Below are 61950 nucleotides of genomic sequence, written 5' to 3'. Positions count from 1 at the left end.
GGTCCAGGCCAGTTGATATTCGCTGCATGTCTTCCCCCTCTCTCCTCCCCATTTCCTGTCAGCTTACTGTCAGAAAATATAAGAAAAATAAAGGCCACTAGTGCCACAAAACAAAATAACAATAGAGCTACATTTCATTTGTAAAATATACTGTGGGCTGAAATAAAATTCTTTTAATACACACTGGTCAACAAAATAAAGGGAAGACTTAAACAACACAATATAACTTCAAATAAATCAAACTTCTGTGAAATCAAACTGTCCACTTAGGAAGCAACACTGATTGACAATTAATTTCACATCTTGTTGTTCAAATGGAAAAGACAACAGGAGGAAATCTTTGGTGATTATCAAGACACTCAATAAAGGAGTGGTTCTGCAGGTGGGGACCACAGACCACTTCTCAGTACCGATGCTTTCTGGATGATGTTTTGGTCTCTTTTGAATGTTGGTGGTGCTTTCACACTCGTGGTAGCATGAGACGGACTCTACAACCCACACAAGTGGCTCAGGTGGTGCAGCTCATCCAGGATGGCACATCAATGCCAGCTGTGGCAAGAAGGTTTGCTGTGTCTGTCAGCGTAGTGTCCAGAACCTGGAGGCTCTACCAGGAGACAGGCCAGTACACCAGGAGACGTGGAGGAGGCCGTAGGAGGGCAACAACCCAGGAGCAGGACCGCTACCTCTGCCTTTGTGTAAGGAGGAACAGGAGGAGCACTGCCAGAGCCCTGCAAGATGACCTCCAGCAGGCCACAAATGTGCATGTGTCTGCACAAACGGTTAGAAACCGACTCCATGAGGATGGTATGAGGGCCCGATGTCCACAAATGGGGGTTGTGCTCACAGCTGTTGGACCACTTGTTTGCTGAATATTGGATCATTTGCACGTTGCTGGACGCCACCAGGCCTCCTGGCGTTTTTGGCCGTTTTGTATCCAGGACAATCCGCTCCTACAGATCCCGTCGAACATTGCGACTGATATGACGGGACGTCCCAAGTCTGACGTCACAAGACGCTATATAAGGAAGGCCTCCATCTTGAACACTCGCCTTCAGCTGGAGACCGGGTTCGGTTACCAACATCTGAAGCATCACCAGGAGAAGAGTCCCGAGTGGATCTCATTTATTCTCGTTGGCCAACGAAGAATTCATAACTGTGGTTTCTGGACTAAGAAGGCCAGAAATTTCACTTTGCCGATCGAAGATGTGAGTTTAACACGTAACTAAAAACACGGAGTTTCGAGGAGACGCATTGCCACCGTGTTTTTGTCCTAGTTGACGTTGATGGTCAGATCCTATTTTTCCCTTTCGCCAAGGAGGCCAGAGGACGAAGATTGACCGTTTACTTCCAACTTACCCCCCATTCTCTCTCAACTCCGCTCAGAAGGAAGCCGACAACAAGTAAACCCATCCTTTATTTTTATTTCTTTCTTAGAAAGTCTGGGCAGGGTAGGAGGTTTTAGTGCAATGAGATTCGCTATTTAATCTAATGTGTTCTGAATGATATGTGCATGTAACCTTTTTATTGAAACTTTCATGTGCCGTGTTTGACATCTGGAAGCTGCTGCGCTCTCAGCTCTGTGTGTGTGTTTTGCGGGGTTGTTGAACACCTGAGAACCAGCGCAGGTGTGCTGTGAGACTGGACTGTTAAAATAATCTCATGGTGAAATTCTCCATTTTCTTTGTCTTCAACCTTACTGCTTGCTAGCTAGCTGCCAAAAGTTGTATAACTCTTTGTGTGCTCAGGAGTTGGGGGATGTTTTATGACTGAGTAGAACTGAGTAACAGTTGGAGCTGCGCCCCAACCTCCACTCACCACCACACCCCTTTCGTCATATTATCATTTTTGCCATAACTGCTGGTTGGATCCCATTTGCACCCACTGCTGTTTTGCTTTATTTTTGTTTAGTTAGATATTTTACTCCTTTGTGTAGAACTTTGCATGTTTGAGTAGGTGAAGATTATTAAATCAGAAGAACGGATTGTATCAGGCTGTGATTTAATAAATATTCACATAGATAAACAGAAGGCGTTTCTGGGTTATTTTGTGCAAGAGTTATTCATCAGTCAAGATAAGGTTAAATTTCCACACGTTTCGGCAGAAACTGTCGATTAAACAGTGACATCTCTGGTAATAGTTATTAATTATTATGGAGTATTTAACGGTTGTAATTATCAAAGGCGTTGATCCCCGAGGGGAAATTAGAAGTCCAGTAGAACCCATCCAAACATACATCATGACACAAGACAAGGGTGGGACGGGTCACCGAGGCTTTGCTGCCCACTCACAGGCGCTGCCCTTGCTAGATGAGAAAAGAGGCCACATTAGGTAAGTAGAGGGAAAGAAAATCATATTTCACACTTTATCCTCAGCAGGATACAGTTTGAGATTGTAAAAAACCTCAGAACAAAGAAGCAACAAGTTGACAAAACAACATCATGCTGGGAACGGTGAAGGTGGTGTGAGGGGGTGCATATGTTTATCTTGAGCATGTGTGTGTGTGCAAGTAAGTCCATGAAGCACTGTCACAGAGGCCATTGTCCTTGATGGTACGGTGTAATGTTCATAAACCGGCCACAAAGTTCTGAGCAGGTCCACAGATGTCCTCAGGGAAGGGAGGGGGGCAGAGGGAGCAGAGCGTCATGGTTACATAACTTCCAGGAGAAGTTGAAGATAGCCAGCCATCAAGGCCGTGCAGGGGAGCGAGATTCAGAAAAACAACACTTATTTGGGTTAGGCTGACTCTTAATTTTCCGTCAGCCTTGAGAGTCTCGCTGGTTCTTCTCAAAGGTGAATCCAAACAGCCAAAGTCCTGGTCTTTCTGCCAGATCTAAGCGAACAACTTTCTCCAAGATTTAAACGTCCCTTCCGGGCAAGTTGAGCTCTCCTTCACCCTGTCTTCTCCTCGAGAAAATTTTATCAATTGCATTGAGAGACCAGCTGACCAAATCCATAACTAAGAATTTGGAAGATATGCAAGAAGAGGCTCTAAAAAGAAGACAAGACACAGAGCTGAAGCAGGGCAGATATGGGAGGAGACAGAGAAAAAGCGTCCTCCTCCACCGAGAGCAGAAATTCGCCACTGGTGCCCTGTGGTCTTCACAGATGAAAGCAGGTTCACACTGAGCACATGTGACAGTCTGGAGACACCGTGGAGAGCGATCTGCTGCCTGCAACATCCTTCAGCATGACCCGTTTGGCAGTGGGTCAGCAATGGTGTGGGGTGGCATTTCTTTCCATGTTCTCGCCAGAAGTAGCCTGACTGCCATTAGGTACCAAGATGAGATCCTCAGACCCCTTGTGAGACCATATGCTGGTGCAGTTGGCCCTGGGTTCCTCCTAATGCAGGACATTGCTAGACCTCATGTGGCTGGAGTGTGTCAGCAGTTCCTGCAAGATGAAGACATTGAAGCTATGGACTGGCCCGCCCGTTCCCCAGACCTGAATCCGATTGAGCACATCTGGGACATCATGTCTCGCTCCATCCACCAACGTCACGTTGCACCACAGACTGTCCAGGAGTTGAAGGATGCTTTAGTCCAGGTCTGGGAGGAGATCCCTCAGGAGACCATCCACCGTCTCATCAGGAGCATCTCCAGGCGTTGTAGGGAGGTCATACAGACACGTGGAGGTCACACACAATACTGAGCCTCATTTTGACTTGTTTTAAGGACATTACATCAAAGTTGAATCAGTCTCTAGTGTGTTTCTCCATTTTAATTTTGTGTGTGACTCTAAATCCAGGCCTCCATTGGTTAATAAATTTGATTTCCATTGATGATTGTTGTGTGATTTTGTTGTCAGCACATTTAACTTTGTACAAAACAAAGTATTCAATGAGAATATTTCATTCATTCAGATCTAGGATGTTATTTGAGTGTTCCCTTTATTTTTTGGAGCAGTCTGCTCTGATCTGGAAAAGTGCCACTTTTTTAGGCAGGAACCAGAATCTGTTCTGATTAGAAGGTCCAGTAATTAGTTACTTGGCTGGTTAATTGTGATGTTTCAAACCCACTCTCTGTCATCTCTGTCGTTGTGTCCTTAGGCAAGACACTTGCCTGCTGATGGTGATTGCTGATTGAATGGCAGCCTCACTTCTGTCAGGCAGCTGTGGCTACAATGTAGCTCACCACTGTCTGTGTGTGAATGACTGAATGTAGTGTGGAGAGCTTTGGGGTTTCTGGGGACTTGATAAAGCGCTATACAAGTGCACACCATTTACCTTTTTTCTTCAACCCTTCCAAACAGCCACACTGGTTCAGTGTCATGACCTTTAACCTGCTAACTGAGGCCCGTAGAGTCTGAGATGGAGCTCTTGGGTTTTTGGTAATTTTTCTGAGCTTCATGCTCTGACCCTGGGCTGAATCTGCTGGGATGTTCACTCCTGGGAAGACTGGGAGCGGTCTGAGATGTTTTCCTCTTGGGAATAATGTTTCTCTCTGTAGAATGATGGACTTCAGATGGTTTGGAGATGACTTTTGAATCCTTCCCAGGTTGATGGGCAGCAACTGCTACTGTTCTAGAATCATTGTTGATGTATTTACACCCTGGCATTGTGCTAACACACACTTACTCCTGAGCAGCAAACCCTGCTGTGACAGAGGACTTCACGATGATCAGTTAATTAATGCATCTGAAGCATCTCCCTCGGGGTGTACTTTCTCTTTACCTCAGGACAAACAATGATTTCAGCAGCTAGTTAAGAGGAAATGATTGAAATAAAATGCAGAAGCCATTCAAACGTGTTTTTATTGTATTTCCCACTTAAATAAAATGTAAATTACTTCACCAATAAAAACAATCAGATTATCAATAAAAATTGAACAGAAGATGGAATCTGATGATGAATATAAAGTGGTGGAGCTGGTTTCAGGTTTCTTACTTGCTTGCAGCTTAGCTAAAAATAAAACAACCTGCAGAAACATATGAGACATTTTTCTCATATTTTACATTATGGATTCAAACAATGCGCTAATTTGTCAAAGGGAAAGCAGGTAACAGAGTTTTCTTGGTTGTAGTTTAGATGTTAGCATTTAGCTCAGGTAGCATTTTCCGCACTAATCTTTTAGCTTCAGATGTTTTCCTCACAGACTGAAAGTTTTGATTGCTGCTGTTGTTTTTCTGCAACTGGATGGTTTCATGTTGAAACAGGAAAATTTATCAGGGAAGCTTTTGCAGGAGTTTACGTCACATCTTTGTTTTTATTCAGGATTTCCCTTCAAAAACACCCGGCGTACGTCTGCAGCTTCAACCGACTGCTTTTTAAATGTGAAAACAGGGGAAACAGTGAGTTTTCAGTTAGGTCTTAAAAACCTGATCAAACTAAATGTTTCCCAGTAAATGATCTTCTGTGTGTGAATGCAGGACAAAGCTGGTTTAAATGGTTGCATCATTTAAGGAGCATCATGTAAACAGTGTTTTTGTGTGCAATTAATTTCTCAGTGTAGATGCCAACCCTGTCTATAACTGTTTCTGCTGTTACTGGTGCTGGACTCCACCAGAACTGCTTCTAGAACCTCAGCCTGACTCTTGCATCACAGCACAAGTTCAGGCAAACTTCAGTGGATAGGTGCTCCACCAGGCTCTGCAGTCACTGGTTTCACTGGCGCTTTAATGGTTTCATGGACGTTTGTAACTAGTATAAAGTCTTCATCAGAAGGTCCACGCTAATCTGAATGAAAAACTATTTTTCAGGGGATAATTGTGGACCAATAAATCTGCTGTTTGTGAAACTAAAATTTAAAACAATTTTTTTCTATTGCCAGAGATCAACCATTCTATTCAGTTAGGATTCATATCAAAGCTTCGCTTTATGCAGCATCTCAGCCCAGAGTGGTGATATCTGAGGACGTTCTGCACGTGCTCAGACGGCTCTGGTTGAGTCTGATCCAATCAAGGATCAGAACAGAGTTACACACCTTTCCAACCACAGCCGTTTGCTTACATCAGAAGTTGTGGAAAACTTTTAATCTCACTCTTAAATCTGCTCTTTTCTAATTACAGGATGAAAATCTAATGAAAAAAAAGAAAACGTAAAAATATTTTTCAGAGCAGTCTCTCAGACAGAGGAGCTCGATCCCATCGTTGGCTCACAGAAGGACGCAGGGCCTCTTGGTGGTGGTGGGCTGCGGGTTCAGGTAGGACCTCACGGCCTCGGCAAACACCTCCTTGATGCCATCCTGGTTCAGAGCCGAACACTCCATGTAGCGCATGGCCTGGATCTGCTTGGCGAGGTTCATGCCCTGCTGGTTGGTGATGGGTACCTGGTTCTGCTCCTTGAGCTTCCTCTGGATCTCACTGTCGTTCCGGAGGTCGCTCTTCGTGCCGACCAGGAGGATGGGAACGCTGGGACAGTGGTGGGACACCTGGAGAGGAAACCAAAGACAGATTTTTATTAAAGATATCTTACCCTTTTCACTTTTTCTAGGTGTACAGCCAGGAGTGCAGCTGGACATAAAGCTTTTCTGTGTTGCACAAGATGTGAAGGTAAAGTCCAGAACCAGACCTGTGAAAACGTATTTAACCCCTTCCAGATTTCTTTGTTGAAGGAGCAGGCTAGAAGATCAAACCAAGGCTAGCACATCACATGTCATCAGAAGGTTCTGTTATGCATCCATCTCATGCTTTATATAGATATAAATTTAGCTTTTGTCCACCATCATCGGGACATCAAGCAAACGACTTCCTGTAATCTCTGTTTTCAGAACATTTGCCCTTCAGCTCCTTTTCTGAACTGTGAATCACATTATACACTGTAGCTGTGTTGGGAAGTGCGTGCCCTCTGACCTCTGGGTGCCACTTGTGTTTGACGTTCTCGTAGGAGGCGGGGCTTGAGATGGAGAAACAGATGATGAAGACGTTGGTCTGTGGGTAGGACAGCGTCCTCAGCCGGTCGTACTCCTCCTGACCCGCTGTGTCCCACAGGTTCAGACTGATGATCCTTCCATCCACCGTCACCTGAACACCACAGGTAGAGACACACAGGTAAACACACACACCTTTCAGGTGATGGACCTCTCTCTCACATCCTGTAATCCAAGACTGGACTGTTGTGACTGACACAACCAAGCTCTGGATTTACTGGTCCATCTACACTCCAATGATCTATAGTCCTGAGGCACACAAAGAAGGAGATCCTGGATAGAAGCATCTAAAATGAGCTTCCTGTGTAGGACGGCCGGGCTCTGCCTCAAAGATAAGAAGAAGAGCTTGATGCAGAGCTGCTGCTCCTCCACATAGAAAGGAGTCCTCTGAAGTGAGTCAGGATGCCTTCTGGATGTCTCCGTGTGGAGATTTTACAGGCAGATCCCATTGTGAGGAGACCCAGGACGCCCTGTAAGATCACTGCAGCTTTTCTTGCCGTTTGGGCATCAGGAGGTGGACCAGATCTCCTCCATCTGAGTTAAGACTCTACATCAATGATGTCCTCCACATCCGTCATGTATATTTTATATAAATGTATTATTATTTCTCCTTCATTTAAAACCTTGTGTCCTTTGTTTTTTAGCAGATGTTCGATTCTTACGGGAGGATTGTGACAAACAGGATAAAATATTGTCTTTCCTATTTCAACGATATATTGTGGGCCTAAAGGAAAAGGAAAGTCCATCCTGAATGCACCATAAGCCCCCCGGTTTAGCCGTGGTGCGTTTAAGGACCCACCTGGCTGCTGTAGTTGTCGAACACGGTGGGGATGTACTCTTTGGGAAAGGCTCCGGTGGTGTAGGAGATCAGGAGGCAGGTCTTCCCCACGGCGCCGTCGCCCACCACCACACACTTTATCGTCTGCATGATGGAGTCGTGGAGCCGTCAGAAACCTGCAGGCAGAACAGAGAACAGGGTGGGGTCAGCGAGCGGGCTGGGAGGAAGCTTCAGCTCATAGATGATCTTCATGCAGCTTCACTGATCTGCTCACAGTTATTTTTACATCACTTGTTTATCTCACAGCTCACTTCCTATTTTCTGCAGAGCTAAAGTCTTTATGCAGAAACACAGCAGATAAGACGACCTCCAGCTGCTCTGAGAGGCTTCATGATTGTTTTCTGTCTCTTTGTTTGGTTTACATCTGTGTTTATCATGTTCTTTATTCTCTATTGGACCATTTCCGGCCAGGTTATGTTACCATGGTGTTATTTAGTGTCCGTTTCAGCTCAGTGTCTGAAAGTTTCAGATCTCTGTGGGTCAGTGGTGCCCAGTTCCTGTCCTGGAGAACTGCTTCCCTGCAGCTTTTAGATGCATCCCTGCTCCAGCAGACCTGATCCTAATGACCAATGATGCTAATGAGGGAGTTTGGTTCAGGTGTATTGGGGCAGAGATGTATCTCCAGGACTGGACTTGGGCAGCCCATCATCTGTGTCTTCATGGTTGCTTCTGTTTCAGGTATAATTTACGTTGAGTCTCATATTGTGTGTATATCAGTATGTTTATGCCTTTGTCGTCACTTTCTTGACATTTTGGGGTAGAATCTTGTCTGTTTCAGCTGGTTTTGAAGGTCTTTATTTTGTGTTGTGTCTTTTTAGTGTTTTTAGGATTCCATTTTCTCTCTTTATTGGTTATTATCCACATATTTCTGCTTGGTCGGGGTATTTTCCCATCTTCTCTGCAGACACGTTTGAAGGAGTTTACCTTCAGAGGGTCTTCTCCTGGTGAAGTCTTGGTGGTGTCTGCAGCTCTCTGAGATGCTTCAGGTTCCTCTGTAGGACGCAGTTTGCTCAGAAACACGTGACGTCCATGTTCTGCCTGCAGGACGAAGGGGAGGGGTCAGTATTTGTGTTTATGGAAATGATTCCTGCAAAAGGAAACGGTATCTAAACAAAGCAGAGATGTTATCCTGCTCTTCCACACACACATTTGCATAGTAGCTTGAATATATTAGAGTTTTACAGCTGAAACACACACACAGTGGGCCCACAGAGACAAAGCTGAAATGTGTTGTAAGGCGTACAGGAACGGGTCTGACTAACAGATAAAGGAAGAAGTTTTGAAATTTTGTTTCATTGTTTCTCTCCGACCCACTTATCTTTTAGGGTCCATAAACCTGGAGTTCTATTCAGGTCCAAAGGTTCAAGTTGTATGTGAGAGTTGTGGCATTTGGACCAGTCACAACTCAGGTTAAATGAAAGGACCAATGAATGTCCAGCTGTGTGAAATGCATTGGGATTGCAGGGTGACATCAAAATCATCAGCTGATGTTCTGACCCGAAGTTCTGATCTAAGACAAGCTTACGGGTCAGTTTGATGTTTAATAAAAAATAAAGAAAACCTTCAAAGCACTGAGCAGAAATCTTGAGGAAATGAAGCAACATTGGAAAGAAGAGTGGACCAAAGTTCCTCTGCTGTCAGGTAAGTGACTAAGTCGCACAGAAAACCCGCTGAGAGGTTCTGCTACGGAGGACGGGTTCTAAAGGCTGCTGAGGGTAGTTCTACGAGCTGCTGAATGAGGTTCTACAGGCTGTTGAATGAGGTCCTACAGGCTGCTGAATGAGGTTCTACCGGTTGTTGAATGAGGTTCTACAGGCTGTTGAATGAGGTTCTACAGGCTGCTGAATGAGGTTCTACCGGTTGTTGAATGAGGTTCTACCGGTTGTTGAATGAGGTTCTACAGGCTGCTGAATGAGGTTCTACCGGTTGTTGAATGAGGTTCTACAGGCTGTTGAATGAGGTTCTACAGGCTGTTGAATGAAGTTCTACAGGCTGTTGAATGAGGTCCTACAGGCTGTTGAATGAGGTCCTACAAGCTGTTGAATGAGGTCCTACAGGCTGTTGAATGAAGTTCTACAGGCTGTTGAATGAGGTTCTACCGGTTGTTGAATGAGGTTCTACAGGCTGTTGAATGAGGTCCTACAGGCTGTTGAATGAAGTTCTACAGGCTGTCGAATGAGGTTCTACCGGTTGTTGAATGAGGTCCTACAAGCTGTCGAATGAAGTTCTACCGGCTGTTGAATGAGGTTCTACCGGTTGCTGAATGAGGTTCTACAGGCTGTTGAATGAGGTCCAACAGGCTGTTGAATGAGGTTCTACCGGCTGTTGAATGAGGTTCTACCGGTTGCTGAATGAGGTCCTACAGGCTGTTGAATGAGGTCCTACAGGCTGTTGAATGAGGTCCTACAGGCTGTTGAATGAGGTCCTACCGGCTGTTGAATGAGGTCCTACAGGCTGTTGAATGAGGTTCTACCGGCTGTTGAATGAGGTTCTACCGGTTGCTGAATGAGGTCCTACAGGCTGTTGAATGAGGTCCTACAGGCTGTTGAATGAGGTTCTACCGGCTGTTGAATGAGGTTCTACCGGTTGCTGAATGAGGTCCTACAGGCTGTTGAATGAGGTCCTACAGGCTGTTGAATGAGGTTCTACCGGCTGTTGAATGAGGTTCTACCGGTTGCTGAATGAGGTCCTACAGGCTGTTGAATGAGGTCCTACAGGCTGTTGAATGAGGTCCTACAGGCTGTTGAATGAGGTTCTACCGGTTGTTGAATGAAGTCCTACAGGCTGTTGAATGAGGTTCTACAGGCTGTTGAATGAGGTCCTACAAACTGTTGAATGAGGTTCTACAGGCTGTTGAATGAGGTCCTACAAGCTGTTGAATGAGGTCCTACAGGCTGTTGAATGACGTTCTACAGGTTGTTGAATGAGGTTCTACCGGCTGTTGAATGAGGTTCTACCGGTTGCTGAATGAGGTCCTACAGGCTGTTGAATGAGGTTCTACAGGCTGTTGAATGAGGTCCTACAGGCTGTTGAATGACGTTCTACAGGTTGTTGAATGAGGTTCTACCGGCTGTTGAATGAGGTTCTACCGGTTGCTGAATGAGGTCCTACAGGCTGTTGAATGAGGTTCTACAGGCTGTTGAATGAGGTTCTACCGGTTGTTGAATGAGGTCCTACAGGTTGCTGAATGAGGTCCTACAGGCTGTTGAATGAAGTTCTACAGGCTGTTGAATGAGGTCCTACAGGCTGTTGAATGAAGTTCTACAGGTTGTTGAATGAGGTTCTACCGGCTGTTGAATGAGGTTCTACCGGTTGTTGAATGAAGTTCTACAGGCTGTTGAATGAGGTTCTACAGGCTGTTGAATGAGGTCCTACAGGCTGTTGAATGAAGTTCTACAGGTTGTTGAATGAGGTTCTACCGGTTGTTGAATGAGGTTCTACAAGCTGCTGAATGAGGTTCTACAGGCTGTTGAATAAGGACCTACAGGCTGTCGAATGAGGTTCTACAGGCTGTTGAATGAGGTTCTACAAGCTGTTGAATGAGGTCCTACAGGTTGCTGAATGAGGTCCTACAGGCTATTGAATGAAGTTCTACAGGCTGTTGAATGAGGTCCTACAGGCTGTTGAATGACGTTCTACAGGTTGTTGAATGAGGTTCTACCGGTTGTTGAATGAGGTTCTACAAGCTGTTGAATGAGGTTCCGCAGGCTGCTGAATGAGGTCCTACAGGCTGTTGAATGAGGTTCTACAGGCTGTTGAATGAGGTTCTACAAGCTGTTGAATGAAGTTCTACAGGCTGTTGAATGAAGTTCTACAGGTTGTTGAATGAGGTTCTACCGGTTGTTGAATGAGGTTCTACAAGCTGTTGAATGAAGTTCTACAGGTTGTTGAATGAGGTTCTACAAGCTGCTGAATGAGGTTCTACAGGCTGTTGAATAAGGACCTACAGGCTGTCGAATGAGGTTCTACAGGCTGTTGAATGAGGTTCTACAAGCTGTTGAATGAGGTTCTACAGGCTGCTGAATGAGGTCCTACAGGCTGTTGAATGAGGTTCTACAGGCTGTTGAATGAGGTTCTACAGGCTGTTGAATGAGATCCTACAGGCTGTTGAATGAGGGTCTACCGGCTGTTGAATGAGGGTCTACAGGCTGTTGAATGAGGTTCTACCGGCTACTGAATGAGGTCCTACAAGCTGTTGAATGAGGTTCTACAGGCTGTTGAATGAGGTCCTACAGGCTGTTGAATGAGGTTCTACAGGCTGTTGAATGAGGTTCTACAAGCTGTTGAATGAGGTTCTACAGGCTGTTGAATGAGGTCCTACAGGCTGTTGAATGAGGTTCTACAGGCTGTTGAATGAGGTCCTACAGGCTGTTGAATGAGGTTCTACTGGCTACTGAATGAGGTCCTACAAGCTGTTGAATGAGGTTCTACAGGCTGTTGAATGAGGTTCTACAGGCTGTTGAATGAGGTCCTACAGGCTGTTGAATGAGGTTCTACAGGCTGTTGAATGAAGTTCTACAGGCTGTTGAATGAGGTTCTACAAGCTGTTGAATGAGGTTCTACAGGCTGTTGAATGAGGTTCTACAGGCTGTTGAATGAGGTCCTACAGGCAGTTGAATGAGGTTCTACTGGCTACTGAATAAGGTCCTACAAGCTGTTGAATGAGGTTCTACAGGCTGTTGAATGAGGTTCTACAGGCTGTTGAATGAGGTCCTACAGGCTGTTGAATGAGGTTCTACTGGTTGTTGAATGAGGTTCTACAGGCTGCTGAATGAGGTCCTACAGGCTGTTGAATGAGGTTCTACAGGCTGTTGAATGAGGTTCTACAGGCTGTTGAATGAGGTTCTACCGGCTGTTGAATGAGATCCTACAGGCTGTTGAATGAGGGTCTACAGGCTGTTGAATGAGGTTCCGCAGGCTGCTGAATGAGGTCCTACAAGCTGTTGAATGAGGTTCTACAGGCTGCTGAATGAGGTTCTACAGGCTGTTGAATGAGGTTCTACAAGCTGTTGAATGAGGGTCTACAGGCTGTTGAATGAGGTTCTACCGGCTACTGAATGAGGTCCTACAAGCTGTTGAATGAGGTTCTACAGGCTGTTGAATGAGGTTCTACAGGCTGTTGAATGAGGTTCTACAGGCTGTTGAATGAGGTCCTACAGGCTGTTGAATGAGGTTCTACTGGCTACTGAATAAGGTCCTACAAGCTGTTGAATGAGGTTCTACAGGCTGTTGAAAGAGGTTCTACAGGCTGTTGAATGAGGTTCTACCGGTTGTTGAATGAGGTTCTACAGGCTGCTGAATGAGGTCCTACAGGCTGTTGAATGAGGTTCTACAGGCTGTTGAATGAGGTTCTACTGGCTACTGAATAAGGTCCTACAAGCTGTTGAATGAGGTTCTACAGGCTGTTGAATGAGGTCCTACAGGCTGTTGAATGAGGTTCTACTGGCTACTGAATAAGGTCCTACAAGCTGTTGAATGAGGTTCTACAGGCTGTTGAATGAGGTCCAAAAGGCTGTTGAATGAGGTTCTACCGGCTACTGAATGAGGTCCTACAAGCTGTTGAATGAGGGTCTACAGGCTGTTGAATGAGGGTCTACAGGCTGTTGAATGAGGTTCTACCGGCTACTGAATGAGGTCCTACAAGCTGTTGAATGAGGTTCTACAGGCTACTGAATGAGGTCCTACAGGCTGTTGAATGACGTTCTACAGGTTGTTGAATGAGGGTCTACAGGCTGTTGAATGAGGTTCTACCGGCTACTGAATAAGGTCCTACAAGCTGTTGAATGAGGTTCTACAGGCTGTTGAATGAGGGTCTACAGGCTGTTGAATGAGGTTCTACAGGCTACTGAATGAGGTCCTACAAGCTGTTGAATGAGGGTCTACAGGCTGTTGAATGAGGGTCTACAGGCTGTTGAATGAGGTTCTACCGGCTACTGAATGAGGTCCTACAAGCTGTTGAATGAGGTTCTACAAGCTGTTGAATGAGGTTCTACAGGCTGTTGAATGAGGGTCTACAGGCTGTTGAATGAGGTTCTACCGGCTACTGAATGAGGTCCTACAAGCTGTTGAATGAGGTCCTACAAGCTGTTGAATGAGGTTCTACCGGCTACTGAATGAGGTCCTACAAGCTGTTGAATGAGGTCCTACAAGCTGTTGAATGAGGTTCTACCGGCTACTGAATGAGGTCCTACAAGCTGTTGAATGAGGTTCTACAGGCTGTTGAATGAGGGTCTACAGGCTGTTGAATGAGGTTCTACCGGCTACTGAATGAGGTCCTACAAGCTGTTGAATGAGGTTCTACAGGCTGTTGAATGAGGTTCTACAAGCTGTTGAATGAGGTTCTACAGGCTGCTGGATCTGACGTAGTTTTTCAGGCCCATAACTTTGATTTCATTTAGTTTTTCTGCTTTATTTTCTTCTCACTGTCGGAGTTTTCTGGTTTTTTGTAGTTAGGTTTAGTTGCAACATGAACCTGGGTTTGTGTCCAGATGTGTGATCATGATCGAGGCTCGGCCCAGACTCTGGGGACTGTGACCCCACCCTCCTTCTTCTCTCTGGGTGGAGGTCAGCTCAGCTCACAGCTTTTCTGCAGATTCTTCTCTGACTGCTCAGATACGTTCCAGCGAGGAAGACCCTGATCTGTGACCTTCAACTGACAAAAAGTCCCCACAGATCTCAGTGCAACAGAACAGTTTTTTGATGTGGTGGGACAGGAAGTTATCATCATGGATCCGTCAACCTGATGTTTTCATGAGTCTCAGAGCTTCACCAGGGGCATGAATCTACACCCAGCTCTGAGAGGACAGTTCCTGTGTCAAACGCATTAAGTGTGAAAAGTCTCTTCAGGCCTTTTATATTTATTAACAATCATCAAACAACTTAACTATCATCTTCTCACATTAGCAGCTCTGGAGACTAATGAAACATTTCTGAGCTGGTTTCAGTCTGACAGGGAAACGTGCTGCACAAAGTTGCATAAAGGAGTCTAATCTGGGAATTGATGAGTCACTGGGCTCAATTTAGCTTCAAGTCACTTCAGACAAAAAGTGTTTTTCTTTAATTGGATTCTGCAGTTTGTTCTTGCAGCAGTTTTTTTTAACCAACCCTCTTTAGGTTTTCCTTTCACAAAACTTTCTGAAACTGTGTCAGCCTAGAAATGCAGCACAGGTGCGGTTTTAAAGCCATGTTAACCAACCAAAAAAAATTAGTCATCAGACAAAGAGTTTATTTCTGCCTGTAGGTAAATACACCATAGAACTTCAAATAATTATGAGCACATTTTAACTTCCTGTTTTAGAGGTTCAGTGAAACCAGTGAGATGATAAAGTGGAAGTTGGGCAGAACAGAAGATGAGCTGAATAAATGCTTCCTAGGCTGGAGAAGGTTCTCTGAACAACCAGCCTCAGAATGAAGAAGCTCCAATTTAAAACCAAAAGCATCACTTAGAGAACAGTTTAGGAAAGCAACTTCAATTACAATTTCCTCTTTGAGCTGCCTGGACCTGGACCTTCATAAACCTCCAATCCAGATGCAGACTTCCTGTGAACCGTAAGCCTTGATGAAGAGGAATCCACTGGGGTCTGGATATACCCCAGGAACAGAGAAGAAGGTGTGGAGCATGTTCATAAAGCCACCGAATATCAGTTCTGGGCTCCTGGAGCAGCGTTTCCATGTTACAAAGTGAAAACACCACCCACATCCATGCTTCGTTACTGCCCAGTTCCACCAAAGGTCCATCATCACAGTTGATGTTCTTTTATAATGGGCAGAACTGGCTTGCCCCACATGTCCTGTAGATTGAATGCTACCATCCATCTATCTCTATCATCTACACCTACTTATCTACTTCTCCTTGCAGGCCGGGGGTTGCCTGGGCAGGTCTCCAGTCCATCACAGGAAAACCAACCATGCATACACGCTTGTACCTAAGGGCAACTCAGAGAGACTGGTTCACCTAACAGTCATGTTTTTGGACTGTGGTAGGAGGCCGGAGAACCAGGGGAGAACCCACGCATTCATGGGGGAACATGCAACTCCATTCAGGAAGGCTGCTGGCTGGGATTCAAACCCAGGGCCTTCTTTCTTTAAGGCAGCATTGTTACTAATCGCTCCACCATGCAGCCATTGACAGCTTCCTGTAATGCTATTCTTTGACCATCAGGTGGCGCTCTTACAGATCCCAGATCTGATTAGACTACAGTTTTACCAAATGAGAGATTATAATGCTGTTCAGTCTGCAGAGCATCATCAACAGAACACAAGCTGTGGATAAACCAGCTAAAAATGAGACAATATAAGTAAATGAACCTTCTGTACATATTTACACAACTCTCTGCTCAGCCTACGGTGCATTGCTTACTCAATGGTCCATTCTATGACAACCCGCTGTTAGTTGGGTTGTTGTAGACAGCAGCAGGGCGGACTCTGCATCCTGGTCAGAATATGACTGTATCTGTATGGCTGAACAAAACCAAAGAATGTATATTTATGACAAAATGTCACAGAAGCTTCAAAATCTGCATAAAAATACAGCCCATAATGCAAAACTGCACCATGGTCCAGCAGCCTGGATATGTACAGCTCCAGACCTGGAACCCACCGGGCCCTGCAAGGCTAGTCCGTATCCCCTACATGCATGCCTGAATTAAGCCCGTCCTGTCAACTGCTAGAACCTGTCAGCACTTTCTTCTAACCTTCATGATGTGAACATATTACATCTTTCTGTCATTTATTAGATGTGTAGTAGAGTATAGATAACATCTAGACTACTATGAGTAGAAATCACAGCAGTAGCGTTGTTTTAGGATGGGCCACCTGGCTCTCTGCTCAGGGCTCCATTCAGTCAGGGGACAACATGATCATTTTAACAATAATTACTAATTGTCTGCTGCAGCTGCAAACATGTTTTCAGTTGCTTGTTCAGTCAATGTGGAGCAGCTGGTCCGAGGGGCCCTAACAAGTTGTTTTCTGATTTGCTTGTTAATATTTAGCCCTAGCTTCTAAAGGGATATTTCATTTTTATGGGAAGTCTGGGATGAACTTAGTCATCTGTTGTTAACTCTAAATCTAGTTGGACTGATCAACTATGAACTGAATTATTCTGCTGGTTAGAGGGGTGCAAAGCGAAGATTTTTCCAACCAACTGACACGAAGCAGCTTTGTCCTGGTTGTAAACTGATTTTCAGGGTAGTCTGCAACGGCAGATCATCAACTGTTAAAGCGGTGACAGTTTAACATTTCAGATAAAACCTGCAGAAACAGAGGAAGAGTGGAAAGGTTCACGTGTTGTAACAATGCCACCAAAGGAAGCTTTGAGTAAAACAATGTTGCCATGGTTACATGTTGACATAGAAACTGCAACCTTCAGAAAGGATTGCACCAACTGCATATCAATGTATGAATGTGGCTCTAGTGTAAAGCATGTTGATTCAGGGTTGATGTATAAGTGGTCCCTGAATCCCCATATAGGTGGCCTGCAGAGACTGCAGCTCCTCACAACCAAAACCATCATGAGATGTTTGGTTCCAACATTAAACCACATCTGTAGACCCCACATGTTGGGTCACTTTAGTATCCAACTACTCTGTTCTAATAAAACCCACAATGTTCTCCAGGAACTACCAAATAACAGAACCAACCCACTCCTGATACCGCCACTTACGCCCCTGATAGCCAGTTATGTGCCATGTTTTTGTAGACTGAATCATTTACTGTAGATCTCCATCGCTGGTCTACATGAGGACCAAATTACTTCCAACTCAGACCATCCCTTCTCTGAGTACATACTCTTTCATATAGGAAGAGGGCTTTGAAAGTTTTCCCACCACCATGTTCCAACCACATTTATGTGACAGAACTAAACAAAGCATTATTGTAAAGTGGAAGGGAAATTATTTATTGGTTTATATGGTAGATTTTCTACCAGTAAAACCAGTAAAGTGTGGAGTGTATCTGTATTCAGCCCCCCTGAGTCAGTACTCTGTAGAACCACCTTTGGCTGCAGGTCCAACTTTGAACATCTACTGACTCAGAGTTTTACCCATCCTTCTTTGTAAAACAGCTCCAGCTCAGTCAGATTGGATGGAGAAAATCTGCAAACATCAGTTTTCAAGTCTTGCTACAGATTCTCAGTTGGATTTAGGTGTGTACCTTGACTAAGCCATTCTGACCTATGAATAAGCACTTATCTAGCCCACCCCACTGTAGCTCTGGCTGGATGTTAAGGGTGGTTGTCGTGCTGGGAGGTGAACCTCCACCCCAGTCTCGGGTCTTCTGCAGCCTCTAACAGGTTTTCTTCTAGGATTCTCCTGAATTTAGCTCCATCCCAGCTTCCCTGTTCCTGCATTCCCACAGCATAATACTGCCACCACTATGTTTCACTATGGGAATGGTGTGTTTAAGGTGATGTGGAGTGTTGATTTTCCTTCACACATAACAGAATCTTCTCCACAACCTTCTCCCTAACCTGTCTGCCATGTTCCTTGTGTTCTCTAATGTTCTCTAACAAACTTCTGAGGCCAGAAACAGAGCCAGTGCTAAAATGAGTCAAGATACCAGACTAATTATGTTCCTGTGTTTGTTTAATTTCTTCATCCTTTAATTGGAATCTTTGATTGGGAGGAAGTGGCAGAAATTTGAGAAGATGTTTCCAGTCAGTTTATTTTGTAACACGGGGAGAAATAAATCCGTTCCCGTTCTGTGTACTTATTAAAAACCATTATCTGCTATTTTCAGTCCCAACTGCTGGACCTGCATTTTTCACTGAAACTCCAGTCTAAAAACAGAACCTGAGTGGGAACAATCGGACTGTGGGAGGAATGAAAAGAGGAAGAAGAGTCGACCTGCAGTGACCGACTCTATAAGGTGACACACACGTTTTGTTTTACCACAGAATCCCGGCACACTAAAACACAGCAGGTTCCCGACTGAAACACTGCAAAGACTTATGGGTAATATAGTGTACCCTCAACTGCTCGTTAACACAAACAGCCAATCATTTGGCAGCAGCTCAATGCATTTATTCATCTAGACGTGATGAAGATGACCTTGATGAAGATGAAGATGAAATTGAGCATCAGAATGAAGAAGAAAGGGGAGCTAACTGGCTTTGAACGTATCATGGTTGTTGATACCAGACGGGCTGGTCTGAGTATATCAGAACCTGCTGATCTACTGGGGTTTTCACCCACAACCATCCCTCATGTTGACAGAGAATGATCTGAGTGGATGAAGATGCCTTTTAGACCTCAGAGCAAAACAAGCCAACTGCTTCCTGATGAAAGAAAGGCAGCAGCAGCTCAAATAACCACTGGTTCCAACCAAGGTGTGCAGAACACCCTGTCTGAATGTACAACATGTGGAACCTTGAAGCAGATGGGCTACAGCAGCAGAAGACCACACCAAGAACCATTCCTGTCAGCTATAATTAGGAGCTGAGATCCTAGACTTTCCAGAACTGGACCAGAACAGATTGCACAAACATTGCCTAGTCTGACAAGTTTCAGTTTCAGCTGCAATGTTCAGATGGTTGGGTCAGAATTTGGTGGAAACAACATGAAAGCTTGCCTCTATTCTGCCTCGGATCAGCGGTTCAGGAAGATGGTGTTGGAAATATTTTCTTGGCACACTTCTGGTTATTTCATAGTTTAAACCCCGCAGCCTCTTTGAGCATTGTTGCTGACCATCTCACTCCCCTTATGACCACAGTGGACCCATCCTCTGATTGTTCCTTCTAGCAGGATGATGATCCATATCTCAAAGCTCAGATCATCTCCAACTGGTTTCTTGAACTGACAAAAAGTCCCCACAGATCTCATTCCAACAGAACAGTTTTTTGATGTGGTGGAACAGGAAGTTCTCATCATGGATGCTCATGATCTGCAGTCCATATGGACCAAAATGTTTTGGACACTTTGCTGAATTAATGCAGTTCTGAGGCAAAATTTTGGCCCAACCCAGTACTAGCAAGGTGCACCTAATAAAGTGGCAAATGTGTGTAAATTTTTTCACTAACAATAAAATCTGCATAACTCAATGAGATACATGGAGATGATTCCCCTCAGTCCAACCTCCCTCTGGCAGAAGATAAAATTTATTCTTCAGCACCAAAACCAAACCCAGTGACAGCCCAGAGGTTGGGAACTCTGGTTCTGTTAGGGTCACACAGTGGTTATGCAATGGCGTTCTGGACGCCTCCTTCTGATTTTCATTTTCATCACATCTCAGTCCTTTAATACATCTGATCCACCTGAATCTATGAGCAGCTAAATGAGGTTAGGGAGATATGAGAACAGCTCCTCTGCAGAGATGAGGGAACGCTTCATGTTCTGACTCTTTACGATCGAGACGTTCTGCCGTTGCTTTCAGGAACCAACCAACCGCTCTGCTTTCATCGTGTCAGCTGCCGCCTTCTTTCTCTGTAATTCTATTTTATTTTGCAGCCTCAGAGGCGTCTCCTGACCAAACAGAGGAACTGACAACCCGCAGCTGAACAACAGACAGGAAGGGTTCTAAAAGTGGAGTCGACACATTTGCAGAAGGTTCTGACAGCAGAGCGGCAGCAGCTGTGCGGGAAGATGAAGAACCAGAAGATTTCAAGACATGTTGGGCAACGCAGAAAACTGTTACTGTGTAAAAACTGAATTCTCCCTGAAGCATCTAGTCAGTGGAGCAATCCTTCAAACAGATGGATCACAGCGGGCCAGAAACACCAAACGGGGTTTGGATCAAACTAGAGAACCACCCTTCATCATCTATTCTCCTCACCGAGCAGCTGCAGGGAACTCAGCAGGTTAAAATAGGTCTTAATCTGTAACAGATGTTCATCCAGAAAAATTCTGTTCATACTGATGAAATCTGACAAGTCCAAAAGCCTCTGAGCCCGCCCCCTGACAGAGGCCACTGGACGAGGAGGAACCTTCGGCACCAAAACCATAACAGGAAGGGTTTGCCAAACACGTCTTCATTCTGCAGCAGCAAAGTGTGAAAAAAATGTTGGTTCTGAAACCAGCAGTCTGCTGGGTCACAGAAATGCTTTAACAAACCTGTTGGTGTTCATTCAGAACCTCCTTCACCAACCATCAATAAGATCCTTCGCTTTTAATTGATCCTTTATGATGACATCATAGAAAGTCCTATAGGTTCTGGACCAAATGTCTAAACACCCTGGAATCTGAGGCTAAAGCAGGACTTTAACATCCAGCAGAACCATGGAAACACAGAGCTGCAACACCTAAAGCTATTAACCCAAAACAATTATCCAAACTGTGGGGCTAAACACGATCAGATTGAATCAGAACCAGAAACCCCTAACAGCAGGAGACCTAAACACTGGAAAACCCAAACTAGAGCCTGAAGATTTAAACTGTGGGACTAAACTGGGGCTAAAACATCCATCACAAAAAAACTAAACCAGGACCAAATAAACTATAATTAGAACCAAGATTAGTAGATCAGCATCCAAGTTATTGGGCCAAACAAAACAGGAGCCTAACATCCAACAATATCAGGACAAACTGGACTGAAACACCATAATCCATTAACCCAAACCTGGACCTTGGCTAAAACAGGCCCAAAGCATCCAACTGGATCACACAGAACCAAGATTAATCAATTTATATCAGACAAAACAAGAGGGATGTGATACAGACTAAAGGGGACTAAAATATGATTTTGACATCAAACAACATCAGGACATACTGGGCCGAAACATCCACAACCATGAAACCTAAACTGCTCTAAAGATCCAAAATGAGAAGCTAAACCAGAACCACAATATCCACAAATATTTCAGAATATCAGGAAAACCAAGAGAAAAAGTACTCCGCAATATGGGAACTAACTATAGGAACTGGTCTTTAGGAGTCCAAAACATGATCCAGTAATTTTAAACAAAACCAGGACTAAAATATTAAAAGTTACCAAGTTAAATAAATGATCAAACATCTCGATTCTGAGCCCAAACTGGAATAAAAAAATTAAAAAACAGTATTATAATGTTCAGAACAACAGACAGGTCAAGGTCCAATCATGGATAATGAACACAACAACAGAACAAACTGGAACACCTTTCCTTTCCACTCTTCATTTTAAAGAAATGAAAATTTAAATAATTAAAAGTTAAATAATCTTCTGTTGAAACTGGTCAGCTTAGCAAACTGTGGTTGAAGGTAAACATACAACTGGACCAAAAGTGAAATGTGTCACAGGCGGCATTTGGTTTCAAAGTGTCTCAGACAAAATGTCCAACTTCCTGCTTCATTCTGTGAAGGCTAAGATAAGCCAAGATGTTTCTGACTCACATCTGAGCATGTGCAGAAGATGACTCTGCAAGTGATGTCATCAGCTGATAATAAAAGTTTAAATATTAATAACTGGCAACCCTCAATCATTGGTTGGAGAAAACCAAAGCCAAAAAGACACACAAAACCCTCCAAGTAGAACCAAGCCTCTCAGAGATGATCATCAGCTACTCCACCTCAGTTTTCTGTGAACTTTAATAATCAGTATACCCCCTCAGAGATCCCTTAACCAGTGCCACAAGGTAATCCGAGTCATCCTACAACCAGTTCCTGGAGTCCTGACAAGTCATCCTTCCTGTTCTGTCCCAGCTGCAACAATGAAAAAGTCCAAGCCCATAGAACTACAGTTAACAATTGAATAACATGAACTCAAGAGACAGCTATACTAGAACTCACCATGCCTGAGCTAGAAGCTGCCACAAGTCTGCTGAGTCCAAGTCCCTGAGACAACAGAGGCCCCTCCTGTCTAAAGCTGACTGATTTCTATCTTGCCATCTAGACTGCCATACTGGAAAACACATGTTAGCTGGGTCTAAATACCTGTTAGCTGGGTTCAAACACATGTTTGCTGGGTCTAAACACTTTTAGCTTGGTCTAAACATGAAATAATGAATGAGATTTTGTGGAACGTCAAGTTCAGTCACGTTTTTCATATTTAAGGATCTGCTGACCAGTTGGGAATAAGTTATCAATCAGTAATCTATGAGAGCCCCCAAGGGGTCAGATAATTAATAATGGAAATAATCAGAAGGTAATGCAGGCTGTCAGCTCCAATTGCAGTTTCTTGCATACAGCATACTGAGCATCTGCTTAGTGTAGAGTGAGATAAAGTAATGTTATTGTTGAATTATTGCTACAATATTTTGCTAAATTCTGCATCAGAGGCATCAGTGTTGTTCAGACATGATGTGTAAGAACTGCAACGCTAATGTAGCAAGGTTTTTTTTGCGTGTCCAAAATCGTGGATGGCAGTCTGGTTTATGTGGTGATCCAACGGTGTATGGTACAGCGTAATGAGGTGATGTCGGAGTATAACTGTCCCATAGCATTATCTTCTAGATACACAGCGCTCTTTTTCAAGGGAAACCAACGGTTAACCTGATCCACTTTCAGTTTCAGCTTCCTGACACACTTTTAATGTAAAGGACCAAGATGGTTCTGCATACCTTGGAGTGTGTTATAGAAGGACCTGGGAATGGGGTGTTTCGGTTATCCTCTGAGAGAATAAGTCACAGAGTCTGAACAACCATGCTGTATAAGGTGATGGAACCAGACTATCCTGCACTCTGATTCCATGATCCCAGCCACATGTGGAGCACACACACATTAAAGTGGGGTGTTCTTGCCTCAGATTGTCCACTGTGGGCCACCAGTGGAGTGTCTGACTGAAACTGGCTCCTGAAACAAGCTCATCTCTTCAAGTTAAAGAACATCAAGTCCAGGGTCTACCAGTCCTACACCACTTCAAGATCTTTCCATGCCATTATTGAGGAATCCCTTTTATTCCTGTCATCAGATGGATCACTGTTTCCACGCTGTGTGGAATATTCAGAACCTTCTAGGTTTAGTATGTGGAAAGTTTGGAGAAACGTTCACAGCTTCCCTGTTATGCTACTGTCCTATTTAAAGTACACTACATTGCCAAAAGTATTGGGTCACACCACCAGATCAATGAATTCTGGTGTTAAAATCACCTCTATGGCTGCAGGTGTATGATGTTTGGTGTGGAGAAACTTGACTGACCTGCACTGAGTCCTGACCTCAACCTCCTTGAACACCTTTGGGATGAATTAGAGCAGAGGTTGCAGTTCTGGTGTTCTCCTCTATGAACACTCAAAAACCTTAAAAGATGTTTACAGACTAGTTAAAGTTGCTATTGCTGGGAACGGTGGTTCCACCAACAAACTGAAGCTTATAGATTAAGAACAGGATGTCATCAAAGTTCATGTACTTGTAGAAGTAGAAAAATACTTTTGACTTCACTTAAAACATATCACCCATAATTCTCTGCTCAGAGCTTTAAAATAAAAGTAGCTAAAGGTACATTTCTGGAAGCAGCAGCAGCTGATAAATGTTTCTCATGAAAGCATCTGATCAGGCTCTGAACAGTTTGGTGTCCAGAATAAGACGAGCTCTTCCTCTTCTCCTGTAGTTCCTGATATTTCTCTCAGCCTTTCATTTCCTGGACTTCAGATGGTTTTGTTTCTCCTTTAATGTTTCATTAAATAAATTATCTCATGGTCCAGTTGACCAGTTTTAATCTGTAGTGATCAGATTGTGTTTCTGAGGAGTTTTACCAGAGAAGAAGTTAAGAAGAAGTGACACACACACACACACACACACACTCTCAGGGAGTGGTCGCTCTCCATCTCCAGTTTCCTGCTTTGAAACACAAACAATCAGATTATTGATCTGCTGGAGAGAGGAGAAGAATCCCTCAGCTGACCGGGACCAGAGATCCATCAAAAGTTTGGAGAACAGGAGCAGAAACACATCAACACGCCCCAACACACCAACACAGCTTGACACACAGATAACAACACACAAACACAGTCTGGATAGACGGAGCTCCAGGGTGAACTCAGACACACACTCACCGCTCATCAGTCCTCCTCTCCGGGCTTTCAGCTCCACTCCGTCCTGCTGCGGGTGGAGGAGTGTGTAAGAGTGTGTGTGTCCGTGGATCTGTATCACTGTGATGGCCTGGGCGGGGCTAATGAGGAGGAGGAAGTCCTAGGGGAAGTGGTGGAGTTAGAGTTTAAGGAAGTTTCAGTGTGTGTGTGTCTAACAGCGGACCTTTCTGTAGGTTGAGAAACATAAACAGACTCTGTGAGGTAGATTACTGATAAAGGCTGCAGACTGACAGGAAAGCCCCGCCCACCTGACTCTGATGGACAGGTAGTGAGGACAGGTGTGTGTGTGTGTGTGTGTTCTTGTACTTGTTGCTGAGTGAGAACCATTTTTCGTATTTTTATCACAAAGTGAGGACATTTTCCTGGTCCTCACTTTTCCAAATTCCGTTCTTGGGACAGGGGTTAGGTTATGGTCAGGGTTATGGGTCAGGGTCAGGGTTATGGGTCAGGGTCAGGGTTATGGGTCAGGGTCAGGGTTATGGGTCAGGGTCAGGGTTATGGGTCAGGGTCAGGGTTATGGGTTATGGGTTATGGTGAGTGTTAGAGTTAGGGGTTAGTGTTAGGGTTAGCATCAGGGTTAGGCACTAAATATCAAGGAAATGAGTGGTAGTCAATGGAAGTGCAGATATTAAATGTCTTCATGCAGCTATGAACTTGTTTGAAGTTTAAATCTAATTTTTCTGGAACCTGTTTTTTTTACTGGTTTGTTTTTTTCTCTTTTTATGTGTTTTTGGTGAATTTGAACCAAATTAAAGAGTTTTTGTAATTTTTTTGTGTGTTTTTATGTAACTTCTGTAGTTTTCTTGTTCTTTTCAAGCTTTTCCTTGTTAAGGTTTTTGTGTCTGTTGCTGTTTTGACTTTTTTTGTTATTTGGAGATTTGTATCAATTTTTCTGTTATTACCTTTAGTTTTTTTATCTAACTTCGGTGGTTTTGTATATTTTCTGTGTCTGGGCTTTAGTTAGATCTAGCAGTGGTTTATTGTTCTTTTTTTTTACTGTTTTATTTTCTGTTTGGTCATTAAACTTTTGCTTGGTTTTAGCTCTTTGTCTGTTTCTCTGTAAACATTTAGTGTTTACGTTTGTAACAAACTGTTTTAATCTCTCTGTGGCTGTTTTGTGTTTTAAAAGTTTTATTTTGTGTCGCGTTTATGTTTCTGTGTAAATATTTCTTTACTAATTTCTCTACTAGTTCTAGTTTCTGTCTCAGTGTTTTGCTTTTTTTTATCTTGTTACTTTGAATTTGTTTTGGTTTGTTTCCTCTAGTTTACATTTTGTTAATTTCTTTCAAACTTTGGTGTTTTTGTGTTTTTTATTTTTGTCTCTGGGTTAAATTTGATCCATTTCAGGTCTTCCCAGTACCACACATAGGTGTCCTGTCTCTGTGGTTTTGGTCTAGTTGTTGAGTTTTGTCTGTTGCAGCTTTGTGGTTAATTTGTTTTGTTTTTGTGTTAATTAATAAATCTTGTGCAATCATATATTTAAGTTTACATAACTTGTCTTCGTTCCCCTGAAGCATGAAGGCTGAATTCACATACAGCAGATCATAATTTTATTTTATGATCTATTTTATGATTTATAATTTTAATTTTTGGTTTATCTTCAACCACTAACATCAGATTGTAGCCAACCTTGGATCCAAGGATTCATCGAAGCAGTAGAGTCTGAGGTGGCGCTGTCCCCGATGCCATGCAAAGAGGCGTGGCTCCATGACATCACCAGTATTCCAGCTGTGGCTCCTCCTTCCTGGGCTGTACTAAAGTAGGTTAATGTGGTGCATGTAGGGACTCGGAGTTTTTACCAGCCTCGTTGTTAGTGTACAGTTCAGTTCATGTTTCATCCCATGGCTGGGGCACAACATTCTGTAAAATATCTTTATGGTTCATTTGGATGAAACTGTTCCTCTCAATCAAGGGTGTAGGAACGAGTTAAACATCGAGGGGGACGTATATAGGAAACCTTACAGATCCGTAAATGATCCGTAAATGATTTAACATGTTTTAATGCCATGCAGGGACCCTTGATGTCCCTGCATGGCATTACGACATTTCATATAGTAATATACAGTATCAAGATTTGACTTACAAAAGATAAAAAAGCACCATCTGTTGAGGTTTTTCTTATACATAAAGATTTTTAACAACTGATTTGCAGATGTGTTTAGACTTATACAGTCAGATCTGTTAATAGGATAACCTGACCCTAACATTAAAAGTGTTCACTGATTTATTTTAAGACCTCCAGCCCTGAACCATCTTCTAATTTTTCTGTTTGCGCTGCTGCATCGCTGCTCCTAAACATACAAAATAGCTTCAGAGATGCATGTCTAAGGTACCACCTCTGAGCATAAAGGTGGCACATTTTAAAAATAAATGGGGAATAAAATCCACCTCTCGGTTACCATGGAGTAGCATCTCACCCTATAAATGTGCAGAACACTTGTTCTAGTGCAGCTGATGACCTCATATTCTGACCCAAACCTTTATAGTACTGTGGAAACAATGAATAAAAAATTATCTTAAAAAATCAACCTGACATCAGTCCTCACCTGTTCTCCTTTCTGGATCTATTCTATCAATAATGTGATGTTTAAACCTTACCTCACACCCTGAAGCTGCCCCTGGCTCTAATCATATTTTTATTACTAATCATTTAATGCCTCAGCTTCCTCCATCTCTCCACCTTTTATTGCTTCAACTGCTTCACTACTTCTGTACTATCATCCTCCTGATGAGACATTATTACACATAATTTCTAATATAATGTCAGACATGATAAATAGCCGAGGATGATTAGGTGTTGACCTCGTGACGTGTAACCGTTACTCTCTGACGTCACTCTTTTTAAGAAAACAAAGTAAGTCCAGCTGCTGTTTAAGCCTTTTCTTTGGTTATGGCATTTTGCTGAAATAAGATAAATCATTTTTGGATGGTGTTGAGGCTACTTGGGAACACGGGTGCCCATCCCAGGATTCAGATGAAGCTATGGTAAAGATAAAGATTTGGTTTCTAAGTATTAATGTCAACTAACAACAAGACGTTATAAACCATCCATATTCAGGACAACATTCCTTACAGACAGTTTCAACTCATTCAGAGGTCTCTGATTAGTCTGATACCGCAGAATCCCGCATCTGCCCCGCTTCACAAACAGAGCACCTGAGGGAGGGGCGAGTCAGTGCCATCACGCTGCGTTGCGCTTTCAAAATAAAAGAATGCGAGGGAAAGTTTTCAAATTCAAGTATTTTTCTCATCCGCGGTATAATTTTTTTGGGGGGGACAAATGCACCTGTCCCCTCTACTCTCACTGTTTTGGAAATAAAACCACAGATGGTTAGCTTAGCCTAGCATAGTGACTGGAAGCAACGGGAAACTGTTAGCATTGCTCTATCCTGAGGAAACTGCTGTGTTCAAATGTGAAATATTATTTTTTTCTTTAATAGTTTTGTAATACTTTGTAATACTTTGTTTATTTAACATGTGACATCACAGAGCGGAATATGTTTGTCATTTAACATGTTTATATTTTACACTTTTGAGTTTGAGGATTTTCGTCCACTCGGCAAGGAAGTCTTGCTTGCACCTCCGCTGTGAGGCCAGACGATGGCGCCAGAACACCATGTTCAGAGAGCTGAATGCTGCCTTTCAGGGCTGTCGGAAATCCGAGGAACAGAGAAAGAACATGGGGAGATTACCTGCTGGTTTTAAGTAGGAGCTACAGACCAAATCTGGAGTCCAAGAATCTTTTAATAAGAAATTATTAAATTTTCTAAACTTTTATGGTAAATTTTATTGTAAATAAAACAACTAAAACATATGAAAGAGATGGGAAATCACAGTTATTCATTGAAATAACAGATGCTCAATTTGTAAACCCTGTTTGAAACATTTAATTAGAAGTCTACCCTCCATGTTCAATTTGTCTGATTTTGTTCTGATCAGTGAAGGTACCATCAGAACCTTTTATTTTCTACCAAATTAAATCACAGTTTAGTTTCCAAACTATCTTACAAATAAAAATCTGAAAAGTGTGGTAAGCATTTTTTTCAGCCCCCTTTTACTTCAATACTCCTAAATGATATCCAGCCCAACCATTTCCCTTCTGAAGTCCCTGATCAGTAACCAGAGTCCGGCTGTGTGTGGTTTAATCTGAGTCTAAATGCAGCTGTTCTGGTTCTGGCCTCAGAGGATCATTAGAGAACAAACAGCATCATGAAGACCAGGGAACCTAGCAAAGAGGTCTGGAAGAAACAAACATGTGGAAGGAGAGAACTTTGTGGACATAACTTAAGAGTGACAGAAAACTAACACTGTACATCACCCTGAATACAACATCCCCGTGCATAACAAATGCACACCACACTTTCCAGTTATTTATTGGTTAAAATGTTTCATTTTCCTCCACAATAATTCACCAGTTGAGGCAATGTGCGTATTGATTCTGATTCAGCTAATAATGATAATACCGATCATTATTACTATTATTGTTCATACTATTGGTGTCATCGTTTCAGTTTGACTGAAACGGGAACGTCTGAACATTTTTGTATAATGATGTTAATACGGAGCTTTTTCCGGGTCCTTGAAGGCATCGCGGGCGGATCTTAGTGATTTTTCCCTTCAGCTGCAGTTTGTTGAGTTTGAGTGTCGCTCCTCTGAGCTGCTGAGGATCAAACGGGTCTCTGCTGGTTCTCGATCCGCAGATCCAGACCGGAACGGATCCATGGAGTAAAGGAGCAGCTCAGCAGAGGTGGGTGAAGTTTTACAAACTCTGAATGTGACGACGACGATGATGATGAAGTGGGTGGGAAAGTGAACAGCTGTGTGACCTCTGACCTCAGACAAGCTTTATTGAGAACGAAACAGTGAAAAGCAGATGGTAGATTACAGACAGATGATCAGTACTGATTTGTTGGGCTCTTCTGTTGCTCCCGGGCCTCTGGACCACGAACGCCTCCTCAACACCCAGGAACTTTCATTTCAATTTGTTGACATTCCTGCATTTCACGTTTCTTCAAATTCCATAGAAAATTATCAGGAAATCATTTTCAACAGTAAACATTCGCTTATTCTACCAACATTCTCGTTGGTAGAAGGACACCAGCTTTGAAGAAGTCCAGGTCTTATTTTGTCCCATTCTTCCTACATGTCTTCAGATGTCCAACAGTCCAACGTTCACTGTTGTGGACAGGTCAGGATGCGTACCCTCCTCTTCCTCAGCCATGCATCTGAAAGGTGGCTTTAAATTGTCCTGGTGAAATATGCATGGACGCCCTTGGAAAAGATCTGATCTCGAAAGCAGCAGATGTCTCAAATCTTCTGGACTTTTCTTCATTAATCTGTCCATCATAGAGAAGGACAGTAGTACTGATACATCCCTGCTCTGCACCCACTGCTACATGTATTCCCACTATGTGATAGCCCACCCCAGATGCCACCAACCCCGATGGTCCATTGTCTGCTAGCAAATTCTGACCCGTCTCTTTATAGACTCCTCAGGTCCTCTGAAGGTCTCCTGTGGGATCCGGGTCTGAGTCGTGAGCAGCAGATCCTTAAATTCCTGGAAGTTGTGAGTTGGAGCCAACACGGTTCAGTTTGTTCAAATGGACCAAGATCTGGAGAATTTGGAGGCTGAGCAAACATCTCCAACTGGTTGTAGTGCTTCTTAAACCATCCTTAAAGTCACAGGAAACAACATTTCCATGAAGGATGGATTTGATCCAGATCTAGAAGTTGTAACATGTACATGAATGTTGGAGCCAAGGTTTCTGAGCAGAACTATGTTCCCTTCTAGGTGGTTCCCCTGGGGCTCTCCTCTGCTCTTCTCTGTTGGGGGCGGGGGAGAACCTATAGAGAAACCTTATATACACAAGTACGCTCCCACTGACACCCACAGATTAAGTGGATAAATGAATAAATACCCAGAGGAGCATTAAAGCGTTAGCCGTCATGCTCCGCTTGTGAAAGTAGTGTCTTTTTGACACTCAGACAACAGTTCTGAGCTACTCGGCTGGACAGGAAACGTAAGATAAATAAACGAAACGCTTGCTTGAGTAGCTCTTATTTTGAAAGGTGTAACCAAGCTTCCTCTCTCTCCTCAGGTATGGAGTGTGTGTTGTTGGTGTGTGTGTGCATGCTCAGTGTGTGTGTCGGGGCTCATAATGGATTGGACACAAGTGACCACACCCACCAGGACCATCATCACCAGCAGGTGGTTTCCAGCGGCGACACATCTTCAGGTAACAAGATCGTTCTGACCGCCTCAGTGTGTGAGATGTTACTGTCTCAGAGAACATGTACTCATGGACAACCCTAATTATCATAAGTTCATGTTGGATGGAGTCTCACTGCATTAGATGCTCACATGGCAGAGCCCAGAAAGCTGTAGACCTCTGAGGAGCAACATGTTGACAAATGAGGAGCAGACAGAAGAAGAAAATGTGGACTGATATCATCATCACCAACTTTAACATCACAGTATCACATTCGCATGTAACCCTGATCAACACCAACCATTACCAATATACCAGAACAAACCAGTACCAACATACAGTTAGTATGAGGTGTTGGTGCTGATCTGCTGTCTTTGGGTTTCTCCAAACATGGTTCTGTCCATTATGACCAAACATCTCTACTTTGGTCTCATCTGTCCAGAGGACATTGTCCCAGATGTCTTCATTCTTATGCAGTTTTGCTAACCTGAGTCCTGCCGCCATCCTGTTTTCAGAGAGAAGATACTTTCTCCTTCAACTTTTCCAAACACCCATAGTAGTTCAGTGTTTTTTAACTGTTCAGTAATGACCTTTAACCTTTAAACTCAGGCCTGTAGAGCCTGAGACGGAGCTCTGGTTCAATTCTCTGAGCCTTGCATGCCCTGGGCTCTTCTGATCGGTCCAGTGGTGTATGTCTGTCAGCAGTCGGTGTCAGAGATGAACTCGGTTTGGACCTCCAGGCGCTGATTAAAACTCTGTGATGTAGCAGAACTGTGCAGCAAGGACAGCGTGGGCGCTAGCCGTTGGCAGCTAACCACAGCTTCCTGGAGATAACATGCTGACGATGTAACAGGAAGTGAAGAGACAGAAACAAAGTAATCTCTTCCAGATCAGTGTAGTGTGTAAACATTGGCCCCGCCCACTCAGGAAGTGGGGGTTGTGGAGATGGACGTTAAACTGATCCAGTCCTCAGTTCTCTGATTCTGACTCTGCTGTGGTCTGCTAAAGTGATCTGGATCAGCAGATCTATATTTCCCCCTGAAGATCTTTCAGAGGTTGCAGGACCTTGGATGCTTTTTCACTCAGTTTTAGTCCAGTTCTTGTTCTTTCATGTCTGGCTCATTAGATGCAAAAATATAAGGAATTACAGGCTATCAGAGGGCATGATGGGAAGTGTAGTATCTGTGGAGGTTTCAGACCCAGCTGACTTTAACTCGATTGTCCGTGGGATTCTGTTCTGGGGATATATTTGTCTCCCAGCTGCGCAGTTGATCCTTACTGTTGACTCTTTCTTCTTCTGTGGTGCCACCTCTGTGGATGAGAGGAAACCTGATCTCAGTTTCAGGATCTGAGTGCTGACGGCTATCCTGTTCTACAGGTTTCAGGAACAGCAGATTGTTTTAGAGACTATTTTGGGTCATCAAGTTGTCCCTGGAAGAACATTTACAGACAGGAAGCCTCCCAAGCAGCTTCTGCTTCTTCTCTTGAACCTCTGAGATCGGGGAGATTTTCACTGATCCTCCTTCTGATGGGAACACTTGAGAAAATCAAACACGTGATTTTAAAGTCAATCAAGTAAAGGAAGCCCATGGTGCTGACCTCACCGAGCTAATTTACAGCAGCTTGACCCCACAAAGAAACCGGTGTGGAGCTACCAGATCCCAGAACTTTCTAAATAGAACAACTCTCATTAGGAGATGGGAAAAGGTTTTTAGTTGTGTGATTGGTCATCTTTAACTGTCTGATCATTTGAATACATACAATGAGATGCAGCTCAGTAGGCAACTTGGCCTTGCTCAGAGGCACGTCCACATCTGACAGGAGGAAGCTGAAATCACACCTGCAACCTTCCGACTGAAAGACGACTACTTTACCCACTGAGCCACAGCCTTCCCTAAACACCCCTAAATCCATCACATGCAGGGTTTGATGGACTCCACCTGTCAGGACCTCTATAAAAGTATTCACACCCCCTGAACTTAGTTTTTCCCGCTGCAAACTTCAGCATATTTAATGTGACAGTCCAACAGGAAGTACTGGGTGACTGTTGAGGCAAAATAAAATTATATTCCTTCTTTGTAAAGCAGCTCAAATTCAGCCAGATTGGATGGAGAACATCTATGAACATCAGTTTTCTAGTCTTGTAGGAGATTCTCTGTCCGACTTACGCCTGAACTTTGACTAGGACAGTCTAACTCATGAATATTCTTTGATTTAAACCTCAGGTATCAAACTCCAGGCCTGAAGGGCTGGTGTCCTGCAACTTTTAGATGTGTCTCTGCTTCAACACACGTGAGTCCAATAACTAGGTTGTTAGCAGAACTCTGGAGAACTTGACGGCATACTGAGGAGGAAATTCAGCCATTTGATTTAGGTGTGCTGGACCATAGGCACATCTTAAAGCTGCAGGACACCGGCCCTTCAGGACTGGAGTTTGATCCCTGATGTTCAGGGTGGTTGTCCTGCTGGAAGGAGAACCCCCCCCCCCCCCCCCACACCTCAGGTCTTCTTCAGCCTCTGAAAGGTTTTCCTCCTGGATTTAGCTCCATCCATCTTCTCATTAACTCTGACCATCTTCCCTGTTCCTGCTAAAGAATGGCATTCTCACAGCATGATGCTGCCACCACCATATTTCCCTGTGACGATGGAGTTTTAGGGATCTCCACGGTTAGTTTCCTTTCACATACAGCATTTTTCATGTTGGTCAAAAGGTTCAGTTTTGGTGTCCTATGATCAGTGCATCGTCTTTCACATGTTTGCTGTGTCTCCTACATGGCTTGTGACAAACTGCAAACAGGACTTCTTCTGGCTTTCGTTTTGCTACTCTTCCATAAAGGTCCAATTTGTCCACTGTTCTCCTATGGACAGATTCTCCAACCTGAGCTGGAGACCTCTGCTGCTCTCTCAAATGGTTTAGCTGGTTTTATCCTGTTTCTTTGAGACATAACTTTTACATTATGTCCTTCAGATGGACACAAAGAACCCCGTTCACCAGTTTGCTCACTTTTTAAGGGGCACACTGTACTGTATGCTGGGTCAAACTCACCCTAACCCTATGACCAGAAACCAGAACTTAACTGAACATTAAAAAATCACACCTTTAGGACACCTGGTTCAAGACCACCCTGTAGGTTATAGGAAAATCTAAAGAAACAGGGGATGGATCAAGAGTTTTCTACAAGTTTTCTGACAGTGAGAAATATCGGTTTAGATCAGAAAGTCTGAAACAAAGACTGAGTTTTTGTTCTGAGGGCAGCAGGTTCATCAGCTGAGTGACCGAGTAGAGATCCCGACTGTAAATGACCAAATGTAGACATGAATTTGTGTTTCCATAACAACCTCAGCAGCTGAAGATCAGGCAGAGGTTCTGCTGCTTCTGGGTGCTGAGCAGAGAAATCAGTGCAGGACTTCATATCAGAACATTGAGAGATCCAGAATAAGACCCATTTGACCACACATATGACTAAAATAGAAATAAATATAGACAAAAATACCAACAGTGTGAGTTCAGACCTTATCCATCCTTAACCCCCACCCGTCTACCCTCATCCCCCACCTGACCAACCTCATCTGGTTATTTAATGTGCAGCATCAGTTATTGGACAGTAGAAAATCTCCTTTTCTCACAGATGTGACTTTTAAACATGTAATGTTGTGGCAGTAAAGAAGCAGTAACCTGAGGCACAGCAGTGGGGCCAGTGTAGCCAGTTAGTGTTGAGGCTTGAGATCCCCAGTAAATTGTCTCAGTGACAGATGGCACTGAAGCTGGCATCTGATCTTGGACTTCAGTAAAGGACTATTTCACAGATTTCTCTAACCCACTGATGAAAATCTAAAAACTCCAGGGCCCGTATCCTCAAAGACCCTCAGAGTCTCTCAGAGCTCCTAACTGATCCTAAACATTCCTGCCAAGGACTCCCAGCTACAGAGTGATTCAGATCTCTGCTGAGACACTGAGGAGACGACAGAGATTCCTCTTAGTGAGGAGCAGTGGTTGATCCCGTTGCTTGGTGTGGTTGACCCTGTTGCTAGGTGTGGTTGATCCCATTGCTAGGTGTGGTTGATCCCGTTGCTAGGTGTGGTTGACCCCGTTGCTAGGTATGGTTGACCCCGTTGCTAGGTGTGGTTGATCCCATTGCTAGGTGTGGTTGATCCCGTTGCTAGGGGTGGTTGACCCCGTTGCTAGGAGTGATTGACCCCGTTGCTAGGAGTGGTTGACCCCGTTGCTAGATGTGGTTGACCCCATTGCTAGGTGTGGTTGACCCCATTGCTAGGGGTGGTTGATCCCGTTGCTAGGTGTGGTTGACTCTGTTGCTAGGAGTGGTTGACCCCGTTGCTAGGTGTGGTTGATCCCATTGCTAGGTGTGGTTGATCCTGTTGCTAGGTGTTATTGACCCTGTTGCTAGGTGTGGTTGACCTCATTGCTAAGTGTGGTTGACCTCGTTGCTAGGGGTGGTTGACCCCGTTGCTAGGAATGATTGACCCCGTTGCTAGGAGTGGTTGACCCCGTTGCTAGATGTGGTTGACCCCGTTGCTAGGTGTGGTTGACCCCATTGCTAGGTGTGGTTGATCCCGTTGCTAGGTGTGGTTGACCCCGTTGCTAGGTATGGTTGACCCCGTTGCTAGGTGTGGTTGATCCCATTGCTAGGTGTGGTTGATCCCGTTGCTAGGTGTGGTTGATTCCGTTGCTAGGTGTGGTTGACCTCATTGCTAAGTGTGGTTGACCTCGTTGCTAGGGGTGGTTGACCCCGTTGCTAGGAGTGATTGACCCCGTTGCTAGGAGTGGTTGACCCCGTTGCTAGATGTGGTTGACCCCATTGCTAGGTGTGGTTGACCCCATTGCTAGGGGTGGTTGATCCCGTTGCTAGGTGTGGTTGACTCTGTTGCTAGGAGTGGTTGACCCCGTTGCTAGGTGTGGTTGATCCCATTGCTAGGTGTGGTTGATCCTGTTGCTAGGTGTTATTGACCCCGTTGCTAGGTGTGGTTGACCTCATTGCTAAGTGTGGTTGACCTCGTTGCTAGGGGTGGTTGACCCCGTTGCTAGGAATGATTGACCCCGTTGCTAGGAGTGGTTGACCCCGTTGCTAGATGTGGTTGACCCCGTTGCTAGGTGTGGTTGACCCCATTGCTAGGTGTGGTTGATCCCGTTGCTAGGTGTGGTTGACTCTGTTGCTAGGAGTGGTTGACCCCGTTGCTAGATGTGATTGACCTCATTGCTAGGAGTGGTTGACCCCCATTGCTAGGAGTGATTGACCCCGTTGCTAGGAGTGTTTGACCCCGTTGCTGGGAGTGGTTGACCCCGTTGCTAGGAGTGGTTGACCCCGTTGCTAGTAGTGGTTGACCCCGTTGCTAGGAGTGGTTGACCCCGTTGCTAGTAGTGGTTGACCCCGTTGCTAGTAGTGGCTAGTAGAGGTATGAAGCTGTCTTTTAAAAGCTGTAATTGGTTGTTAAAAGAAACAAGAAAAAAATGCGCTCCCAGTAATCCCAGTGGAGAGAAATTAACCAATGATAAAATTTAACTGGATTCAGAAATGTTTAAATCATGATGATGAAACTTAGCAAAATTAAATGAATTGTCACACAGGATCAACATGTTTGAACGTAGCTTATTTACATGATCATCATTATTCTGATTTGATTATTATTATGTTGACTCTCCATGCTGGTTGTTTTCATGCTGCATCTATTTCTTATTAATTCATATTAATATTAAATTCAGTGTTTCACTGTGATCTCCTTCTTGTTGAATGAGGTTTAGTTCGGTAAAATGACTAAAACAAAACGGAGGAACAAAGGTGGAGAAAAGCGAAGTGAACAGAGGAGCAGAGCCTGCTGGTGGAGGAGAAGAGAGGAGTGTTAAAGGTAGATTTGGTTCTGGGATCATGGTGGGAACCAACAGACATTCCCAGTAGATCAATGCTTCGTTCCCTCTGCTTTCAGCACCAGCCTGGAATGTGAGCAGCTCTGGTTCCTGCTGCATTCAGAAGCTAGAGAGGAGATAGCAGCACCAGAGAACTTCTCCACAGATGTTGGAGATGATCATTTAGACTGCTGACATCATCATGAACATTACAGCAGATTCACCTCATTTACAGCTTCCTGCTCTGGATATAGAGCTCAGATTATTGGACTGTTGGAGACACTTTGGATTTATGTATTTTATGTATTTGTTTTTTCGTCTTTTTCCACTTTTTTACCAAATAAATTTTTTTAAAGCATTTTACTGTCTGTAAATATTTAAATAATCTTAAATGGAGTCCAAACTGTAGTTCTCAGATTGGTCCAACCTGGACTGATTCATTCTTCGGTGCTGATGGTGTCTAATGGTGCTGTCTGATGGTTCTGTTGCAGATCTGTGCATAATCGACCCACAGCTCTGTGGCGACGAAAACGCCTTCCTCAGCTTCGAGGCGATCCGCAGCATCCACAAGCTGATGGATGACGATGCTGACGGTACCGTGGACACCATGGAGACGGACGAGGTGAGACAGAGTGGAATCTGTCCCAGTCTGACTGATGAGAAAAAAATCCTGCTCCTGACATCCTCTCCATCTTCAGTTTCTTAGGGAGGACCTGAAGTATCACGACCCCAAAGCCAAACACAGCAGCTTCCACCGGGCCGACCCGCACATCAGTGTAGAGGACATGTGGAGCACCTGGAAGAGCTCAGAAGGTAAGCAGGAAGAACCAGAGTTGTCTTCATGATTTATGGGTTTAATGTGCAAAGAAACTCAAGGTCTGTTCTTCTCTTGTGCTCAGACAGCTGAAACAGAACCAAGTCCTGTTGCTTCACTCAAGTTTATTAGAACACAACAGAATAATTCTGTTTGTGTTGCATTAAATAAGAATATTATTATATTATATTCATGTATAAAGAACAGTTTCTGTATCTAACAATTGAAGGAAGATCAGGAGGAAAATGTTTCTGAACATAAAATGTTCTGAAACAAAGAACCCAGAACGGTGGAAAAAACAGAATCCTATTTTTGGATCTGTGCATTCTTCCGACTCAGTTTTCCAGAATGACAGAAGGCATTAGAGACTGTTTATTAGAGCAGTCAGGCTTGGACCTGAACTGCAGCAGAACTCTGCAGGTATTTCCTGTGTGCTGATGGATCGGACCGGTTTGTTCTGTATTCAGTGTACAACTGGACGGCGCCGCAGGTGGAGGAATGGCTCGTTATCAGCGTGGAGCTTCCTCAGTACGCAGAGAGCTTCAGGAAACACCAGCTGGACGGCAAAGCTCTGCCCAGGTAACAGCACACCTGCCGTCCCGCTGAGACGCCATAGGGGTCAATCAGAACAAATGTTTACTGACAGAAACTGGACCAAAACACAGAAGCTGTGAGTGAAAAACTAAGTACACCCTTCCAGGTACACCGATTACTAATCATTATCTCATCACTGTGACCTCTGACCTGCAGCAGGAACCACACCTCTAACATTTTCTCCTGTTCAGATTTTATGTGACAGAACAACACAAAGTTGTTTCTGATGGAAATGAAATGGAAATTGATCTTAAAGATTTTCACTTAAACATAAAATGTCACCTGATCAGCAACCAGAGTCCAGCTGTAGGTGATTCTAACTGCAGATGTTTTGGTTCTGTTTCTGGCCTTAGAGGTTCTTTAGATAACATTAGAGATTAACCAGCATCGTGGAGACCTAGGACCACAGCAGACAGGTTAGGGAGAAAGTTCTGGTTCAGTTTAAAGCAGGATTAGGTTCTGCAACAAGTTCTGAACATCTCCCAAAGCTCTGTTCAATCTGTCATCTGAACATGGAGAGAGGATGGACCACTTGCAGACCTACCAAGACATGGAGGTCCACCTAAACTGACAGGAGAGCATTAATCAGAGAAGCAGTGAAGAGGACCATGGAAACTCGGAATCTGGCCACAGGACAACAGCTAGATGAGAACTCCACAAATCTGGTCTTTATGAAACAGTAGGGGAGGGATGGAGAGAGCTGTTGTCAGTTTGCTGCTCTGGAAAATGCAGGTGTGTGTTAACACAATGCCGGGACGTAAAAACATCAGCAATGACCTTAGAGCAGCAACTGTTGCTGCCCATCAACATGGGTAGGGTCATAAGGTCATCTCCAAACCATCTGAAGTCCATCATTCTACAGAAAGAAAGATGGAAAACATCTCAGACAGCTTGCAATCTTCCCAGGAGTGGACGTCCCTGCAGATTCAGCCCAAGGTCACAGCATGAAGTTCAGAGAAATGAACAAAAACCCAAGAGCTCCATTTCAGACTCTACAGGCCTCAGTTAGCAGGTTAAAGGTCATGACACTGAACCAGTATGGCTGTTTGGGAGGGTTGAAGGAGAAAGCCTCTTCTCTCTAAAAACAAGATGGCAGCAGGATGTAGGTTAGCAGAGCTAAATCTGGAAGGAGAAGACTTCTGGGACATCTGTCTTCTGGACAGATGAGACCCAAGTGGAGATGTTTGGTCATAATGGACAGAACCATGATGGAGGAAACCAAACACACTGGATCGGCTCAAACATCTCATACCAGCTGTATAAATCAGAATCAGCTTTCCACTTTGAATATAAACATATAATATACATATAATAAAGGGAGATCAAATAAAAAGCGTGTTCTGTTAATGTGTAAATATACGATGGTTTTACAAAAGAAGAAGACAGAATGGAATTAGTGCAAATATACCTGATACTGATCTGGGCATTCTGTCAAGCACAGCGGTGGAGGGGTGATGATCTGGGCTTGTGCTGGACCTGTGCACCGTGCAGTCACTGAGTGGAACATGATCTCCTCTGTAGACCAAAGTGTTCTGCAGTCAAATGTGAGTCCATCTGCCCAACAGCTTAAGCTTGGTTCAAACTGGGTCATTAACAGAACAATGATCCCACACACTCAGAGTCAGATGTTAGACGGTCTCTTCTATAGCATCTACATTTTAGTTTCTGTTCAGTAAGGTAGGACTCGGTGTGACCCATCAGATGTTATCTGAGGTTAGATGAGCCTCATTATGAAACCTGAGGATAGGATATTATTTAGTGTTCCTGACATGTGAAACGGGTTAGAATCAGATTAGAACTTGAGCCTCAGATGATTCTTTTTCTGGTATCTGGTTGCCCCACAGTTCAGAGCTGATTTTGTTGATTTGTTTCTGTTTAAACAGTTTGCCACTTTTAAAGCTGCAGCTCCAGTCTGCAGTTTGTCCTGGAGACGTTCTCTGAGACGCTGAAGAAAACTAAAGTTTGATTTAGATGGACCTACAGGAACATGATGGATCTCTGAGAATCTGGTTCCTTTTACCATCTCTGTTCCCTCTCTCTGCAGTGACCCTGAGCTGGAGGTTAATAATCACACAGAACCCTCCTTTTGCTCATTAAAGAACTGTGATCAGGGTCAGTACCAGAATCAGATGCTCTTCTTCTGTGCAGGTTTCACCTCTCTGTCCCTCCTCTTCCTCGCTTCAGGCTGGCGGTGAAGAACATCTCTCTGACGGTTTCCCTGCTGAAGATCTTGGACAGAAGTCACGTTCAGAAGCTGCAGCTCAAGGCCCTGGACATTGTTCTGTTTGGGCCGCCACCAGGTCTGATCCCAGATGCTCTTTATGCATCAGAGTCAGTTTAAAACACAATAAATATTAAACTGACAGATTATTGACACTTTATGCACAAAGTTAAACATTTTGAATAAAATATCTTCTTTTAGTTTTAGATCAACTTTTAAAATGTTTTGTGAATCTTTTGAAACAAAAGATGAAGTTAAAAACATTAAGAGAAAGTAAAATAAAAAAGATATAGTACAACAATACTGTAAAGTAGCATGAAGATTTTATTAGTATTATTAATTAAACAGATAAGGTTTAAGGAGAAGGAGTAGCAACATCTCAATTCTGAACACCTCACCCATTCCTTAATGGGTCAGCCCATCCCTGAGGGTGAGTCCACCTCTGCAGACCTAAATTGCTACTCAGAGGCAGACCAGGGGCTAGGACCTCACTTAAAGCTGCAGAGATGCTTCAAGGACCACCCTCTGGTCCCCCTGTGTCAGATGGAGGGACCCCTGAATGAGACACCTGATGGTTTGCCAGAATCACTTTGAGATTAACTTAAAGTCCTGGTCTGCAGCTGCCTGAGTTGTTGAATGCACGTTATAATTATAATCAATTAAAACTATCAAAAATTCTTTAAAATTAATTAACTTCTTTTAAAATTTTAAGTTTTACCACTTTAAAAAAGGGAAACTTTAAATCAGTCACATAAAATCAAGATAAAGTTTTAAACCTGTGAGATTATTCCTGATTTCAAAACCTAAAGCTGCCATTGGTGCTAAAACCAACAAGTTTACTGACAAAGGATCCTTAAACTTCAATAATTCTTCTGAAAATATTTATTTGCTTGTTATAGAAAAAGCTCACTATTACCAACATAATAAAATTATGAATAATACTTTACAGGTGCTGTTGTTCAAGTCTTATGTGTGTATTTCTGTGTGTGAGCAGGCCGGCAGAACCAATGGAAGGATCTTCTTCTTGGTTTGTCTGTGCTAATGGCACTAGGCGGCTGCTGGTTCGCCTACGTCCAGACCAGGAAGTCCAGAGACGACCTGGTGAAGCTGATGAAGGACCTGGAGGGTCTGCAGAGGGCTGAACAAAGTCTGCTGGACCTGCAAGCAAAGTGAGTCCACCTGCCAACATAAACCTGATCCAGAACCTTTAACATACCCTGGGTGCATCGACGTTTACTTCTGTGGATGAAACGCTTAATCCAAAGAGACATACAGTACAGACCAAAAGTTTGGACAAACCTTCTCATTCAAAGAGTTGAATATTGTAGCTTCACACTGAAGGCATCAAAACTATGAATTAACACATGTGGAATTATATACTGAACAAAAAAGTTTGAAACATCTGAAAATATGTCTTATATTCTAGGTTCTTCAAAGTAGCCACCTTTTACTTTGATTACTGCTCCACACACTCTTGGTATTCTGTTGATGAGCTTCAAGAGGTCGTCACCTGAAATGGTTTTCCAACAGTCTTGAAGGAGTTCCCAGAGATGCTTAGCACTTGTTGGCCCTTTTGCCTTCACTCTGCGGTCCAGCTCACTCCAAACCATCTCGATTGGTTCAGGTCCGGTGACTGTGGAGACCAGGTCATCTGGTGCAGCACCCCATCACTCTCCTTCTTGGTCAAATAGTCCTTACACAGCTTGGAGGTGTGTTTGGGGTCATTGTCCTGTTGAACAATAAATGATGGTCCAACTAAACCCAAACCAGATGGAATAGCATGCCGCTGCAAGATGCTGTGGTAGCCATGCTGGTTCAGTATGACTTCAATTTTGAATAAATCCCCAACAGTGTCACCAGCAAAGCACCCCCACACCATCACACCTCCTCCTCCATGCTTCACGGTGGGAACCAGGCATGTAGAGTCCATCCGTTCACCTCTTCTGCGCCGCACAAAGACACGGTGGTTGGAACCAAAGATCTCAAACTTGGACTCATCAGACCAAAGCACAGATTTCCACTGGTCTAATGTCCATTCCTTGTGTTCTTTAGCCCAAACAAGTCTCTTCTGCTTGTTGCCTGTCCTCAGCAGTGGTTTCCTAGCAACTATTTTACCATGAAGGCCTGATTCACACAATCTCCTCTTAACAGTTGTTCTAGAGATGTGTCTGCTGCTAGAACTCTGTGTGGCATTGACCTGTTCTCTAATCTGAGCTGATGTTAACCTGCGATTTCTGAGGCTGGTGACTCGGATGAACTTATCGTCCGCAGCAGAGGTGACTCTTGGTCTTCCTTTCCTGGGGCGGTCCTCATGTGAGCCAGTTTCTTTGTAACGCTTGATGGTTTTTGCGACTTCACTTGGGGACACTTTCAAAGTTTTCCCAATTGTTCGGACTGACTGACCTTCATTTCTTAAAGTAATGATGGCCACTCGTTTTTCTTTACTTATCTGCTTTTTTCTTGTCATAATACAAATTCTAACAGTCTATTCAATAGGACTATCAGCTGTGTACTGTATCCACCTCCTGCATAACACAACTGATGGTCCCAACCCCATTTATAAGGCTTGAAATCCCACTTATTAAACCTGACAGGGCCCACCTGTGAAGTGAAAACCATTTCAGGTGACGACCTCTTGAAGCTCATCAACAGAATACCAAGAGTGTGTGGAGCAGTAATCAAAGTAAAAGGTGGCTACTTTGAAGAACCTAGAATATAAGACATATTTTTAGTTGTTTCACACTTTTTTGTTCAGTATATAATTCCACATGTGTTAATTCAGTGTGAAGCTAAAATATTCATAGTCATGAAAATAAATACAACTCTTTGAATGAGAAGGTGTGTCCAAACTTTTGGTCTGTACTGTATGTGGGAGAATTCTCATCTGCCCCTAACATTTCTTTGTCCTTGCTGGTTTCTCTTGGTGTCATCAAGCAATGATATGAAGCTATAGGATCCAAAGAGGTAGCTTTTATCATAAAGATAAGGAGTCTCAACATTATGCCTTAATGCACTCCTGAAGATTGGAATTCTACATTATCATGATTCTAAAGAAAACCAGTGAAGGCATGATGGAAACCACAAGTTCCAGATTCAGCTGCATTTAGGGTCTCTGTCACCAGCTGTAGAGATGTTTTATACTTCTAAAGTCAGATTGAGTTGGACAGAGGGGGCTGCTGTGTGAGAAGAGCTCAGAACTTTTATATACTTTATGAACAGTAGTAGGGCTGTACCTCAACAAGGACTGTGAGTTATTTTTAGGTGACAGCTACTCAGAATTAGATGAAAATACTCCCCACTACAGCCAAAAATACCACTGTGTACCACAATGCTGTGTCTTCACTACTGTTACCACAAAATACTGCTACTGCTTTTCTGTGGTTGTATTTTTGTTTCAGAAACTATGAGATTTGATTTATTTTGTAATTAGATGTAATTTAGATTATGACAAAGCTGCAGCCATGAGAAGGAAATGACTCGTTTAATGTGTGTGAACAGCCTCTATTGGAGCTTTGTTAAAACTCCTTATATGGGCAAAGAATAACCAGCATCTCAGTCTGGGTGCTTACACACACACACACACACACACACACACACTGGGTCTTTGCATTGACTTCCACTCATTGCTGTAGCCTATTCCTGACCCTTACCCTAAACCTAACCTAAAAGCATTTCATAACTTAGTCCTGAACCATTAACCCACATTTCCCCTTGAGTGTACAGGGCAAACGTGCACACACATACACAGAAATGATGCATACGCTAACGTACAGTAGAAAACACAGACACACACTGAGGCATGTTGTAACATGTCATGTTAACTCACACACTCTGCTTCCTCTGAATTATACTTTACTGACTTTACTGCAGCTGCTGGCGCTCAGTTCCTGTTTTCTGCAGGAAAACGTTGTGATGTGTGTTTGAGAAGGAAGAGAAAGAAGTTATAAAAGCAGCCGAAGATGTTCCAGATCATTGTGGAAGATGTTGAGTCGCAGCCTAGCAACACATGGATGACAGAAAAAACTGTTTGGAAGCCTAAATCCTTCCAGAGAAAATGTTCTTTGGAGGCTTCATTAGAGACTTTTCCTCTAGAAAAGACTGGAGTTTGGCTGCTGTTTCATTTATCAGTTTAGTAATTGAACACAGCAGCATGTTGTACTGATGGTCCATAAAAATTAGAAGCATTAATGAAAAACCTGAAAAAAGTCTCCTACCAATCTTAATGAGTTCATGTTGACACAGATACCAGGTTTTTCAGAATACATCATGACATGGCAGCTGTTTATATCACCCAAAAATAGCATGAAAATATTAAAAGGAACACAAAATGTAAAACAGATACAAAAGATCTGCTTGTAATTGAATTCTGTTGTTCTCAGTAAGTCAGGCTAAATGATTCAGTTTCCTGGTTTTATGTTAAGCTAAGGTGGACAAAGGTACAATAATAAACTTAGGGAAATTAAACTAAGCTTAAATAAACTACGCTGAGATAAAGTTTGATGATTTAAGATAAACTAAGAAAAACCAGGAAACAGTAAGATTAGTTAAAATAGGCTAAAATAAGCAAAGCTAAGATAAACTAAGTTGAGCCGTGGAAATGCAAGCTAAGCTGGAAATGAAGCAAAGAGAAAATGAGATGAACTAAAATGAGCTAGATGAACCAACCTGAGATAATATAAACTAGGATAAGCCACATAAACTAAGCTATGCCACTGTAGCCAAACTAAGCTACAGTGGCTTGTAAAAGTATTCATACCCCTTGAACTTTTCCACATATTGTCATATTACAACCACAAACATAAATATATTTTATTGGAATTTTATGTGAAAGACAAACACAAAGTGGTATACAATTGTGAAGTGGAATGAAAATTATACATGATTTCTTTTTTTTTTTTTTTCAAATAAAAAATTGATAAGAACATGGTGCAAAAGTATTCAACCCCCCTGAGTCAATACTTTGTCGAACCACCTTTTTCTGCAGTTACAGCTGCAAGTTGTCTAGGGTACGTCTCTACCAGCTTTGCACGTCTAGTCACATCTACGTTACGATGTCACCAGGTGACCATGAACCCATTCAAGCGCTGGGTAAATGTTTAGAAGAAATCAATGCATGGATGGGCCTAAATTTTCTTCAGCTGAATCCAAACAAAACTGAAATAATAATCTTTGGACCAAATAAAAGTGTTTAAAAGTTAGCACACAGCTTCAGTTAATACAGCTAGAAACCACCAGTCAGGCTGGAAACCTGGGTGTAGTGATGGACTCAGACCTGAACCTTCAGAGGCACATAAAGACTTTTTTCAATTCAATTCAGTTTTATTTATATAGCGCCAATTCACAACACATGTCATCTCAAGGTTCTTCACAACAGTCAGGTTCATACATTCCAATTAATCGTAACCATTGAACAGTTCAGTCAGATTCAGTTATTTATTCAAATTGGATAAAAAGTTTTTCTATCTAAGGAAACCCAGCAGATTACATCCAGTCAGTGACTTTGCAGCAATCCCTCATACTGAGCATGCATGTAGCGACAGTGGAGAGGAAAAACTCCCTTTTAACAGGAAGAAACCTCCAGCAGAACCAGAACCAGGCTCAGTGTGAGCGGCCATCTGCCACGACCGACTGGAGGTTAGAGAGAACAGAGCAGAGACACAAAGAGAACAAAGAAGCACTGATCCAGGAGTACTTTCTATGGGAAGGAAAAGTAGATGTTAATGGATGTAGCTCCTTTAGTCGTTTCACCTAGAAAGAAAGAACAGATAAACTCTGAGCCAGTTTTCAAGGTTAGAGTCTGAAAGAGAGAACATAGAGTTAGTTACAGTAGAAGCTCAGTCAGTAGCCATGTCTAGGAGAGAGAAAGGGTTAAACACTGAAAGACAGGGCTATGTGGATCATCTGTAGAAGGTGAGCATTAAGTTGTTGCCTGTAGAAGCTCGGACGATTCCCCTCTCCAGAAAGGTGTCACAGATAGACACAGAGTCAGGCCAGGTGTAGCTTCTAGGAAGAGAAAAGAGAGAACAAAGTTAAAAGCTGAAATAACAGCAAATAATGCAAAATTGGAGAGTAGTATGAGAATGTAGCGAAGAGGGTGAAAGTGGTTGTTATGTCCTCCAGCAGCCTAAGCCTATAGCAGCATAACTACACAGATAGTTTCAGTTCAGATTATTTAGTTAAACGGCGCTTATTTACAACAATGTCGTCTCAAGGAACCCCACAAAGGGTCCCACTGATGGTCATTGTTATACTAAAAACCACAATGATTGGGATACCTCTCTCTGTCAGACTGATTATAACCACTGGAAAAGAGAAGGGGTCATACAGGTAGCAGAAATGGAGGGTGTGTTTGCACCTCAACCATAACTGAGCCGGTTTAGGCTAAACCTGACTCCCCCTTACTCCATCCAACAGGGAGGGAGGAAGGCTCCCTCCCTGATAAACTAAGCCACTCTAACTATAATTCTTTATCAAAAAGGAAAGTTTTAAGCCTAGCCTTAAAAGTAGACAGGGTGTCTGCCTCACGGACTAAAACTGGGAGCTGGTTCCACAGGAGAGGAGCCTGATAACTAAAGGATCTGCCTCCCATTCTACTTCTAGAGACTCTAAGAACCACCAGTAAACCTGCAGTCTGAGAACAAAGTGCTCTGTTAGGAACATATGGACCAATCAGATCTCTGATGTATGATGGAGCTAGATCATTAAGGGCTTTATATGTGAGGAGGAGAATTTTAAATTCTATTCTGGATTTAACAGGGAGCCAATGAAGGGAAGCTAAAATAGGAGAAATATGATCTCTCTTTTTAATTTTCATCAGAACTCTTGCTGCAGCATTTTGAATCAGCTGAAGGCTTTTAACTGCATTTTGTGGACATCCTGATAGTAAAGAATTACAATAGTCCAGCCTTAAAGTAACAAATGCATGGACAAGTTTTTCAGCGTCGCTCCTGGACAGGATATTTCTAATTTTGGCAATGTTCTGGAGGTGAAAGAAGGAAAGACAGTAACAAGGTCGACCTTCTATCACCTAAAGAACATCTCCAGGATTAAAGGACTAATGTCTCAGCAGGACCTTGAAAAACTAATTCATGCGTTCATCTTTAGTAGAATTGATTACTGCAACGGTGTCTTCACAGGTCTGCCTAAAAAGTGGATCAGACAGCTGCAGTTGATCCAGAACGCTGCTGCCCACGTCCTCACTAGAACTAAGAAAGTGGAGCACATCAGCCCGGTTCTAAAGTCCCTACACTGGTTCCCTGTAGCTCAGAGAATAGACTTTAAAATACTTCTGTTAGTCTATAAATCACTGAATGGCTTAGCACCAAAATACATTACAGACTTGTTGTCAGTGGATCAACCACCCAGACCTCTCAGGTCTTCTGGCTCAAATCTACTCTGCAGAACCAGAACCAAACATGGAGAAGCAGGTTTTAGTTCTTATGCTCCACTAATCTGGAATAAAGTGCCAGAAAACTGGAAAAGCGCCAAAAAGTTGCTTTAAATCAAGATTAAAAACTTATTTGTTTAGAGTGGGCTTTGACTGGGCCATTTAAACATTATTAATTAAGTTTTCAGGGCAACTATCCTTTCGTTTTCTTATTCATCATTCTATTCTCTTTATTTTTTTTATTACCTCTGTTGTTTGATTTTCTGTATCATTGTAGAGTTTTTCCTTATGTACATCGCCTTGATGCCTTGTTGCTGAAAAGCGGCATATAAATAAACTTGACTTGACTAGTGACTAAAATCTTTGCCCATTCTTCTCTGCAAACCAGCTCCAGCTCAGTCAGATTAGATGAAGAATGCTGGTGAACAGCAGGTTTCAGATCTTGCCACAGATTCTTGATTGGGTTTAGGTCTGGACTTTGACTGGGCCATTCTAACACATGAATATTTTTTGTCTAAACCATTCCATTGTAGCCATGGCTTCATGTTCAGGGTCGTTGTCCTGCTGGAAGGTCAACCTCCACCCCAGTCTCAAGTCTTCTGCAGACTCCAACAGGTTTTCTTCTAAGATTGCCCTGTATTTGGCTCCATCCATCTTCCATCAACTCTGACCACCTTCTCTGTACCTGCTGAAGAGAAGCAGCCCCAGAGCATGATGCTGCCACCACCATATGTGACAGTGGGGATGGTGTGTTCAGAGTGATGTACAGTGTTAGTTCTCCATCACACAGAGCGTTTTGCATTTGGCCAAAAAGTTCAATTTTGGTCTCGTCTGACCAAAGCAGCTTCTTCCATGTTTGCTGGGTCTTCTACATGGCTTCTGGCAAACTGCAAACAGGATTTCTTATGGTTTTCTTTTAACAATGGCTTTCTTCTTGACAGTCTTCCATAAAGACCACATTTATTAATTGCACCACTAATAGTTGTCCTGTGGACAGATTCCCCCACCTGAGCTGCAGATCTCTGCAGTTCATCCACAGTCACCATGGGCCTCTTGGCTGCATCTCTGACCAGTGCTCTCCTTGTTGGGCCTGTAAGTTTAGGTAGACGGCCTTGTCTTGGTAGGTTTCCAGTTGTGCCAAACTCTTTCCATTTCCAGATGATGGATTGAACAGAGCTCCATGAGATGTTCAAAGCTTGGAAATCTTTTAATAGCCTGATCCTGCTTTAAACTTCTCCAGAACTTTATCCCTGACCTGTCTGGTTGTTCCTTGGACTTCATGATGCTGTTTGCTCCCCAATGTTCTCTTAACCAACCTCTGAGGACGTCACAGAGCAGCTGTATTTGTACTGAGATTCGATGACACACAGGTGGACTCTATTTAGTCAATAGCAATCATCAGGCAGCTTCTGAAGGCAATTAGTTGCACTCAGAGTAAAGGGAGCTAAATACTATTGTACACCAGACTTTTCTGTTTTTTATTTGTAAAAAACGTTTTAAATCATGTATAATTACCCTTCTACTTCACAACTGTATACCACTTTGTGTTGGTTTTTCACATAAAATTCCCATAAAATATATTTTTGTTTGTGGTTGTAATGTGACGATATGTGGAAAGGTTCAAGGGGTATGAATACTTTTACAAGCTACTTTATATTGAGCTTAGATAAATATGAGTTAGAAGTTAGTTAGATAAGAAACCATCTGATCATATTTTTTTATTTACTGTATAATATGTGAATTTAGTGAAAAAGCAATGAGGACTAAAGAAAATCTAGTGTCTGGCCTAAAAAGTATTTCTAGCATTTGAACGGTAGCCAACCTGAAATCCATGTGTTTTAAGAACTATGAAAACATCCAACAAAGACCTGCACCAAACCTGGGAGACGGATCATCTAGTCGGCCATCTACACTATGCCAGCTTTTCATTTAACAGTTCTTTGGATCTAAACTCCTGTTTTCTATTTTCATAGATTCATCTAAAGAAATGTAGAAAACTGTTGGTAACAAAGAGTCTAAAGAAAAAATCTAAAATGTATTCTGTTCTGTGTCGACGCAGCAACCATCCCTTGATTTAAGGATCCTTTTTACGCCTGAATGATTCATTGGTCAGTGAGACAGCTTAATAAGTATGAATGTATTCCTTTGACAACGGTGAGGTACTGGAATAAAAATAACAGAAAAAGTGGTAAAAGTCAGAAGAAGAAGTCTGAAAGACCTTGAGAAAGCCCAGACAGCTCCTGGTTAAAGATTACAGGAACCTCTGGCTGCCTAAAAGAAAAATATAATCTAGGGCCCAGATCCAGGGGATTCAATGTCACTAAACTGATCATGTGGATCCATTAGTGTTAGGTTCTTGGGTTTGGTGTACCACGAGGACCTCTTGTTCCAGGGTTGTCTGTGATAGAGTTATAAACCTGCTGTGACCCAAAATGATCAAAAGTCCTTCTAAATCCTAGACACTATCCTTTCTCAGACATTCAAAACTTGGAACTCTCAGTTTTTTAAATGACTGATTTATGTTTGTGTTAATATGTGTTAAAAATTGATGTCTCATAATGAGTTTACATAAATACAGAAACTGTTTACACTGACGTCCTTTCAAGCCTCCCATTTTATCAGTTAATTCTATACTGTTTCTCATCAGAAGATCCTCTCCTCTGACAGTCTGACCAACAGCTGCTGCTTCTGCTGTCCTGGAGTTATTTTCAACTTTAGTACAGCTGCTGATTGTCATCGAAAGTAAACCAATAGAAATAAAGCCTTGGATACAGACTGCAGCCCTAAATTCCAGCAGTCAGCTGATCGTCAGCTTCAGCTCTGCTTCCTTTCTGAAATAATTCAGCTACTCTGTTTCTGTCTTTCATCTCCAAAAATAGTAGCAGATATTCACTTCCTCTTTAGATGGTGCTCCAGCACCACCTGCAGGCAGTAACGCAGTTAACCCTGCCGTAAAACAGAGATTCGTGTTCACGATGTTCAGCACCACCTCCTGACTTTGGCAGAAACTGACCCACGTTAAAAATAAACAGTAAAATAATTTGATAATGGCAAAAACTGAAAAACAAGCTGTAAGTAAAACTATTTCTGTAGCACAGTGCATAACCTAGATCAGAAAGTGCTGCACAGAAGAAAAATAAAGATATTAAATATAAGTACACCCCAATACTCAATCAACAGCAATTGTAAAAAGAGGCGTTTTTGTTGCTTTTTAAAAGGTCAGAATATACAGACCTCAAGCTAAAGGAGAGAGGTCCAAAGTCCTGGTGCAGCTGCTGTAAAGGTTCTGTCACATTTAGCTTTCTGCCTTGTTCGTGTCACAACTAGCGGGCCTATCAAAGCCCCATAAGTGAGAACCAAGATCTATAAGTGATCTCTGGAGTGGATGGGGAGCCAGTGGAGCCAGACCAGTAGTGGTGTGATGTGGGAAAACTTCTGTGATTTGGTTTGAGGTCTGGCAGCAGCGTTTTGTACAACCTGCAGACTGTTCAATGATGCTTTGTTTAGGCAGGTGAATAATGAGTTGCAACAATCCACTCTAAAAAACAATGCATGAATTACAATGTCCTGCCTGTTTGCAAGATAATATTACTTGGTAATATTTCTGAACATGACCATCAACAGTAAAACCAGAGTGACAGTTTAACCCAAGACCGGGCATTGGTGTTTAGAACACCAAGACTTTCCATTACTAGAGCTGTATGCTTTTCTGGAGCACAAGCAAGAATTTCTTTTAATTTCCTTCATAAAGTTGGAAAATGTATTTAGCCATCCAACTTATTAGCTTTTTTCAATTTCCTGGTACTTGTGACAATGACAATAAGGGACATTCTATTCTATTTCATTGTGTTCTATTCTATTGACATAGTCTAAGCTTAGAAGAGATGTATAACTGAATATCATCTGCATAGCATTGATATGGGACCTCTTTGAAAGTGCTCTAAATGTTCTGAAGAAGGAGCATTTAAACCAGAAATAGTAAGAACCCTAAAACAAAAGACTGAGGTACACCACAATAAAGGTGACTGAAGGAAGACCTTTAATGTAGGAGCTACAAACATTTACGATATAAAGTAAACCACAGAAACTTGGATCCTTGGAGATATGTGTAAATATGTATGTGTGTATATCTATATATATAAAACTTACATTTAAAGACTATATTAAAATTCAATTATATAAACGTTTATTATTAAATACAATAACAATTTTAGAAAAAACTCAAACAAATGAATGGAAATTAAAATTATTAACATAAATCTGGCTCATGACTTCCTGTTCTTCATGTGGTTATTGTCTACCTATGTTTCACTCATTCATGTGCCTAGCGCCCCCACATGGAGAAACAGAATAGTAATACAGGAAGTGTTGTTTGTACATCAATATTTGGCTCCAGTGTACAACTTCTTGCGCAGCAGCAGGAGTATTTTTTTTCTGCTAAAGATGAAGTTCAGATATTTCTGTCCAACTTCTCTCACCTGCGGATGCTGTTTGTGCCAGATTACAGCAGGCGCAGGAAGAACAGCACTGGGTCCAAGTGGAGAAAGTAAAGGTGGAGGAGCAGCTCCAGAGCGAGATCAACTCAGCCAAACAGGAAGCTCAGCGGCTCCGTAACCTGCGAGAGGGAGCCGAGAACGAGCGGAGCCGGCAGAAATACGCTGAGCAGGAGCTGGAACAGGTAACACCTGTCTGCAAGTGTTAACCAATCAGCAGACAGGTTCCTCACTGCTTTGTGGTCCTTGCAGGTTCGAATGGCACTGAAGAAGGCTGAGAAGGAGCTGGGGTCTCGGGCTTGCTGGGTGCCGCCAGAGGCTCTGCAGAAGTGGCTGCAGCTGACGCATGAAGTTGAAGTTCAGTACTACAACAGCAAGAAACAGAGCGCAGAGAGGCAGCTGCTGCAAGCCAGAGAGGGGGTGAGGTGCCCCAAAATAAAGTACCAAGTTCCAGATACCCCACTGTCCATCACACCAGAGATACAAACAACTACTGCTTTAAAAAATCTTGAAAAGTTTTATTTTAGCTGATTGGATTTTAAAAATGTTTCTCATAATTTCCCCAATTTAAGACCAGACCCTTATGATAGGCAGAAACCTTTGGGTTTCCTTTTTTTTTGGCTTCAGTTCGAAAACCATCACATCCAGTCCTGATCCGGGTCTCATTTCTTTCTGTTTTCCTTCCAATGAGCCCGACCTGCTGTAATTTTAAAGTGGCCTGAATCAAGCAAGATCTAGATCACCTTAAACCCTTACAGCAGAGTCACTGTGGGGGGCATAAGTGATGACATTTACTCAAGATGTTTACAGATGACTCTTGACTCTGCTCACAATGATGCTGTTCCAGGCAGAGAAGATCAAGAAGAAGAGGAGTTCTCTGTTTGGAACGTTCCACGTGGCTCACAGTTCTTCACTGGATGACGTCGACCACAAGATCCTCTCAGCCAAGTGAGTCACATTTTTCCTCACAACCCAGCTGATGATACCATAGCCCCAGACCACAGCTAGGATCCGAAGACTGGAGTCGGTTCTTAGAAAGTTCTAAAGCAGGTGTCCCCAATTAAAATAGCAGGAGGTCCACTGCCTCCTTCATCCAAACACTTTAAACATTTTAAATCAGCTCACAGAAATATTTCCTTTCATCTTTATTCAACATTTATTTAACACCAGAGTTTTTGTTCTTTAACTACTGATCGATGATTCATCTGCCCATGAAACCATCTGCTGAACAGAAAAGTTCAATCCAATTTAAGCACCAATATTAAACGCTTTGAATGGCTCAGTCTAGCTGGGTCAGAACATCTTGGTAGAACAGTTCTGCTCTCCTTGCGGCAGGCAGGGCTATTTGCTGAACCTTTTCTTTAAGTTGTTGTCCTTGTTTTCCATCTTAAAGTGTTTCTACCACAGCTTCCAGTCACCCTGTGATCATCTCCCAGTCAGTGAACATCCTATGCTCGCTGTTGTAAGAGACCGTGTTTCTGTCCATTCATCTTTAAATGTGTGATTTTCTACTTTACGTATTTCTGATGACGCCATCTTCTTTTACTGTTCACCAAGTCATTGAACTATCAGCAGGCGTGAGCTCCAAGCCAGTAACTTAGCAACCCTCGTCAAAGGACCCGCAGAGCTTCTTCTTTGTCGTTTTCTAGCGGTTGGCATACAACGATGTGGTGCATTACTGCCACCAGCTGGCTGGGAGTGTAGACCAGAATGTCGCTGACCTATATAGCTGTCCATGGCGCCTGTAGGAAAGACGCGGCAGCCGGCAGGAATAAAATGTTTATATTGTCGGAGTTGTTCTTCTAAACTCCTGCGTGTTCGTTTATTTGGTCAAAGCATCTTAATTCTGCTCGAGAAAAACTAAACTTAAATGTCTAAGAAAACCAAACACAGACTAGAGGTAGAAGCTGATTCACCCGGTCGGGGAACACTTCTGCTCTTCTCTCCCCTGCACCGATCTTTTATTGAACACACACATACCAGGGAATATACATTTTACATTTGTTGTGCAGCGCATCTTCTATTGATGAAACTGACACATGCACTCACACCCTTTAGTGCCTGTTTTTTCAAGTTCACAAATAATACATATTGTTCTGCACAGTTAACTTTCTAAACGCTACAGGTTCAGACTAATTCCACACTATTATGAACATAAGAACACATTACACTTAGTTATATATAACAATATCTACGTAGATGAGAAAATGTTTTGCGGTTAGAGCAGCAGTAGCAGCCCTGACTTAAGCAGCTCGTTGGCTGACGCTCCGTAGGGCTGCACCATATTAACACATAAGAAATGTTTAAAATCAGGCTGGGTTCGGATTGGACGGCACGTGGGTCCGGATAATCCGTGACCTCTGTTCTAAAGTGATACCATGAGTACTTTTTACAAATATGCATGTTTTGGGTCTGCTATGTGTTAGCTTATAAAGTGTGGGGTTGTGTTTTGAGTAAAACACTTATTCACTCTTATTTCACTGTAAAGCAGATCTACCTGTGGGTATTAAGTAACCTGAACCTGAATCTGGACCTGGAAGTTCATCTTGTGTTGTTGTGGTTTGGTTTTGGGTGTGTATAACATGATTGGACCCACCAGACTTTGTGCTCTTTGATGTAGATCTCAGTATCAATCCTCTGTTTTACCTGCTCTGGTCTTTACACCCACCCCCGCCTCTCTCCCCACACACAGACAGGCCCTGGCTGAGATAACAGCGGCCCTGCGGGAGAAACTCCACCGCTGGCAGCAGATCGAGTCTCTGACGGGCTTCTGTGTGGTCAGTAATCCGGGTCTGGCAGCATTGGCTGCCGCCCTCAACCTGGACCCGTCTTTCCTCGGCCTGAGACCCCCGACCCCTCAGAACCTGCTCCTTTCAGATGACCTGGACGACATGGACGAAGATATCCTGTCTCCAGGGACGCTACAGTGTAAGTCTAAATATTTTAATAGTTTTATTGTTCCCAGTCTGACTCTGGCTGTATAGCAGCGCCACCTGCTGCTAAACAGCAACAAGAAAATGTTAGAAGCGTTTGTTCACAATGTACAAAAAAAGAACGTAGTTATTACAGCGAGTTAACAAAAAACGTGCTGTTAGCAGTTGAATTTGTTTTATTTATTTTAAAACCAGTCAGCTGAAATAATCTTCACCTCTCTCCTGATTGGCTGCCTACAGACGCAGCTTGGCAGATGGATCGGCGTGTGAGTGACCTTTGGCCACTGAGCAGCATCACAGACACCCAGTTACCATGGAAACAATCAGGTTGGCTGGTTTGCATTTCTATTCAATTATCATTGATTATTAATATGGTTAAAATGTTTTGCTCTCAGTTTAAACATTTTTGTTCTTCCTTCACAATAAAAGCACAAAGTCAGTGTAGCCTTCTTTCTGTCTCCTGCAGTTCAGAGTCTGATGCCCTTGCGACAGAAGGCAGGAGACCCCGAGTTGACGTTTGGCTCTCAGAGGTTAGTTGAGGCGTCGGGCCTTATCTAAGGATGGGTGTGGCCTGTCCACAGCGTCCCACCCGCTGAGCGGACACCCTCGACAAAATCGCAGCCGCTCCATTGGCCAGCTATAGTTCTTCCTTGTGCCCCCCCCCCCCCTCTTTCCTCCTCCCTGTCTCACCCCTCCATCAGCTCCGCCTCCAGTCCTCACCCCCACGACCCTACTTCCTATCCTCTCCAGTCTAATGCTTCATCTTCTTCCTGCGCTGAAAGCTCCATTCATTTTTCTGCTCTGCTCTTCCAACCTTCTCTCTTCCTCCCTCTGGAGCCTGATCAGACCTCCAGACTCCAGGGGGCGCTGTGATGAGCCAGAGGCCACACTGTCGCTCCAGCAGCTTGGGGTATCTTCCTCTGTTTTAACACTAACGTAATGAAAATAAGGCAAAAAATGGCCAGACAAACACCAAAATGTACAACCCAAATACAAGTACACAATGTTAAGCTGAGACAATATAAACTTTGTTTCATTATTGAACTTTGATCTCACACGAGGGCAGAAAATTTAGAAATTACCCAAATAAAAAAAAGTTTGCCTTATTCTTGTGTTTTTGCTGTCAGTCAGATGTTAAATGAGACATTAATATGAATATTGCACCAACAGTTAATGGTAATTTAGGTATCAGGCAAATTAATGAGATGGATGGATGTTTGTTCCACTTAGTAAAGCAGCAGAAGGAACTTGTTCATGCAGAGCTTGCAAACAAGGACAGCAGAAGGACAATCCTGGAATGGTTCTTATCTCTCAGGTCTCAGACTGACCCCTCAAGTCTCTGAAAACCTGGGATGTAATGAGGACTCTGGGTCTGATCATCATCTCTTCCTCCTTTCAGGGACATCATGAGCCGCTCAGACTCTGACTCCGCCCTCCCACTGTCTCTCAACAAATCACGAGCTCTCTACAACTCCAGGCCATATCTTCTGGACTCCAGACCCCTCCCCCTACAGGGTCAAGGTTCCACCCACAGAGTGGTAGGAGGAGGAGGTCTTGAGAAGAGCTCCAGCCTCGGGGAGCTGAGAGGCAACTCCTCCACAGTCCTCACCTCCTCCTGCTCCACACGCTCCCTCTACGTCACCTCAGACACTCCTGATGGCTCCATCATCTTCTCCTCATCCGCCTCATCCAGCTCGTCTGGCAGCGGACAGGGAGCCGGCGTCCAGCCATTCAACATGAAGAAAGACAGAGGAGAGGCTCAGGAGCCGTCGGCCAGCCGGAGGAAGAAAGCTTTTTATACCATCTTCAGGAAAAAGAGAGACGTTCCTGAAGCTGTGAGCGAGAGATAAACCCTCCTGCTGGGTTAGAATGAAGCATCATCTTCATCATGAAGACCCTTCCAAGTTTCCTTCTGCAGGGACACTGATGAATAGAAAGGAAGAAGAGTTAAAACTGAACTTTACACAAAGGTGTTAAACACATGAGTGAGGGGCTCCACAATAAAAAGTAAATCTGTGAAAAACTTTTTATGTGCGGACAAATTAAGACAATAAAACAGAAAAATCTAAATATTTTTCCTTTTATTGTCCTCATTTCTTTCTGTTGGAATATATTTTATAGAATAAAATTATTTATTCCATGCAGATAATCTGTTTGGATTCCAGACCTGCTTTTTTATTTCGGTAAATATTGTTTTTTGCAGTTTTTCTGATATCAGTTGGAAAACCTGAAGGTCTGGATTGTCTGTGATCAGGAAGCTCCTGCAACTTCAGATGGAGGTTTAAATTGAACCGTTAAAGAATGAAACTGTTATTCACAATAAGTGTCTCTGTGCAGTTAATCACGGGGTTTATTACACTTTTAAATAAAGTGTATACACCAGCTGAGCTTTCTCTGTAGGACTTACCCTTCAGCTGACAGCAGGTGGCAGCACTGATCCACAGCCTGACCACTTCAGGACCAACAGCAGACCCCATTTAGGTGTTTAAAATTTAATTTAAATGCTTTAATTAGAAAAGGAAAATGAATGGACTCTCATAATCTCTGCTGGTCTGAGGTCAGTTTGACTCCAATAGGAACAAACTGGGATTACAGGAAGGTCCCTAAAGTCCAGAATAAAGTACCAGAAGCCCTGAGTTAGAAAATCAGTGCAGACAAGTAATACTGGAGTCTACGAACCCGTAGAGAGCAGTATCAAGTCTCAGAGGTAAACCCAGCAGGTTCTGGAGCCAGAGGAGGAGACGTGGATCAGGTTTTGAAATCATAGAATGAAAAAGTATCAATTAACAGTTTCAGAAAGACAAAAACTGATATTAATATTGAGAAATGAAGATTAAAATGTTCTATATAAAGTCCTGATGCGGTTTAACATCCAAACATGCTTCAAATATTTTAACCGGGAGGGCTGAAACAGCTCCCCTAGTGGCCATTTGAGGAATAAAACTCAAGTCTATCCATTAAAATGTTATCCATCTATGTGTTTATCAAATTATTAGAGGCAGAAACATCACATTGTTTCCACTGTGATTAATTTCCTGCCTGTCAGCAGTCTGTAAAGATGTGTTACTGAAGATGTTTGAATGCAGGTTCTACAGACACTGGACATGTATCAGTCAGAAGCTGTATCAGCAACATCATCATCCTGTTTCTGGGAGCGTTTATTTTTCACCTTATAAGGTTTCCTCCTTCATCATCGTCTTTTCCTGTCTGCTTCACTCCTCCCCTCCAACCACGTCTTGTGTTCCTGCTCCGTGGGCAAACCGGCGGCTTTGATTGGTCCAAGCATAAACAGAGTCACTGTACAGGTGGAAGAAGGTTTAAGAGTTAATGTGCAGACTCTAAACCTGGTTTTCTGAGCAGAACAATGACCATTTATCAGGTTTCAACTCTGAACTGAACAGAACTGTCAGATTGAACTGCTCAGACAGAAATGATTAAAGTCAAAAAGAGAAGCGAAAGCTGAATTTGTTTTTGCTCGAGTGGAGTAACTTCCTCCCACAGAGCAGCGACAGCTTCCTCTTCATGCAGACCATCACAACAAACAGCTAAGCAGACTGAAAGAGGAGATGCAGAAAAACCTCTGAGATGCCTGCAGGAGATCAGAGAGGTTTTGTCTCTTTGAGTTCATCTGGAACCATTTAATATGGTTTAACTAACAACAATAGCACAAAACGTCTGAGGGACAGAAAGCTGACGGCAAGAAAGTGTTTGATTTTAAAGAATTCCCTGTTCTGAACGTCCTGCTAATCTGGAGAACCGGAAGAACAGCAGAACCCATTAACACACCTGAGCCAGGTATACCTAATGTGGGGTAGTCAGGCTCTGCCCATTGTCTCTGATCCAATTCAATTCAATTCAGTTTTATTTATACAGCGCCATTTCACAACATATGTTGTCTCAAGACACTTCATAAAGTCAGTTTAATCAAATCATACAGATTTCAAGTCAGGTTCATACATTCCAGTTAATACTAACTATCAAACAGTTCAGTCAGATTCAGTTATTTATTAAAATTGGATAAAAAGTTTTTCTATCTAAGGAAACCCAGCAGATTGCATCCAGTCAGTGACTTGCAGCATTCACTCCTCCTGGATGAGCATGTAGAGACAGTGGACAGTCACTGGTGTTGACTTTGCAGCAATCCCTCATACTGAGCATGCATGTAGCGACAGTGGAGAGGAAAAACTCCCTTTTAACAGAAAGAAACCTCCAGCAGAACCAGAACCAGGCTCAGTGTGAGCGGCCATCTGCCACGACCGACTGGGGGTTTGAGAGAACAGAGCAGAGACACAAAGAGAACAAAGAAGCACTGATCCAGGAGTACTTTCTATGGGAAGGAAAAGTAAATGTTAATGGATGTAGCTCCTTTAGTCGTTTCATCTAGAAAGAAAGAACAGATAAACTCTGATCCAGTTTTCAAGTTTAGAGTCTGAAAGAGAGAACATAGAGTTAGTTACAGTAGAAGCTCAGTCAGTAGCCATGTCTAGGAGAGAGAAAGGGTTAAACACTGAAAGACAGGGCTATGTGGATCATCTGTAGAAGGTGAGCATTAAGTTGTTGCCAGCAGAAGCTCGGACGATTCCCCTCTCCAGAAAGGTGTCACAGATAGACACAGAGTCAGGCCAGGTGTAGCTTCTAGGAAGAGAAAAGAGAGAACAAAGTTAAAAGCTGAAATAACAGCAAATAATGCAGAATTAGAGAGTAGTATGAGAATGTAGTGAAGAGGGTGAAAGTGGTCATTATGTCCTCCAGCAGCCTAAGCCTATAGCAGCATAACTACAGAGATAGTTTCAGTTCAGATTATTTAGTTAAACGGCGCTTATTTACAACAATGTCGTCTCAAGGAACCTCACAAAGGGTCCCACTGATGGTCATTGTTCTACTAAAAACCACAATGATTGGGATACCTCCCTCTGTCAGACTGATTATAACCATTGGAAAAGAGAAGGGGTCATACAGGTAGCAGAAATGGAGGGTGTGTTTGCACCTCAACCATAACTGAACCGGTTTAGGCTAAACCTGACTCCCCCTTACTCCAACCAACAGGGAGGGAGGAAGGCTCCCTCCCTGGTAAACTAAGCCACTCTAACTATAATCTTTATCAAAAAGGAAAGTTTTAAGCCTAGCCTTAAAAGTAGACAGGGTGTCTGCCTCACGGACTAAAACTGGGAGCTGGTTCCACAGGAGAGGAGCCTGATAACTAAAGGATCTGCCTCCCATTCTACTTCTAGAGACTCTAGGAACCACCAGTAAACCTGCAGTCTGAGAACAAAGTGCTCTGTTAGGAACATATGGACCAATCAGATCTCTGATGTATGATGGAGCTAGATCATTAAGGGCTTTATATGTGAGGAGGAGAATTTTAAATTCTATTCTGGATTTAACAGGGAGCCAATGAAGGAAGCTAAAATAGGAGAAATATGATCTATCTTTTTAATTTTCATCAGAACTCTGGCTGCAGCATTTTGAATCAACTGAAGGCTTTTAACTGCATTTTAAGTAGTGATCCATCTGTTGCCATGGAGGAGCAGATGGATCAGAGCTTCATCTGCAGTAATGAAGGCACTGCCCCAGTTTGTGGTGTTGAAGAAGGTACTGAGCTGAAGGAACAAGACTCTGGATCCAACCAGCTAATGGAGCTTCCTCTGAGGTAGCTGTTGCTGACTTAGGGATAAGCAGAGGAACATCATCGTCTGGAAGGAGCTCAAAGTAGAGCTGCTGCTCCTCTACATCAGCTGAGGAGGAAGATCTGACCAGGTGGCCCACATTTAGAGGTTATCTGGTCACATTCCACTGGGAGAAGACAGCGCATCAGCCAATCACATGGCAGCAACTTGCTTCATTTATTCATCTAGACCTGCTGAAGTTCAAACAGAGCATCAGAATGGAGAATAATGCAGCATAGCATGGTTGTTGGTACCAGATGGGCTAGTTTGAGTATGTCAGAAGCTGCTGATTTACTGGAATTTTCACCCACAACCATCTCGCATGTTTACAGAGAATGATCTGAAGAAGAGGAAATGTCCAGTGAGCAGCAGCTGAGTGGATGAAGATGCCTTGTTGATGTCAGAGGTCAGAGGAGAATGAACAGACTGGTTCCAGATGATAGAAAGGCAACAACTGATAAATATGGTTTAAACAACATGACAGAATGGACCCTCCCTGGTGGTGGTGGTATAATCATGTGGGCTATTTTTAGCACCAACTGAGCATCAATGAAACTCCACAGCCTACCTGAGTATTATTGCTGACCATCTCCACACACACACATTAAAGATCTGTAATAACAATTACGTAAATCCCATGTGGCAGGAAGGAGACCTCATTACCAGCCATTCTCAGCTATTCATCTCCCCAAAATACAATCGTGATGGCTCTTTTCTTAATGTGTATAATGGTTGGAGGTTTGAGTAGATGTTATCCCAGACTTCAACACAGCAAGAAAGATACTGTAGCACAAGTGAATTACACAGAATATTCAGTGAACTATGATCCAGCATTTCTGGATTTCCCCACAACAGCAGAACTTTTAGCCATTTTCATTTTTACATGTCTTGAGGTTTCCAGCAGATTTTGAGCTCTGCTGTTATTCCAAGGAAAGTGTTTTTCATATAGTTGTTCAAGTTTTACTTTATTAAAAGTTAACTATATTTTTGTATCCCGGGTATTTTTAAATTTCCAATTATCATAAATTTGATTTTAATCAAATTTATGAGTCTGTTTAAGCCACAGATGTAGGGACTCAATTTCTGTTGTAACTGTCTTTAAAAGTGCCTGTATATTAGGCCTAATACAAAAAATAATC

General features: G+C 43.1%; 2 protein-coding genes across 4 annotated transcripts; one reads left to right on the top strand and one right to left on the bottom strand.

Moving 5' to 3' along the window:
- Positions 1 to 4731: 4731 nt before the first annotated feature.
- rhogb (ras homolog family member Gb) lies at positions 4732 to 24715 on the bottom strand. The gene is made up of 5 exons (XM_047379989.1): positions 24599 to 24715; positions 8626 to 8739; positions 7663 to 7817; positions 6787 to 6957; positions 4732 to 6365 (listed from the first exon to the last, which is right to left on the bottom strand). The coding sequence occupies exons 3-5, from the start codon at positions 7789 to 7791 to the stop codon at positions 6090 to 6092; spliced, it is 576 nt and encodes a 191-aa protein (XP_047235945.1). The 5' UTR covers positions 7792 to 7817; positions 8626 to 8739; positions 24599 to 24715; the 3' UTR covers positions 4732 to 6089.
- A 4510-nt stretch (positions 24716 to 29225) lies between these two features.
- LOC124876860 (stromal interaction molecule 1-like) lies at positions 29226 to 57219 on the top strand. 3 transcript variants are annotated; one of them, XM_047379880.1, is made up of 14 exons: positions 29226 to 29381; positions 30733 to 30870; positions 37195 to 37325; positions 37402 to 37516; positions 37985 to 38096; positions 40296 to 40411; positions 41327 to 41501; positions 52220 to 52397; positions 52465 to 52632; positions 53060 to 53160; positions 54905 to 55140; positions 55386 to 55472; positions 55612 to 55675; positions 56545 to 57219. In XM_047379880.1, exons 2-14 carry the CDS (start codon positions 30735 to 30737, stop codon positions 56993 to 56995), a joined length of 2070 nt encoding a protein of 689 aa, XP_047235836.1. In that variant the 5' UTR covers positions 29226 to 29381; positions 30733 to 30734; the 3' UTR covers positions 56996 to 57219. The 3 variants fall into 3 exon arrangements, with proteins under 3 accessions (XP_047235836.1, XP_047235835.1, XP_047235837.1); XM_047379879.1 differs by having other exon boundaries at positions 40260 to 40411; XM_047379881.1 differs by lacking the exons at positions 29226 to 29381; positions 30733 to 30870; positions 37195 to 37325; positions 37402 to 37516 and adding an exon at positions 39995 to 40171 and having other exon boundaries at positions 38006 to 38096; positions 40260 to 40411.
- The last annotated feature ends 4731 nt before the right edge of the window (positions 57220 to 61950 follow it).

The sequence above is a fragment of the Girardinichthys multiradiatus genome, chromosome 11 (genome assembly GCF_021462225.1).
Source record: "Girardinichthys multiradiatus isolate DD_20200921_A chromosome 11, DD_fGirMul_XY1, whole genome shotgun sequence".
In the NCBI taxonomy this organism is placed as follows: Eukaryota; Metazoa; Chordata; class Actinopteri; order Cyprinodontiformes; family Goodeidae; genus Girardinichthys; species Girardinichthys multiradiatus.
Note: the sequence above shows the minus strand (reverse complement) of the source record. Positions and strands in the feature narration are given on the sequence as shown.

Coding starts and splice junctions, on each gene's coding strand:
- rhogb (XM_047379989.1), bottom strand. CDS start 7,791: ATGCAGACGATAAAGTGTGTGGTGGTGGGCGACGGCGCCGTGGGGAAG. Junction 6,958..7,662: donor TCGACAACTACAGCAGCCAG/GTGGGTCCTTAA, acceptor TGTGGTGTTCAG/GTGACGGTGGATGGAAGGAT. Junction 6,366..6,786: donor AACACAAGTGGCACCCAGAG/GTCAGAGGGCAC, acceptor TTTCCTCTCCAG/GTGTCCCACCACTGTCCCAG.
- LOC124876860 (XM_047379879.1), top strand. CDS start 30,735: ATGGAGTGTGTGTTGTTGGTGTGTGTGTGCATGCTCAGTGTGTGTGTC. Junction 37,517..37,984: donor CACCTGGAAGAGCTCAGAAG/GTAAGCAGGAAG, acceptor TTCTGTATTCAG/TGTACAACTGGACGGCGCCG. Junction 40,412..41,326: donor TCTGTTTGGGCCGCCACCAG/GTCTGATCCCAG, acceptor GTGTGTGAGCAG/GCCGGCAGAACCAATGGAAG.